The sequence below is a fragment of the Chenopodium quinoa genome, unplaced genomic scaffold, assembly GCF_001683475.1.
Source record: "Chenopodium quinoa cultivar QQ74 unplaced genomic scaffold, ASM168347v1, whole genome shotgun sequence".
Lineage (NCBI taxonomy): Eukaryota > Viridiplantae > Streptophyta > Magnoliopsida > Caryophyllales > Amaranthaceae > Chenopodium > Chenopodium quinoa.
This window is the reverse complement of record NW_018745470.1, coordinates 1,024,750-1,096,838: the sequence shown is the minus strand read 5'-3', so window position 1 is coordinate 1,096,838 and position 72,089 is coordinate 1,024,750. Positions and strand designations below refer to the sequence as shown.

Sequence of the window (72,089 nt, the reverse complement as noted above, 5' to 3'; positions counted from 1 at the left end):
TTAGTGAAAACGAATTGATGCTTCAAACAATTGTAAATTCAACAATCTCACATCAATAAATAGAGAATCGGAATCATCACATATTCACATTAGCACAAAGCCACAAAGGTGTCTAAACACATCATAAACACTTAATATCACAATTTATAACATGCTACATTGCTACCGAACGCGGCGAGGACAATCTTTAAGGGACGGAAGGGGGTAATAGTTAATTTAATTAGACTAACCATTAAAAAGTTCACCATCTAACTATTTATACATGTGAGATTGATTAATCTAAATACTTGACAAAGACGGATAATACCTCTACGAAAAGCAGGGATAGAATTGGAAGAAATAGCATCCCGGCAAGCCCGCATTGCAGCAGAAGTAATATCCTGCCTGAATTCACCATTACCCACCAGTTTTTCATATTAAAATTAATATTAAAAATTCATAAATAAATTATAATTATAAAAGAAGAGAAATTATGCAATAAATTTGCTCACCCATGTTGATCATAACCAACACCCATCTCAACAAAAAGCAAATTATTCATCTTTTCAGCAATTATAGTGCTTTGATCAGCAGCCTCTGTTGACATCACTGCTATATTTCTACTGGGGCGTGAAAATCGAGGAGTTTTGTAATTGCGAATTTGAAGAGTTTGATGAGTTTTGAAGTTGAATTTGTTTGAAGGGTTTTGTGATGAGAGAGAAACAGGCAATATAAAAGGATTTAGGAGTGAAGTACTTGTCATCACTTTGTCTCAAAAAGATTAAATTTTGGCTTCAGGAGTTCTGGCCCTTGGTTATTATCAGTAATTATCAATCAATGGTTCCTGCAGGCGCCGGTACGCTGCATTGTACAGCCGTTTTGCATGAAAGAACATAATATAGAAAAGTGAAGAACATATAACTATAATGAAAAGAACATACTATTAAAATGTAATGAACATATACCCTTAATTTACGAAAGGAAGAATATACTTTAATAATCCCAATTTTTGTCGATTTACTTTAAATAATCTCAAATTTTGATTATTTTGCAATAATCCCAACTTTCATTTGGATTTCTTTGTTCAATCTCAAAAATTGGCAACTTGCTGAAAAGGTTAAATTTTTTTTAATTTTTCTAATATGCCACGTGTCGAGCATTTATTGGTCTAAAAAATGTAAAAAAAAAAACTAAAAAGAAATAAAGAAAAACCAACAAAACCCCTCCCTATACCATCCCCACTGTGAACCTCCATCCTTCAATCTCCTCCTCCCCACTCCAACCCAACCGGAAACCAACACCTCCACCTCTATGTCCAGCCCACCCAAGGATTCCAGCACCTCCCATTCCTCGCTTTCTTTCTTTCTCCCTTCCTCACCCTAAATCTAATAGTCTGATTTCGGGGTTGAATTTTGGCGTGATTTAAGGGTGGTTTTGGGGTGACATTTCAATTTGTGGGTGTTTCCCGAGTGGGTAGAGGGTGGTTTCGGGGTAGGGGGTTGATTTTGGGTGGTTTTCGATTGGTTTATGGTGATGTGGGTTTCGACTTTAAGGCGGGTTTTGAGTGGTTTGGGGTGGGGCTTTGAGTTTGGGGTGGTTTCGAGGACGGGGCTGGGGTACGGGGATATTCCGGTCAAGTTTGTGTGGAAGGTGGGTGGTCTCGACGGTGGGGCGGGAGGAGGAGTGGTTTTAACTTTAGCAAATCGGAGGCTACTTTTAGCAAAATCGTCACAGCGGATAGGAGGAAACATATATGTGAGTCCCTTGGAATTAAAGAGGTTGATCGGCATGAAAAATACAAGGGGATACCTACAATACTTGGGAGATCAAAAAAGGCGCCTTTTGCGGGGCTTAAAGAGAGAATTTGGAAGAAACTTCAAGGGTGGAAGGAAAAACTCTTGTCAAATAAAGCCAGGAGAAGAGGTATCGATTAAAGCGGTTGCTCAAGCCAATCTGATTTACATTATGAGTGTATTTAGAACTCTCAATGGCCTTATTGATGAGATACGCTCGATCTTGGCTCGTTTTTGGTGGGAAATGGGGTAGAGAACAAGATGCATTGGAAGAGTTGGGATACTCTATGTCTTCTAAAATCAAAAGGGGGGATGAATTTCTGCATTCTAAAGGTGTTCAATCAAGCACTTTTATAAGCAAGGGTGGAGGTTGATGCAAGGTGGGGATACGCTTCGTTCTACATCGAGTCTTAAAAGCCAAGTTTTTTAAACACTCTGATTTTTTAAAGGCTAGGAGGGGCTTTGACCCAAGCGATACTTGGCGTAGTATTTGGGGAGCAAAGTCACTGCTTCTTGAAGGGTTCAATCTCTTTTAGGTTAAATTCGTACCATTATCCCCGAATATCCAATCATGGTTCAACCCCACTATGGAGTTAGCGATCTCTATGATCGTGAATGAGGTGTAACCTTCACCTCGTGGACGGTTTAAAAGTTCCTAAAACTTGTTGGTGACTCTTTTGCTCTAGCATCCTTCCTTTTGGACGCCATCATGTTTAAATGCATTATCACAGTAGGGTTTAAAGTTGATGCTTGAAATATTCCCTACAAGGTGGGTCGAGTAAAGGGAGGGGAAGAGGATTCACCGGCGGCTACATTGGGTTAGGGTAGGTGGAGAAGAAGGTGGCGATGGTGGGGCTGGGGTGGCTGGGTCATTTTAGGAATTTTTTAAAAAAACAAATAAAATAGTGACACGTGTCATTGTTGATGCGTATTTTTATAGGATTTTCATAAAATTTCAAGAATCCGGGGATATGAAAGTATTTAATCTAATCAAGACTAAATAACAACTAAACTAGTAGCTAAATTGTTATATACACCCGGGTGTATTGTACACCCATGGGTATCTTATACTCATTTTGTTGATTATTTTTTATTTAATCATCAAATTAAGAGATTTTGTAATTATCTTTTATTTAATCAATAAATGAAGAGCAAAAACTAACTTTGGGTTAGTTGGGTGTATGGTGCGTCGGTGCACCTGGGTGTATGTAACTAATTCTATCTTTCTCATTAAATATCATATGCAATTCTATTGCTAAAAAAATTCATGCAAATTGATCAATTATAATTCAAAACTCTCTGCCTTCATTAATGAAAATAAAGACTATTTATAGGCAAACATCCCATGTTGCTAGGATAACTGAAAGATAAAATATATAAATACTAAAAATTAATCCTAAATAGAAAAAAATATATATCTTCTAATAATATTAGAAAATACTTCGTAATATATTATTAATAAATCTACTAATTCTACTCCAACCCTAATTCGATTAATCACGAGTAACTTTAGATTGACGCGCGCCACTCAACCTCATGATTAATAGACGGCTCAATAAAAGTAAATAAAAATAAATAAATTGATGATATTGATTCCTTGGATACACATCATACTCCCCCTTTTGATAAAAAACTTGAGCTCAAGTTTCATCGTGAAAACAAAGAACTAGGTCGCATGAAGACAAAGTAGCACATATTCCATCACCCAATAGGACCTTGAAGGTTTCATACTCCACCTTATGATTTCAAACGGACCCTAATCCATAGGTTCACCATCCTTGTGATTTACATGAAGCCTTTGAGCCATGAGTGACAACCAAACTTGATCACCTACATCCAATGTTGTACCCTTCCTCAATTGTAGTACTTGATTGCGATGTCGATCTTTCTTAGTAGTGGTAGTATCAAGCACCTCCTCACGGTAAGAACTCTCTTGTTTACTTGTAGGCAAATGCCTTCTTGGTAGTAAAGGTTGGAGGAGCAATCGTCTATCCCTCATAAGCACAAAATACTCATTTGTCTTGCCATTGTGGATGACATGACGATCGATTTGCCATGGACGACCTAAAAGTAGAGCACAAGCTGATAGGCATGTCGCTTACCTAACAAAAAATAACCGAACTAACTCTACTATGTAGTTAAGCAAGTAGGGGTCGAATCCCAAGAGACTAAGGACTAACTAATTAAATAGACTCAAATTAATACTAAGCAAGTAACCAATCAATATAAAGTAACCTATACTAGAACAATTACGAACTATCGAGCAACGAACATTATAATAATGAATTAATCAAGAACTAAAGACATCTAAGATAAAGTATCCCCACTAATATGAATAAATGCAATCGAACAATCCCTTTTCCTTAATTAAACCAATAAATATTCCGCAAGACAAATGCTCCCTGTAATTAGGGATGGCAATATTAAATGGATATCCGCTAACCCGATCCACCCGATTTAATTGGAGGGACGAAATGCCGCATTAAATGGATGAAGTGCGGGTGACGGATGAAGCGGGTGACGGATCGGGTCGGATTCGGGTGGGCCTCCGTTTCATCCACCACCCGATCCGTCATCCGTTTTTCACCCGATACATATACAAAATTAAAAAAAAAAAATTGACATGTACTATAATTCTGTTGTTTAAAACATTTTTTTAAAAAAAAAATTATATAATATTAATTAATCTATATATTGATTTCAAAAAAAAAATCCTCTATTTTCGGTAACCTAACCCCTAATTTTATTTGAACGCTACCTCTTAGTTTCTCAATCTCTCAAAGTAAAAAGAACGCTCTCACTCTCACTCTTACTCTCCTCTTAGTTTCAATCTCACTGCCTCACCGGTAGGGCACTCCGTCAGACTAACAGCACCACGACCCTCCTTACATGCGGGATGCGATACTTAGGCGGTTACTCTCATTAGCGGCAGGACGACAGTCGTCACATACTCACACACCTCCTCTAATTTATTCTTATAGTTTATTTGTAATTTCTAATCATCTAATAATTACTGTTGAAATTCCTTTTTTTTTTTTTAATTACTAGATGTCTAATTTTTTTGTTTAAATTACTAGATTTCTATTTTATATTTAAATTATTAGAAATTATAATAATCATCTGTTAAGCATCCGATCCACCCGTTTCACCCGCGGATGACAAATGGATCGGATGAGGGTGATGGGTTTTGCGGGTGACGGGTGGATCGGGTGGAGCGGATGGAGTGAGCGGGTGGATGCGGGTGAAGCTCCATCCGACTCGAATCCGATCCGCTGCCATTCCTACCTGTAACAATACTAAGAGTTTCTTTCGATCAACTAATAGCTTTCCCTAACATGCAATCAAACCTATTTTAATGGAATCATACACATTGACATTAAGAACGACATCCTATGAGTCCTATAGCAAGAACAATTGGCTATTTTCATGCATAAAGGCTCTTACTTTCAATTAAGGGTCTAAAATCAATTAAGAATCAACTTTCGACCTAATCATATTCAATAATACTATTTCTAGTTAATCATTGATAATAAAACCAGCCCTAATAAAGAGGAATTGTAAATTAATTAAATTGGAAATTGGGAATTAAATAACACATTAATCAATCCATATTAGGGTTCAACCTGACCTTATATTATGAAATTACTCACACATAATAATGGAATAAACTAAACTAATATTGAAAGAAAGCATATAAACAGATTAATTAAGAGAATAAGAGAAGAAAAATTAATACTTGAAGTTAATTATGAAATCTTGAATCTTGAAAGCAAAACCCTAGAAAATAATGTCGAAGAACGTGATAACAAAAAAACTCTAAACTAATGTATGTAAAAGTGATAAATAAAATACTATCTAAAACTATTTCGTTGGTAATCAAGAGGCTGTGACTGGGCTGCGCCACAAGGCCGCGAGCCGCGGTATAGCTGCGGAGTAGGCTACTGACCTTGATTTTCTTGCTCCTTCGTGAAGTGCGCCACAGGCAAGTTGCGGTAAGTCTTGATAAACCGCAATCAAGCTATGGACTAGGCTTCCCTCTTGTGCTTTATAGCTCTATCAACATATTAAATTTAACTTCCATGCCAACTTTACATACTTTCCGAGCAAAAGCCTACAAAACAAGAAAAATAACCCGAGGAGAGAAATAATCGAAATATATAATAAAATGAAACTCAAATAATTAAATGTAGGGATAAAATGTGACAAATATCACATAAATGTAGCATATAAAGTATGTAAATTATCGTGTTATCACAAGCAGTCATAGGAATTGTGTCGAACGATGACTCATCCGTATAACTTCCCACTTTAAAATTAACCGATGCTTGCTTTTGAACCCAAACTCCTCCATTGTCATTCAACCATTTTAATTCGTAAGCATGAGGGTGTTTACGCATAAGTAATTGTAAAGATTCGGCCAAATTTAAAGTACACACATTAGTGCAACTTCCAGTATTGATGATAAAAGAGCACACTTTATCCTTAACAAGATAATTTAAGTGGACGAGATTACACCTTTGAGTGTCAAAACCATCCTCCGGAGTGGAAATCAAAGAGCGCAGTAAGACCAAAGCTTGTCACTCATTTTTCGGAGTGCATCGTGGTTGAGTTTCCCAAAAAATATGACGAACTGTCATGGTCCGAGTGTTCTAACACCTGATCGTGCGACGCGCTCTTGTCTTTTGGCGACAAGTACGAAACCTAGAGCGGAAAGGGTGCGTGAGCACACAACAACATGGACTAAAATTATCTTAAGGAAGCACACGTCAACACGAGTGTGGAGTCGGGGCTTGTGACGACCGATATTCCAAAGCGGGAACAAGCGGGACCGACGACAATGAGGGCATCTTTTAAGGTTCTCTTGGTTTGGACGGGATGCTTTAAAATAAGGCAAGAAATATCTATAAAGTCTTAAATCAATACACAAGTCTTAAAGCAATAAGCAACGGGGTAAGGAGCTTTATCGTTCAAAGGTTGTTGTTGCTCATCTACTAAAACATCATCCATATTATGCAACTTATACGTATAAATTCCTCCCATGTAACCATGGATCGATTGGGGGAATTGTTTGGCAACATGACCCAAACCTTGGCAACGAAAAAATAATGTCTTCCTTGTTGGTTGATGCGAGACTGGAACCTTTTCAAGTTTGCCTTTTAAGGAAGTCATGGTGTCGTCTTTGGGGGCAGCTTGTTGTTCAGTTTCATGGGCAGTAGGGGCAGCAGTATGCTCAGCTTTTGATGCCAAAAGTTGCCCAAAAATGGAACTCTTTCCTATGTTTCATTTTTCCAGCTTCATTGCCAATGAGCAAACGTCATCGAAGGTAGTTAGGGGCTGCAATTCGACCTTAAAACATAGGCTAGGATTGAGGCCAAGAACAAATTTAGCAACTTTTTTGTTCCTTTTCATCCTTACAATCACATGCTATATATAACCTCTCAAATTCCTTGATATAATTATCCCTTGTCATGTACCCTTGTTGCAAAAGGTTGAAATTTTGAAATAAGGTGAATCTATTAAGATCTCACATGCGGCTAATTTATTTCTATTGTATAAATCATAAACTGTGTTCAGACTTATTTTATTTTGACCACATGAATAGTAATGAGTCGAACTTTCTGAAATGGAGTAGTATTTGACAACTAACATTTACATCAACAACATACTTAAACAATCGATGTAAAAGCACGTATGGCCTTACCACTACACAAATACAACAAATAGAAATTATTTTACAATATTATTTCATTAAGTGTAATTTTTGTTCTTTTTTTTTTCTAAAAGGGAATGTGTCATATGTAAATAATAGAGTCGTATTGTCAATTGAATTATATATATATACTCACAAATATACTTAAAGTATCTTAGTCAACTTTACAAACTACCTGTTATGAGTAGTCAGATAATAAGCATAAAAAAATTATAATTTTATTTAAATTTTGAGATTTTTTTTTCTCATTATAACTTAAATAAAAATAAACCAATATTATATATGAATTAAATTATATAAATCAAAACATATGCATTTTACAAAAAAAAAGTAATGCAATCAATTTTGGTAATGTTAGTCAAAAGATTCATCATTCATATAGTCATATAATTTTATCAAAAATATAATTTATTTGATAAAGATTATATAGTTTCCATAAAATTAGACTTTACTAAAATATGAATTTTTGACAATTTTATTTAACGATTTTTTGTTAAAAATATTATATTTTATTTCCATAAAAAATAATATTTATTTGATAAAGATTTTATACATGTTTATAATATTCACGTGTAACATATATATAAGATTTTATAGTTATGAGAAATATTCTATAATATGCGCTAATATATATGAATAAGATGTTTATACGCCAAAAGAATTTTTAATCATAAAAAAAATTAAACTAAAATAAATCAGGGACACATGTTAGCCATGGAGTTAGTGTACACTATTTTAATATAGTAGATAGATAGATATCTTATATAATGGTAGTAAACATTAATTAAGTTAAAAATCAAACATAATTTTTTTTTAATTATATTTTTAAGAAAATATAATTTATAATTACAAGATATATATGTAATTTCTTTATTGTATATTCAAGAAAATATATTTTCTTTTACGTGATATTCTTTATAAGATCAAATATCTATAGATTGAGAAGATTATTTCATGAATAAGATACTAAGACTATTTCGAATATAGCATGAGGGATAATCTTTTTGACGGTATATAATATAGCCTGAGCAATTTCGGATATATCATGAGCAATAAATCCAATAATCTCCTCAACATGATCCCACAAAAAAAATTTACTCCACATGACATTACTACTTAATCGGTTCTTCTAGGACTTATGACTTAATCTATTAATTTTTATTGATTCACTAATCTATATCAATAAAGTAATCACATGCAATTATTTAATTTTCCATGCAAAATCAATCCTTAATTTTCTAATGTGTTGTACCTATCTTATTCCAAGTAACTTTTTGATATACGAATGATAATTTTTTATGTAATAAGGACCATATCAACTAATCAGACAAGTTTATGATACTTAATATTGTAAAAATATTTATACCCAATATCATCGGCTATATATTATGTCTAAAAATGAAGAACAATTTATTATTTTAATAAAGTAAAATATCTTTACTAAAACGATAAATGAGTAAGAATATAATATGAACAAAATTATCTGCAGTAATAATAATACCGTAATAACATAAACTTCTATTATTAATGACAAATTCTATAAAGTGTTATATAACCCTCCCTAAAATCAAATACTTAACTAAAATATATAAAAATTTATAGTTATAAGGATTATTCTATAATATGCAATATATGAATAAGATATTCGACAAATATACACCGAGGAAAAAAAATATAATGCTAAACTAAAACAGAGACACGTGTCAACCATGGAGCTAGTGTACTCTATTTTAGTATAGCATATAGTTTAATAGATTAGATTCGTCACACTGTCTACTTTCATAATATAATTTTGTTATAATTTTACTAATCTATAACTATTAAAAGTGAGAACTTGGCAAGTTGAAAACTCCTTAGTAATAGTGTGGTGACCCTTTTGCCCCTCAAAATGTTCAAATACTATTTTGCCCTTATTTGCCTTTTGGTGATCTGTTTCCTTTGTTGTTTGCTTTTCCAGGATGCTTAGGTGGCGATATCTTGTCTGTTGATTACTTTGTGAGCTGGCTTGGTCTTCGTGGCAGCTGGAATGCACAGCTGTTGCTCTCGTGGTTCTTTTCATGCAAAGATTGCATTGCTTATGGTGTCCTGCATGTACATGGGAGTAGAAATGTATTAGGATTAGGAGTGTTTTAGGAATTGTGTAACATGGGATTATTCTACTTAAGTGTAAAGTTTTAACAGTTCCTTTCATGAAATTTGTTGTTGTACATTGTAATTATAAGATTAAATTTAGACTGGTTTGCTAAGTTTGTAATATTTTTATTTCTTTTAAGGATTGCTAAATCAAATGCTGATATTATGTTGTGTAACATGGGATTATTCTATTTAAGTGTAAAGTTTTAGCAATTCCTTTGATGAAATTTGTTGGTGTGCATTGTAATAATAGGATTAAATTTAGATTGGTTTGCTAAGTTTCTAATATTTTTATTTCTTTTAAGAATTGCTAAATCAAATGTGGTGATTGAGATACATATTTAGGTTATTTAGGGGATTGGCTAATGCAAATACTAATTTAAGGTTGCATTTGTGTTTGCAATTAGTGAACGCTTAGGAGGCTGCCTTTATTTACTAATTGTGTTGAGTTTATGTGGCTGAGTGTTCAGCTTAATTGAGGCTTAAAGTTATTGGTTGCTTTTATTTTGGACGGGGCTGCTATGCTCAGGGTGTGATCAGGCGTGCTAGCAGTTACCAATGCCTTTTGTATTCGTTTTAAGGTTTTGTGTGTTGAATTTGACATTTAAAGCATGGCGGTGTGAGTTGGGCGGCTTAATCTGCTGGAGTCAGCCTCAAACTCACTGGTTATTCCCTTTATCCACTGGTTTACTGGGTGCTCTGTGTTGGTAATGATAAAAATTGAGTATCCCTTTGATTTTTTTCCCCTGTTACATTACATACTTTAGCTTTAGCATTCTTTGTGAGGCTTTTCCTATTTTATTTACAAATAAAGCAAGTTTAAAGTCATTTATATATAACTGAATGTAGACCTTATTTAGCAAAATCGTCACAACGGATAGGAGGAAACATATATGGGGTTTATAAATAAGGTCTACATTCAGTGAGTGAGGGCAGGAAGAGAGAAAGCAAGGAGCATTGTAAAAGGTTGGAGCATACATTGAGGTCGAGGTATAAATTTAAGCTTAATTATTTTTTAAAAAAATTAGCTAAAACTTTATAATGAACAAGCTTTGCTATTTTGTGTTTGGGGTGTAAATATTAGCTTTATTTGGTTTCAAGTAAGGCTCCATGGTTAGCAAGATCTCTATTTTACAAGCTCATTGTCCATACTTGCATTGCTTCAGTTGGATTTCTTAGATGGACATGGCAATTGTGACTTCTGCTGGTTTGCTGTGCAAGTCCTGCTGCCTTTGTATGCTGGTCAAGTACTGCGGGTTTCTCTTCCTTTGCTGCTGGAGTAAGTTTCCTGACCTTTGGTAATTTTTGTTGTCCTGCTATACCCTCAATCAATGGTTGCATGGTTTGTTTCTGTTTGGGTTTGGTGGTCGATTTTGTGGAATGTTTTGTTATTTATAATGCTGTGTTTTGAGGATTCTATCTGTGAGTGATGATACTTTTTTTGTGTGTTTCTTTTTGACAGGTTCTATTAATTTGACAATCAGGAGAGAAGTGTTCTGTAAGTATCTTTGTAGTCTGTTTAGTATATGCAGCTTTGTTTGTGTAAAGTATGTTTTTGACATTTTTAGAATTTTTGGGTGTGGTGGAATATATATTGTGATTATTTGTGCAGTTTGTAGTTCATGTTGGGGATTTAAATGTTGTGACTTATGTAATATTATATGTTCTTTCATGAAATTTTTGGGTTTTGTGGTTTAGCTTTTTTTAATGCATGCCTATTGTTTATGCTTGTTGTGTTGTGGCCTGGTTTGCATTTCATGTTTTTCCTTTAAATGTAAGATTATATTCTCTTCATGAATATAGTGATATAGTGTTGTGATCTGGTGTGGAATTTGTGGTGCGATTGAGAAATTTCCTTAGAATCTGAGTCAATTTAGGCAAGCAATTTGGGCTTGTTTACTTGTAGGGCTACAACTTGGTTGCTTAGGTTTCTTAAATGTGATTGTTGTGGTAAGGATACATTTACAAGGCATGGGTTATGTGATCAGTTTTTAAGAGTTGCATTTGGTTAAGTTCAAGTTTCAGCATTACAGCCTTTGACCTAGGGAGGGATTTGTCTTTGCATTTCAGTTTAGCTTTGGTCAGGGAAACACTGGCAGCTCCAAACATGCCACAACCTGGTTCAGAAAACACTGGTAGGAAATGGATACGTGATTTTCTATACGGACAGGTGATGGCCAACCACCCTCGAAATGTATCCATTTCCTACCAGTGTTTGCTGAACCAGGTTGCATTGTGGCATGCTTGGAGCTGCCAGCTCCTCTGTACACTTTTTTTTGTAAATGGTGGAAATGCTGTTGAGCTGCACCTTGATATGGGTGACATGTTAGGGCCCTATGTGTACAATGGTGGTCCGGCTGATACCCTCAAATCCTCAATTAAAAAGGCATCTGAACAGGCTGTTAGGGGGTTAAGGGTTGAGTTTGGTGTCCAGGTTGATGACTTTTCGAGTGACAGAATTGGTAGGCTAGAACGCTGTGGGTTCTTGTATGAGATGAAACGCCTGGGGTTGGAATCTATTGAAAATCCTAATGGGAAGACACCTGTGAGGTGGCCTTCTGTTCCAAATCAGAAACGCGCTGCTAAGTACGTCTGCATTGATTACCTAGATGTTTTGCATACTTTGGCTGCTGAAATTGGAGCCAGTGTCTCATCAGTTGAAGCTCTGGAAATAGCTGACAAGAAGTGCATTGCTTGGCTTACAATATGCAATCCATACTCTTCTGCTGGTCTAGAGTGCATATACAGTTCACTGACTGGGAAATGCAAGACTGCTGTTCAAGATGCAGCAAAGAAAGGAGTACACTTTTTATGTTCAAGCTACAATTTGAAAATTGTGGATTTGAATCATGCAGATGTGATTTATGCTGGGATTAAGTGTGCTCTGGCAAAGGAGAGTTTTATGGCAGTTAAGGAGCGTGTCTTAGGTGTTCAGCAGCCATTGCATTTGCCTCCGTTTTTCACTGCAGCTGAGTGAAGCACTCCTAAATCTACTGCCCATCAATTAGAGTCTTCTGGCTGTCCCCCAGCTGCACCACGGAAGCCTAAAGCACGCCCCAACAAAGCTTCTCAGGCTACTCTTACTCCTGTTGCAGTCCCTGAAGACTTGGAGCTTGTGTTTAAGCGCAGGAAATTAGAATAGAATCTAGGGGGAAGGGTCTTTTGGGGGTTGTTTTGTGAACATGGCACATTCTTACAGACATAGCTAGATATGCTTGTTTTAGAAACTAGCTTATGTTTCTTGTTAGTGGTGATTAGCACTACTTATGTTTGTTATTCCTAAATGGCTGAAATTTGTGAGTGTGCCAGGACCCATTGGCCAGTTTATGTAAGCTTATGCTTTATGTGTTTCAATGATAATGATTCATTTTCTGCCTTATAATTCTGGACTATTGTCTGCTTTTGTTTCTGTTATAGTGTTATTTTCTATTGTTCATTATGTTTCTATTTTGTTTGCTTGTTCCTAGAATTGTTGCGTTCAACGTTCTGCAGCAGCTGTATTTTTTACTATATTTGTAGTGTTGCTGCCATGAGTAAGGAATCTTGCCTTCTTTACTGTCTAGATGCCTGTTGTTGGCCATTTGCTAAGTGTGGCTGTTTTAAATTTTATGTGACGTAGACCGCTGCCTTAATTACAAGACACCTGCTATTGCTCGTGCCAGCAAACGCACACGGGCCTTGGATGCTATGGTCCAGCCATACTCAATACGGTATAAATTGTATATGTGATGTTGTTGCTGTCAGCTTTGGTGCACTGTGGTGTACAATGGCATTTTACCTGATAATGTTTTGCTTGCAGTGAAACTGGCGAAACAAGTCTTCAGGGTGCACAACAACACGCAGCTAAAAAAAAAACCTAAGCCTAAGCCTAAGCCAAAACCAGAGGCAAAGCAAAGCCTAAACCAAAGTCTAAACCAAACAGTAAGCTCCTTTCATGAAGCGTAATTTGTTATTAGCTTACCTTATAAACTAATTTTTTACGTTGTGCTGCAGTCAACCCGGCTGTTGTTATTGGTAAGCCGCTGCCAGTTGGCCCTCTGCAATTAAAGGTGCTGCCTCCCTGTCTGAAGTGTGGTGCTAAAAAAATTGAACATGAAACATTGCATTTTTGTTGTGGAGATGGGGATATCAGAATTGCTTCAAATGAATACCCTCCTGAATTGGAGCGTTTATTTACATCTGACGATGAAGATGCAGTGCACTTTAGGAAATATGCTCGGCTGTATGATAACTTATTTGCTTTCAGCTCGTTCAGAGGTGACCATAAAGCTAAAACTGAAAAAGGAATTTACGTGTTCAAAATGCATGGTTAGATATATCATTTTCTACCTGATCTGTTACCAAAAGAGGGGGGCCTAAGTTCCTGCAGTTGTATTTCTGTGATGGCCAGTGTGAGGCTGCAAATAGGACTAAGTGTTTTCTAGAAGTTAGGGACGATATTATTGAAATTCTAATGAGAGTCACCAAAGACAATCCATATGCTCGGTTCTTTCGGTCTTTAAAAGAGATCAATGTAAGTGAGGATACGCAAATAGTTATCAATCAACATGCAGTTTTGGACCAACGCATGTTCAATGCACCAACAAGTAATGAAGTGGCTGCTATATGGACAGACAGTACAGGTTCTAGCAAATCGGAAGGTTCATACATCTGTGTGTCTGGTAGATCAGATGACATACATCGAATATATCATTATTATGGATGCTATGATCCATTGCAGTATCCTCTTCTGTTTCCCTATGGTGATTGTGGATGGGCACAGGGGATGTGCAAAAATTACAGAGACAAGCAACAACATGGTTCAGCAGCAGTAGACCCTGTGCATTCATGTTCTGTTAACACAGAAGAAGATTTGCTTGCTGCAGAGGCTCTTCGTGAGTTCCTATATTATTATGACCTAATTTTCTCTTTTGTTATTGCTATTTGGGGAAAAAAATTGATACAACCCTTAGGTCATTGTGCTTACTGTCTTTTGTGTCTTATGTTCAGGTGCTTCGGAAAATAGTGGCACTTCAGAAAGGCATATTTCCCCAAGGCAGTATTATGCATATAAACTTCAAAATCACCCACACAATATGTTGCTTCGTGCAGGACGTTGTTTCCAGCAGTATATTGTAGACATGTACATCAAAATAGAAAATACACGATTAGATTTCTTCAGGCGAAATCAGCAAACCATACGTGCTGATCTTTACCAGGGAATTCTAGATTCTGTAGAAGGAGGTGAAACAAATGCTATAAATGTTGGCCGTAGAGTTATTCTTTCTCCGACTTTTATTGGAGGGCCACGTGATATGAAACGCCCATACTTAAATGCAATGTCATTGGTTCAGCGCTTTGGAAAGCCTGATTTATTTGTTACTATGACATGCAATGCTAAATGGCCTGAGATAACAGCTGAACTTGCTGATAGGGAACTTGCAGAAAATCGTCCTGACCTTATAACGCGTGTTTTTCGATCTAAACTTATCAGCCTTAAACATGAGATCATGAAAAAACATGTGTTTGGTGAATTTGAGGCAATGATATATGTGATTGAATTCCAAAAAAGAGGCCTTCCTCATGCTCACTTCTTAATCATTCTTAAAGGTGAATACAAGGTCAAATCACCTTCAGATTTTGATAAGTTTGTGTGTGCTGAAATCCCTGTTGAATGTGGCAATCTTTGGAAGATAGTCTTGGCCCATATGATGCATGGCCCTTGTGGCCTGCGGAACCCTTCATGTGGGTGCATGAAGAAGCAGGCAGATGGCTCTATTGCTTGTAATTATAATTATCCTAGGGCATTTCTAAGCGAAACAACAAACAATGAAGATGGCTTCCCAATGTATCGAAGGAGAAATACTGGTGAAAGTGTGCGTATTTGGGGAGCTAACTTAGACAACCGGTGGGTCATTCCGTACAATCCTTATCTATCAAAAAATTTTGACTGCCACTTGAATGTTGAGGTTTGTTCAACAATTCATGCAGTTAAGTACTTGTACAAGTATGTGTACAAGGGCCATGATAGGGTGTCTTTTAGTGTGGCTGGCCAGCAGGATGCAGCTTTGGATGAAATTAAAAACTTTCAATCTTGTAGATGGGTTTCTCCATGCGAAGCAACTTGGAGAATTTTTGGACTTGACTTATTTGAAATGCATCCGCCTGTTCAGCTCTTACCTGTGCACTTGCCTAATATGCAAACTGTTGTTGTGAACCCGAATGAACGTTTAGACACTGTGGTTCAAAATGATAAGCGTTCACGCACAGCTCTTACAGAGTTCTTTAGGCTGAATGCAGCTACACCTGGTGGTACAGGTCACCTGTACAGTGAGATGACTGAACACTTTAGGTGGGACAATGGAAAAAAGGCATGGTTTCAAAGACAAAATAAAAGAATAGTTGTTGGACGCTTAGCTTTTGTTGCTCCAGGCGAGGGTGAGAGGTTTTTCTTGCGTCTGCTACTTATTAATATTCGGAGTCCTAAGTCCTTTGAAGATTTGTTAACAGTGAAAGGGCAAGTCTGCTGTACTTTCCAGGAAGTAGCCATTAAAAGAGGCTTAATGGAAGCAGATGGTGCAGTGGTGGCTTGTTTAGAGGAGGCATCAGAAGTGCAAATTCCTGTAGCAATGAGGCAACTCTTTGCTACTATCCAAACAGTTTATGGCTACGCTTTTACAGTTCGCTAACACAGGATTACAGGCATGCAAATCCAGGAGATGAAGACAAAGCAAGGAGGTTAACTGTAAGATCAATTGAATAGTCATTAGAAGGAATGGGTAGATCATTAGCAGATTTTGGCTTAGGGCATTTAATAGAACCAGATGATCCAGAAATCAGGAAAACCAAAGACATTGCTGATGCCTTGGAAGCATCAATACCTGATGAATGCATTTTTTGCAGAGACGCTCTGAATTCAGCTCAGCAGATAGTGTTTGATAGCATTATGGAACATGTAAATGGCAGCATTGCTGGCTGCTTCTTTGTAGATGGTCCTGGTGGGACTGGAAAGACTTTTTTGTATAATGCACTGTACGCTGAGGTTCGGCTAGCTCACAAAATTGTATTGCCTACTACAACTTCAGGGATAGCAGCTTCAAACATACCATCTGGCAGAACAGCGCATTCCAGATTCAAAATTCCTCTTGATTCAGAGATATCTCTTGCATGTGATGTTCCTAGACAGGGTAGCCTGACCGCTTTAATTAGAGCCACTTCTTTGATAATATGGGATGAAGCATCCATGGCACGACAGGAAAATGTGGAATCGCTGGATCTGCTTCTTCGGGATCTCTGTGACCCTGATCAAGTATTTGGAGGAAAGGTGGTTGTATTTGGAGGAGATTTTAGGCAAGTTCTCCCTATTGTTCCTAGGAAATCTCAAATAGAAGTTGTAGCTGCAAGCTTAGTCAACTCATACTTGTGGCCTAAGATGACAAGGTTCCGATTGACAGAGAATATTAGATCTAGACACGATCCTGCATATTCTGAGTTTTTACTAGCACTTGGAAATGGACAGCTGCAGAATACTGAAGTTGACTTTGTGCAGTTGCCACTGCACATTGTACGTTGCTATGACCCGGAAATTGATCCTATACCAGCTGTGGCATCTGCTACTTTTCCGGAAGTTGGCAGCATGGACATGTGTCCAAGCATTTTTACAGAGACAACAATCCTGACGCCTATGAATGAAGATGTAGATTCAATCTATCTTGTTTGATTGACCAATTCCCCGGAGAGCATGCTTCATACAAAAGCTTCGACTCTCTTCTTGATGATAATTATACTCTCTACCCGACTGAATTCCTCAACAAATTATGTCCTGGAGGTATGAGCCCTCATGAACTCATCTTGAAGATAGACTGTCCTGTTATCTTACTGCAAAACATAGCGCCATCTGAAGGTCTGTGTAATGGAACAAGGCTTATATGTAAGCGTTTTTTTCCCAATAATATTCTCTGCGTTATAGCAACAGGACATTACAAAGGGAAATTTTGGTTTCTGCCACGCGTTAATCTCCGCCCTTCATCTTCAGCAAATTATCCCTTCCAATTTGAGAGGAAGCAATTTCCCATTAAGCTTAGTTTTGCCATGACAATAAACAAGTCACAAGGTCAAACATTGAACAAGGTTGTTGTATATCTCCCACAACCTTGCTTCTCACATGGCCAGCTATATGTAGCTCTCTCACGTGCTAAGAAATCCGAAAAAGTCATTGTCTTTAGCCCAAAGGTATCTACTGCTTTGTCTGCTTCACATGTAAAAAATGGTGTTTCTTATGATGTCTTAAGGTTAGCTTCAATCATTTAGGCAGGTGCAACCACAATATTTTTGAGCTTGTCACAGTTCAGTTGCATTAGTTTTTGTACACATAGCCTGTTGCAATTTCAGAATTCAGATACATATAGTTTGTGTTGTTGTTGGATTTAGATACATCCAGTATTTCTTTACTTTATATGCTATTGCCTTCATTTGGTCTTATTTGCTAAGTTTTGTTTGCCATTATTTATTTTAAGTGCTAGGCTGCATGTGCTACATATTTGCTAAACAAAGAACTGTTATTCTTTACTAGACTTTAACAGGAACAACCATTTTAAAACATCTTCTGACTAAAACTTAGCTTAGCATTAGTACAAAAGACAGACATAAGACAGTGATAAATCTCACTTAGCATAAATAGGACAATACACTTAATAAAGCTTAAGTACCTAGACATTGAACACCTAATATAAACCTAGACACATTTTAGGATACATTCAGGAAATTAATAACATTCACTTAGATCACTAGCAGTGCAGTACAGGTCTAGCAGCCAGTTAGATGACATAAAGGCTTTTCTGCTTAAAATGAAACTCCACCTGAAGCATCACTTGTAGGGGTGTATGATGGGCTAGAGCGGTGGTGGATATCGGTGTTGTGAAAAATTTGATGCCCGGTGTACTTGCTTGTTCCTTTTTGTGAGTTTTGCTTAGCATCAACCTCAGCATTTTGCATGCAGCAGTCTCCTTGTTGACTGGCCAGGTTATCTTCTGGTTCACTAAAATAGAGATCAGAAACAAGCTTCTCTAGCCTTTGCATCCTCTCTTCAAGTGAATTAACACGATCCACCACTGCCCCTATGCTTGCTTCTTTAGTCGACCCATGCTGTCCACTGCTGCCCTCCTTGCCTTTGCCCTTGCTTGCCATTGTGAATTGTTTGCTTTTGAAATATGTTGTTTGGAATGGCTAGGATAACTAAAAAAACACTATATATTTATACCAACTTAGTCTCATTTATATATACAAAGATGATGCACTCTATTGTTTTTAGGATAAAGGATGTCTTGCATAAGTCATGTCATCACAACTCATACACCACAGGATTGGGTTAGACCTTAAATAAACTGGAAAAAAGAGCCTACTCATAAGATCATATTACTGAACATTACTTATAGCTAGAATTGCAGACAATCAGTGTGCGGTAGTTTTGAACCACTTGATGCATTGCATAGCATATAAGTGCCTATCTAATTGTACATAGGTGTTGGCTACAGCTATATGCTTCTGTAAAATGTAAGGCCTTTAATCTGAACCCATTATCCAATCATCCTGTGTTGTAGATCTACTGTACACTATGCCATGAGCTCAGCAGATTTTTGTCTATAAAAATAGATATTTTAAGCATCTTTTCTTGTTACATTTAACTTTCTCAATTAGGATTTAAGCAATACTACAAAGATGTTTATTAAATCAGTAGTTAATATATAAAACAGACAACATAGAACATCTCACTTCTGAAAAACATGTAATTAGGAATAACACACTAGATCAAGCTTCCATATAAAGGCTATCAACACAAGTAGCCTAAATTATATTCAGCACAGTGCACTTTTCTTATTATGTCCTCACAGACTATTGTTAGGACTTATTACATCAAACCTAGACTAGGGACTATCCTTACTGGTTCACATTGGCACTAGATCTATATCAAACAGTGCAGGATATCCTTTTCTATACTTAATTAATGCGCCTTGATTTTCCTGGACATTATACTGAGATATGAAATTGGTGACTCTTTTTATCTCGCATTTGGTAATTACGCCACCATTCTTCACACATTTCACTTTAGCATGAAACTATGTATCAAAGCTCTGAAGTAATACATAACTTGAGTCCTCGAGCTCGCTTAACCAGTAATTTGCAAATTCGACAGGCACATTCTGCAGACAACAAGATAATATACAATGTTATTACATACAAATAGTTCGGAGCTTTTTTTTTTAATAAAAAAAACCAAACACTTATTATGAACACATACAATTGTCCCTTTCTTAAGATAAGGTGCTGTAAAAATAAATCTAAAATGCGGCTCACGACAATGATCTGCAAGCTCCTCAAGGCGACCATTTGTTTCAGCCATACTTGCTGCACTGCCATGATAAGCTGGCTTATGTCCTAGCCTCTTGCTCGAGCTGTTATTGCCCTTGTCAAGTCTACTATCTTCTGTTCTCCTGCCACCTGTTGGCCTAAGTATCTGAACATAGAATGCACTCTGGCCTGTATACGTAAATTTGAGACCATCGCCTGGGATTACACCATTATCCCTAACAAAATCACACCAGCCACCTTCTAAAACAGTGATCCAGTTATTTCCATCCTCTTGTTGTACCATGGTAGCTTCCCAAATTCTTGATTTACCATGCACTAGCAAATTAACACCTTGAAATCCTTCATATAATATGCCTTGAAATTCATCAGGAATGCGCTGTAAAGTAAAATGCAGGGCCAAAATATCACCACAATTATAAAGTTAGCAATAAAAAACAAAAGCTAAGCATATAACAATTTAAACATCCACATTAATGGTAACTTCCTGTGTTACAGCATAGCAAAATAGTAGATCAATATGCTCCATTTCATACCACTATCTCTGCATGCTCAGGCTGATAACGAACAATAAACGTAGTTGCATACCCAGCCATTAAACTTGAAAAACAAGCTATTGGGATAATTGTTGTTGCTTGTAATCACAGTTTTATGAGTATTACATGCTTGATAGCAAGCAGTACTATATATAGAAGCAAAAACAGGCCAGATTTTTTTTATCACATTAAATGCATTTAATATAGCCTTGACAAGAAAACACTTGAATAAAATTCTGTTTTCAGACATTGAAACAGAAGCCATATTCAATATTCTTTTTGAAAATTGAATGACAGTCATAATTGCAGGTCAAAAAAAATCATGGAACTCATAATGCTCCACAAATATTTGTATTTTAAAACTATCATGTATGTTTTGATACAGATTTAACATATTTCATATAAACCAGATATCCTCAAAGACATTATATTATCTACAAATTCAACAGCAAGCCATTTCTTGATGCCAAGCATTGTACCTAAGTCAACTGTATTCATGAAAATTGTGCTGCAGTAAATAACATACTATTGTTAAAGTCAACCCAAATTGTTTTCATTAGACTTTCAACCCTTGATTAATTGCACAGCTTTGAAAACTCTTGAAAAAAAATTGTTTTCAACAATCAGGCATGATACAATAGATATCTCTTCCCAATAGTCATAAACAAGCTATTTACTATTCTCCAAAAACATAACATATAAACAAGTAACTGACTTGTTCTAGGCTGCCATGTTTGTCTTAACACAAATGTATCTTTAAAGAGGCCATATATTATGTAGTGTCCTAATCCCAAAACCAATCCTAAATGTGTGGTTCTATAGGCCCAGCTTTACCTTAGTCTAAGTTTTCAGCCTAACACATATGCTTATGGCCACATATGCAGCCCATTCCTTTGATTGCCAATATATCTACATTTCTCAATCCATAATATTAGCCAATTCACTCTCAGTTTTCAAGAGTGACATTATTTTTAAAACAAGACAAAAAAGATAGCATCTTGTAACCAAGTAATCATGGAACAACTAATTATTCAGTGGTTATCAAATAAAACCAGCTATCACCTCCTTCAAGGCTATTACACAGAAGACAACAACTCTACCCAATTTTAACATGATGCTATAAATAGACATTGAAAAGAATCACCTTTTTTCTAATATAAGGTTCTTTACTATGATAGCCTGCATTTTTAAAATCGAAAAAACTAAGCTCTGCAACTTGCAAAACAAAAGCAATGCAACCAGACCTATTTAAATGCTGGTTAATAGATTGCTGCCATCACTGACATTTTGTGCACATAGGTTATTAGATAGAAACTTCTTTTCAACCAGCTCCAAATCTCTAAGAAATACCTGCGTTGGTAAACTTCAATGCTATACAAATCAATAAAGCAGTTCAGCTTTCTAGGGAACTAAAGCATAGTAGCAGCCTTTAATTTGTTGGTTAATAAACTACTCTCATCATTGCTTTATTTTGCACACAAGCTGTAAAGCAACGACTAAGTATTTTGATGTATATTTCAAATGCTATAAGTGAATGCTACTAACAGCTACCCTCTTTCCTGTTACAAAATTCTATACACAAGTTGCTCCAGCTTCCTCTTCTCAGCCAATTGCATATCAAAGTAAGTTCATTAATGCCTTCTGCTATTTATTTCTATCTTATACAATTAATAAAAATAATATTATGCATGATATGACTATATTATTCTTTCTTATATTGAAATCTCATGTACATGGCATTTAATATCAGTCATTTCTGCCTATATCATATAGCAACCTAGATCTATCATATCTGTTTACTTATTTTTGTTGATTTTTTGCTTGCAATTCTTACACCTAATGCTTCACAAAACTATTTCCTTAGATCTACTTCATCTGGCATACTTAGATTGTCCACCACTTTTTTGTACAACATTTAATTTTTATGACACTGCATTAGAGTGTTGCTTCCAGCTACAATATACTTATAGCATGCACAAATTACACTTGCCTTACTTAAGTGCCTGTATAAAACCTGAGTCTAAATTAAGTTATTGTAACTTTGTAAGTAGGTGAGATAATCAAACCTTGTTGTGTGCCTGCATATATGCTTAGTAAGCAAACACATGAAAGCTACTTAATACTTTGATTAATACTTAAGCTAGCAAAAAAAAATATGGAAGGCTGCCTAAAGAATGATATGTGCATGCAAATAAGCTTAGTTGTACAAAACACTCACATGTATATATTATTAGATGAAGCCTGAATATGTGCCAGTCAGCAAGCTCACTCCTAAAAGCAAATCCTACAAAATCAAGGTAGCTGTTAAGGAAAAGTCTCCTGTAAAAATTCCTGCTAATAAAAGAAGATTCCAGAAGCTTGTGTTTGCAGACGATGAGGTACCATCTTATGGTGTAGTTATCTTATTCTACATGCAGTGTTGCCTGTCTTTTTTCACTAACACTTTAGGTTCTCTTGTTATGTATATAGGGCAATGAGATTAGAGGAACATTGTTTGGAGATGAGATTGATCACTTCAAAACAGTCCTTGAACATCAAAAGGAATACATAATATCAGATGCTCCTATCAAGGCTACTGACCCTAGATTTGTTAACAAAGAAGGGCCATACCAGATTGGCTTTGGAGGAAAGATTGCAATCCAACCTTTAATGCCTGATTCTGGTCCTGTTCTTCCACAATATACTCCTATTGCTGATGTTCCTCCTACTAGCAATGATGATGATCGATTTGGTAATGGTGTTCATTTTTATACATAGATATACAAGTACTTCTCATAAATTACTCTTGCTGAATGTCTAATGCATTTGCCGATCTTCAAAATTCAGACATACTTGGTGTTGTTGTTCACATGGAAGAAGTTCGGCAAAAGTCTTCACTCAATGGATTTCCATTTGATGTCCGCGACATTGCTGTTGTTGACCATAGTGTTAAGAGGTTTTCATACTTCATAATGCCACTGATTACTCCACACATTATAGACTACCAGTAAACTTAACAATGTGCTTTGTCCATGCAGGCCTGATCAAGCTCTTATTATCTCGGTGTATGGCGAGCTAGCTACTGTTGACTGCCAACAATTTAGTAACTGGTTAGACTCTTTCAAGATCGTAAGCTTCAGGCATTTAAAGCCAGCTACACACAGAGGTAACTTTACTCCAGCATCTAGACATTTACATCCCTTATTTGCTGTGTTGGCTAATGCTGGACAAATATTGCTAGGTTTTTCCCTGGCATCTTCCATGTCAACAACCATTGATCCAAACCCAACTTCTCCTGAGGCATCTGCACTGCGCGACTGGTACAATCAGCATATATACTGTCAATTTAGCAGACTCGATGTACTCTGCCTATTTGTAAGGCTTGATCTTCCATTGCTAATTCATTATAAACATGCAAGGTACAAGGAAATGCTGACAAATTAAATGACTGTGTTACTCACCAACTCAAGCGGATTGAAGACCTTAGCAGCAAAAACGTCACAGCAGTTGCTGCAATTGCTGACAAAACGGTATGCTTAGCAGATTACCTCTGCAGCACAATCCACATCACTCCTCTCATTTCTGACATACTTAATCTTGCAGTCAACAGATGTTACTCCTGACACATGCTTCTGGGTAAAGATAACAATCCCTAACCCTCAAGAAGAAGATGTTGTTGCATACATTGGATGTGTCACTTGTAGCAAGCGTTGTGACTACTTTCAAGGCTCTAAGTTTATGTGTGTTCACTGTGGAGAAGAAAAAATTGCTGAATTAAAGTACGCTTTGGCTCATTACACTAATTATACTACATATGTAAAGCAACTAATATGCATTCAATCAATGCAAGAACAACTTCACCTTTATTGCAACAGATGGAAATGGTAGCATCCGGTTTACTGCTTTTGGTGAAGAATGTGCAAAGCTGCTACGCTCTACAACCACTGAACTTCTAGAAAAGAAAAAACAGGTAGTTAACAGTTCACATGTTCACAATATAAATTTTATGCACCATGCTAACTATACCTTTACAATGTATAGGAAACTTGGCCAGAATTTGCTGCCCTAGCTGCTACACTACAATCTAAGGCATCACTTATTCAAGTTGGTCCTGCAGGCACCATCAAGAGGTCAGGCGTGCTTAAGTGGTACGTGAAGGTTGTTTCACTCGAGCAATGACTGCAGCATAAGCAGGCTAATTGGGCTTCTAATAGGAACACACTCTCCTAAGATAAGCTAGGCTTATCCTTTTGTCTGTGTTCCTATTCGACACCTTTTACACAATGCAAGATTACTTAGCCTATTTGATATCCCTTGCCTTCACTGCTCTTAGTGCACACTATAGTTATGCCAGCCACACATGTTAATTTCCCTGTCTTTTGAAAACTTTGACCTACTATCACAATCTGCACTTTATTCTTGTAACTTTTGGTGGAACTGATTTGCTGTGGCTATGTGTGCTTTTGATGTGATTACTTTAACACTTGTTCTCCAAGCTTAAATTAATGCACTTAACTATTGAACTGCATATCTAACTTGCTATTTTTGCTCTATTCATTACTATTAGCATGTTGTTTCACATTCCTAATGAAGTGATCAATTCTTTCAAATCACAAGACTCTGATAGCCTCATAATATAACAAAGTTTCAGAATCTCAAAGAGTCATCCTTGAATTTATTCAATCTTTTAGTTTGGAACACAATACTTAATCTCTGTGGACATCAGCCACTTTGAAAACTGTATCCAATGCCACACATCCTTCCAATGAACTTAGACATATACTGAATATACTCGCTAATGAACAACCAATCCTTATGATCTTGACCTTCTAAACACCTTTCCTTCTTAATCAAAGCAATACATGTGCTATGCAGCTCACCTCTTTACTGCCCTGATCATCTTCCCTTTCAAAACCTAGCAGGCTAGAAGAATCTATATTTGTAACAACCTTAGCTAGCTGACATGAAATCTTAACAGTCCTGTAAGCCAAATAAACTTATAGTTCATGATTTTAATGGCAACTAATGAAGGATCTAATTTATAGACAAGTTTTAGAATTATGAAATTAAAATCTGGGTTTGAATTTTTGTTAGGGAAGATAGAAAGGAGAAAATTTCCATTGAAGGGGCTTCTGGGTTATCACTCTACCATTGATAAAGCTTTCAGTTTGTTAGAGCCTAAATTGATAGGTTTCAATTATATTAGTGGTTATGCTCATTTATCCAGCTACAATTAAGCTAAAAAACTATCAATTAAACCAACAACTAATTAACCAACATTCACTTCATACCGAATGCTTCTGATTATATATAACTGAATAAATAAAAATTTAGAAAACATATTCATAAAACCTCTAAGATTAGACATTCCAAACATAATATAAGCACAACAACATCAATCCCCAGTAGCCTCCATCTCCACCGCTGCAACACCGCGCCAATTGCAACCCCAATTCGACCCCTCAATTAAGCCCCAAAATCAGAGATTCGACCCCTCAATTAAGTCCCAAAATATTGTCCTCCTCCAAAAATTATATTCTTGTTGTTATCCGAGGAAGCGTCGCCGGCGGTCGGAGCCTAGGGTATTGTCGCCGGAAAGGGAGTGGTTGGGCAGGTTAGGGTAGGCGAGTTGCGAGGGTCTGATGTGGCTCGAATTGGTGGCGATTGGAGGTGGTGCGTGCGGTATTCGATTCCGCTGTTGTTGGTGGTGTCGATTGGTGGGGTTGTTGTTGTTTGCGTGGGTGTTGTGGGGGTGGGCGGGGTGGTTGGTCTTTGGTGGTGGGTTAATTTTGGGAAAACTTTGGGATTGGGTGGTTTTTCGTTGAACTTGTGGGTGGTTAACGCCTGAAAACGGGGTCAAACCCCATTTTCCGTCAAAAGGTATGAATTTGTAAAAAAAAAATTGATTAAGGTATGATTTCTCAAAATAAAAAAAATTATAAGGAGGTTTTTAACAAAAGAATGCTTTTAAAAGGAGGTTTTTGACAAAATTTCCTAGATATTACTTCATTCCTAAGATTGCAACGTTTGCAATTTTAAACTATTCACACACTTTTCTTTAATCACATATTTTGAGTCATGCGTAAGGAAAAATATGATCATGTGGAGCCTTGATAGATTCGTAGACATATATAGTTGCACAATATCAACTTTTGGTATTGTAACCATTGTTAAAATAAAGGTAAGGTTTAAATTTTGCTTTGTAAAGTGTAATCCCTTCCATATGAAATTATCCAAGCAATGATGGATTTTACAAGAAATATCACTCATCCTCCAATGTGTAGCCATAAGAATTTTGTAAGAACCTTACCCATAACCTATTATTTTAGTAAATATCATTTTGAAGAATTTAACAAACTAGAAAGGAGGTCAAATTTAGGTAATCCATGAAGATGTTCTAATAATATAAGGAATTTCTTTTTTCAAATTCTTTGCTTTGCCAAAAGTTAAGGTGGTAATGACGTATTTATAATCTATAAAAATGTAAACAAAAAACATATTCCTAATAACTATATACTCCATTTTTATTTTATTTTTTAGTGCATCACGGTAGAAAAGTTTTAGGAGGGTGAGTTGAATAGAATAAACAGAAATTTGTTGGGAATTAGAAATTACAAGAAAGACAATGGGTTAATAATATTCCGAGGAGTGAGGAAATAAGTCAGGACCATGATAGGAGAAAAATGAAAAAAAAAAATTAATACTCCCTCCGTCCCTTAATGACAGTCCCTTTCGGTGAAATTTAACATGAATTAAGAAACTTAAATATGACATCCCCACCTAAAATTTTCATCCCCGTCCCCATCTTCATTCTCGCGGCGGGTCCAAAATTCATCCCCATCCCTACCCCGGCGGATACAATTCAAAAATCATCTCTGCCCCACTCCACTTGGATATTCATCCCCACTTAATCCCCATCTAATAAGACCCGCCTAAAATAGTATAAAATTAAAGTATGATCACAAAGTTATCGTGTGGCCAGCCACTGTAGGGGTTACTTTGCTAGTGTAATGGGGGTTACTTGGTCAGTATTAAAGGTGTTACTTCGTCCTAGGGGTTACTTTGCTAGTGTAATGAGGGTTACTTGGTCAGTATTAAAGGAGTTACTTTGTCCTTGCTATAGAGTTACTCAGTTAGTGTTATAGGATTTACTTTACTAGTGTAATGGGGGTTTCTTGGTCAGTATTAAAGAGATTAATTTATCATTGTTATAGAGTTACTCAGTCAGTGTTATAGGAGTTACTCGATCGATATTATAAGGGTTACTTAATCAATGTTAAATGGTTACTTTAAGTGGTCACATGGTGTGGCCGGCGCACACAAGACGAGCTATAAAAGTATATAATTTTATTTTTAAAAATAATATAAATGTGGGTGTGATGAGTTGGGGATGAGGCGGGTGGAGCATAAATCCAATCTCATCCCATCCCATCACCCATGGTAGGTATGATTTTTATCCCCATCCCCGCCCCACACTGACATTCCTACTGATTGGTGAACACCAAAACTCGTGAAAAAATGATCTTTCTATTTTTTGGTTACACATGGACCCCACCAATATAAAAATGTCATTAAAAGAGGGCGATATATGAAGCTTAAAACAGAACCAGGCGGGCGGCGGCTTCCACCAAGACCAAGAAAGGACACTTATGTAAATTGTTACACAAATTTATTGACCAGAAATTGAGAATGTAGAGAATAGAGCAACCTGCCAATCTATTGTAAGCTTTACCTACCCACTTTTCCTTTGATTGTTATTTGTTAGCTACCCTTGAATACTTATATTTATAAATCGATTAATATTCTTACATTCATACACTTTGGCACTTTGCACTACACTTATATCCTCTGTTTCTCTTTCGTTTTTCAGCTCTGCTTGGAAGTTCTTAATTATTCTACTATTATCAGTAAGTAGTTTTATCCTTTTTTTTCCTCTCTAATTTATTAGATTTGTGTATGCTTTAGTTGTTTTCATTGATGTTTATGATGTGATTAGACTATGTATGTATGCACACATGTATAACTTGTTCATCTTCAATGATATTTTTTTTTCTTCTTGTTATGTTATATGACATGTAAAACGGTTAGGATGTCAATATTGCATGACTTGAAATTATTGTTATTGAATTTAAATTATTTTTACAGAATTAAAAGTGTTTTTATCATATTAAAATTATTTTTACTAATTAACACTTATTTTTACAGATTTTCCATTATTTTTTTAACTAACTAAATTAAATATATTATAGATAAATCTTATTTTAAATAACTTTTTGAAACAAATTTTATATAATGAAAACAAAATCGAGTTATAAGATATTTATTAAAAGTTATGAGTTATTTTGTATATATTAAATATTAAAAGTATAGTGATAATAAATATAAATTTTTGTATGTCGCTGGCCACATAGTGTGACATGGGTTACTTGTAGTTACTTGTAGGTGTTATTTGTATTATGGGGTTACTTATATAGTGTTATTGGTTTTGGTCAGGGTGTTACTTGTAGGTGCTGTATTCTGTGGTTACTTGTATGGCCTTACTGATTTTGGTCAGGTGTTACTGATTTGGGATGGGGATTTGGTCTGGGGTTACTTGTATTATGAGTAACCCCTACAAGTAACCCTAAAATGAAAGAACACCTATAAGTAACACATAACCCTGTGTGTTACTTGTATTTTGGGGTAAGCTTGTATAGGGTGTTATATTATTGGTTCTGGTCAAGGTATTACTTGTGTAGTGTATTCTGGGGTTACATGTATGGTCTTATTGGTTTTGGTTAGGTGTTACTGGTTTGGTATGTGGGTTTGGTCTGGGGTTACTTGTAGGGGTTACTCACGAGTAACAAGTAACCCAAAATACAAATAACACCTACAAGTAACCCCTGCTGCACCATGTGGCCTGCCACATTTAAAAACCTTTGGATAATAAAACACTATACAACATTTTTAAAAATCTATCCAAAAATTACTTAATTAGCTTCATATGTAGGGGTGAGCAAAAATTCCGGGTACCCGGAATTGGAACTGGAACCGGTCGGTCCGGATTTGGAATTGGACCCGGCGGTTCCAATTCCGGGTAATAAATTTAGGAACCGGTTGCTACCGGCTCCAATTCCAATTTCCAATTTTTGGACCCGGAATCGGTTGGGTACCCGATTACCCAATATATATTAAACTTAATATACTTTTTTAAGAAAAGAAAAAATATGTTAGATGTATCTAGTTAGTAAAATAAATAAAAAATATTATTAATATCTAACCTAAATAAAATAGCTCATGCAATAATTCACATATAAATATAAGTACTAAACGGACCCAGTACATAAGTGAAAATGAAAATGGATCAAATTAAGTATTAAATTTGTATTAAAAATTAATAATTATTTACATAAGTGGGTACCCGGAACCGAACCCGGTACCCGGCGGTTCCAATTCCAATACCTAAAGTTTAGGACCCGATTGAAGTGGTTCCAATTCTAATTTCGAATTTTAGGACCCAGTACCAACCAATTCCGGGTCCGAGTCCTAAAAATTATTTGACCGAGTACCCGATATCCTCACCCCTAATCATTTGTATCACAATAATACATATTTGTCACATATGTGACTCGAAAGTTGGCGAAAAACTGGAAAAAAAAAGTGTTGATGTCTCGTGGCCTGGCTGCGAGATTTTTTAAAAAATTCAATGATACATGGCCATATTTATAATTAAATTTAGGATTTTTTTGTAAATAACCACCCCAAATTGTACCCTATGTTGAACTAACCACCCAATTTTTTTGAAATTAAAATTTACCACCCCTATTTTAGAAAATCAGTAGGTTTCACCACCCCTCCTATAATCCGGCATGTTTTCTGACTGATCGTCCACGTGTCACCACCTTATGGGTCTAAAAAACAAATTTAAAGAAAATCATTTGTTTAAAAAAAAATGGCAGCCACACCTCCCCTTCTCCTGCCACTAGGACAACCAACCCCACCCAAACCAACTTCTTACTGGACTACCAAAATTAGACAGCGCCGCCCACTCCCCATTCACTGCCAGCGTCCAGCATAACCTCCCCGCCAGCAGCCATTCTTCCCCTACTGCCGACAAACCAAACTCAACCCAGCCTCCACCTTGACTACCGCCTGAAACTCGCAGCAGGCTTGTTGAACCCCAGAAGAAGCACCAATCGCTGTCCCCACCCTCGCCTGAAGCCCGTAACTCATCCCTCACCTGAAATTCCCATCCCTTTGCCTGAAATCGAAATGCTAGCCCACTCTCCATAGCCAGAAATCCCCTATTTGCCCGAACTCCAACCCTCACCTGAGCCCTAACCCCGAAACTATCCTAAACCAAGGAAGGAGGCCAAAATTGTTGAGAGGTAAAGGAAAGGGGCCGAAAACAAGGACGAAAAGGAGGGGATGCCGGAAATGGAGACACAAAAAGGAGGGGTGCCGGCGGTGGCAGTGTTGCCGCCTCTTGGAGGTGTCATGGATGAGTTTTAATTTTATTTTAAATTTAGGGGTGAGCAAGACCGGGTACCCGGTCATATTTGTAATACCCGGATCCGGAACCGGTTATAACCGGGTCCCAAGAATTGGAACTGGTCCCGGAACCGGTTAATACCGGATCCAAATTTTTTGGAACTGGTCCCGGACCCGGTAGGAACCGGTTCCAAGACCGGGTACCCGGTATTATTCAACGTAGTAAAATACTGTTTTTTTCTTTATAATTGTTATATAATATATTATTATATATAATGGAATTTTGCAGGCTAGTTATATTAACATAATAATATCCCTAAATTAGTTTTGGAGGCTAGCAAAATACAAATATTTCAAAATACAAATATTACAAACTAATAAGCCAAAAAGTACCAATTCAACAACCTAAAATATCAGTACAACAAACTTCAACAATGCTGCAAAGTCCAAACATCCAAACATAACCAAAACAACTACTTAAATAAAAGTTCAGAAAAAAAAAGGGAAGAAAAGGAAGGGCAGCAACAGGCAGCAGCTGAGCACACCATCAGCAGGCAGCAGCTGAGCACACCATCAGCCAGCAACAAGACCAGCAGCAAGTCAGCAACCATCTAAGCAACGGAGAAAGACAGCATACAGCAGACAACAAAGCAAAGAGGCAGCAGCCAACAAGGAAGCACAAATTCCCTATAAACAAAAGCCAAAATGTCCTTAGAATATTTGTCATTTGATATCTTTTCATACAATATAATTAAGAATACAATTATACAAACCTTTGTCACATCAATTATTTCCAACAAATTCATTAACTTGTGTGATGCCAGTGTCACTACCATCCAATTCTAAAAAAAACAGTAAACAATATAAGTAATAAACTTAGAGAAATAAAATAGATAAATATACAAAATAATAGAAGTATTAGTGTATTACCTTCTTCATATTTTTGAACATCCTCAAGGAAGCGCTCAATATCAATGCATACATTTGACGCCCTTAACCAATCTTGAGTACAAACTAAAGCTTCCACCATATTTGGCCCCAAACTACTACGAAATTGATCAAGTATGCGACCCGATGTACTAAATGCGGATTCACTAGAAACCGTAGAAATTGGTATAGCCAAAATGTCCTTAGCCAATGTTGACAATACTTTGTATTTGTCACTTTTTTCTTTCCACCAACCCAAAATATCAAACATTTCCCCTTCAACCCTTCTCTCCCGAGCTTCTTCAAGATAATAATCCAATTCACTTTTTTCAACAATAAAATCACTTTCTTCCTCATCAAAATCATCATAAAACTTTTTCATTTGCTCACTATTTGAAGAGCTCAAGTTTTCAGAACCATTATCCACATTGGCAACATTAATATTACGATTATTCTTGGAAGAGGAAGAAGCAATAATAGCATCATAATGGTTAAATAACTTCTGAACATTGTCATACAAATTGTCACAAATAACATCGACTTTGGCAAAGTCGTTAGGATAAAGTTTTTTAAAAGAATACTTCAAAAACCTAAGCTTATATCGAGGATCTAAAACAACCGCAACTAACATCATGATATTAGTTTTACCGAGATCCCCATAATACTTATCAAACTTTTCCCTCATTTGTCTACCCATAATACGAATATCCATATTTGTAGAGTTTTCCCATTCTATCAAACAACTTAACACCTCCAAAACCTCGTGAAAATACAAGTTTGTAGTAACATATAAACTACCCGACATTTTCTTTGTAGACTCATAAAATAATTTCAAACACAAAGACAACACTTTAGCATTTACCCAATCTTCTTGTGTAGGTACTCCATCCTTGAGTTCCCTACTAAAATCAGGATCATCTTCCGCAAACCTATTAAAAGCTTTTTCAAATTTCAATGCGGTTTCAAGCATGAGAAAGGTAGAATTCCATCTAGTTGCCACATCAAGACAAACTGAACCTTTACAAGAAACTTTAACCAACATAGAAGAGTGTGCAAACAATTTAGCTCTAGAAGGTGAACTCCTCACATATCTAACAGCAGCACGAATTCGAGCAATCGAAGACTTCACACTAGATAAACCATCTTTCACAATCAAATTTAGAACATGACAAGCACATCTCATATGAAAAAATGAACCCTCCAAAACAAGTTTATCATGAAAATGTGTTTTCAAATATCCAACCGCCACATCATTTGAACTAGCATTATCAACAGTTAAAGAAAACAATCGATCCTCAATCTCCCATTTAAGAATACATGCCTCCACAACTTTTCCAATTTCCTTACCTTTATGACTATCCATTAATTGAAAATTTAAAATTCTTTTATGCAACTTCCAATTATCATCAATAAAATGAGCAGTCAAACAAAGATAATTAAAATTTTGAATGGAGGTCCAACAATCAGTTGTTAGTGACACTCTCGATTTCAAACACCCAATTAATTTCTTTAATTTTCCACTTTCACAAACAAATATATTCTTCACATCTCTTGCAACTGTAAAACGTGAAGGTATATGAAATTGAGGTACAGCAACACTACAAAAATACCTAAAACCTTCACGCTCAACAATAGAAAATGGTTGTTCATCAACAATAACCATTCTTGCCAAACCAAGTCTACAAGCAGTTTCATCAAATTTCCAATTAGAGACTATAGTAGCATCAGATTCAGGAGACTTGTAAACAGAAATGAGTTTTTGCTTTTTGTCTACATTTGGAGGGTATTTTGAACATGCACCAAGGTGTTTCTTTAATGAAGAAGTTCCATTATTAGTATTACCTGTTAGCATTTTCTCACAATATTTGCATTTGACTTGAACAATTTTTTTGGTTACTGGATCTCTAAAATCCCAAAAATGGTTCCAGTATTCAGACTTCCTCTTGTCACCAACCTTGGTTGATTTGGTTGTTGCATTCTCGTTTCCAACCTCACTTTCATCATCCATAGGGACTGACGAATTGTCGGTATTGCTCATAGTTCTGAAATAGGAACAAATTAAACTTTAATAAGACATAAACATTACACAAAGTACTATTCTCATTAATCTGCAAATTGGGCCTCATTAATCAACACACTAAGTCACTATTCTCACTAACACAGCAAGCAGTGCAAATTAACAAATATAACAGCAAACAAATTTAGTCCAATTCATACAAAGTACAAAGTCTACAAACCAATCCAAATCATACAAACTTAAGTTTTCAGTTTAAATAACAAACTAACAAAGTATCAAATCAAACCAATCAATCCATACAAACTCAAATTAAACAAGTTTTAACAGAACTACTTAAGTTAAACATAACATGATCAACATTCAGCAACATTACAGCCAGCAGAACAGCAGAACAATAGCAGCAGCCAGCAGAATAGATCAATCCAGCAGGCAGCAAAGCAGTAGCAACAGAACAGCAGAACAGTAGCAACAGAACAGCAGAACAGTAGCAGCAGCCAGCAGAACATCAAAACAGTAGGCCAGTAGCAGCAGATCAACACAGCAGTAGCAGCACAGAGCAATCACTCAAGTATTTCGACCACTTCATCAATTTTAGCATCACCAATTGCCATATTCTTCACAAATTAAAATGTAGCAAGTAAAATCGCAAGTTAAAATCGCAAATTAAAATCGCAATTCACAATTGAACATGCAGTAGCAACGATTAGTATTTAGTACTTTAGTAGGAGAAGACAGGAGAGAGCAAGTAAGTAGAGAAACGATTAAAATCGCAAATTGAATTCGCAAATTGCATATTTCATACCTTAATTAGTAGGAGAAGACAGGAGAGAGAGAAGCAGGTGGACCGTTGACGGTGGTCGCCTGGTGTCCTGGTGTACTGGACGGTGGTCGGAGACTCAGAGGAGACAGTCAGACGAGGGAGGACGAAAGAGTGGAGAAAGGCTGAGAGCGTGAGAGGTAGTGAGAGGATTAGAGGAATTAGGGTTTTTTTATTTTTTCATTATATACCTAGGGTATTTAGTTTTGGGCCAGATTGGGCTTATAATTCAGTTTGGTTCGGTTTTGTTCGGTTCCGGTTCCGGGTACCCGGATTGTCTGGATCCGGGACCGGGTACCCGGAACTGGAATTGGTTTAAACCGGGTACCCAGTGGGTACCGGGTCCGAAATTTTAGGACCCGGTCCCGGAACCGGTTACAACCGGGTCCGACATTTTGGACCCGGTCCCGGAACCGGTGGGACCAGTTCCGGGTCCGGACCCGGCGGATCCTAACCGGTTCCGGGTCCGGTACCGGGTACCCTGGGTCTTTGCTCACCCCTAATTTTAATATATTTATTATTTAAAAACCCTAAATCAAAAAATTGGGGGAAACTAGCCGGAATAGAGGTTGGGTGGTAAAACCTACTGACTTTGTAAAATAGGGGTGGTATTTTTTAATTTTTTTAAAAAAATGGGTGGTTAATTCAACACAGGGTATATCTTAGGGTGGTTATTTACAAAAAAAAATCTTATATTTACGTTGTTATTCGTATAGAAGTAAAATTCTATTGTTAATTAGATATTCATATTAATTATAATATGTGGTGTATTGCTATAATGAAAATTTTATTGTTAATAAACGATACTTTTTTAATTCTAAATAAATTTATCCAATTTAATCACAATAATATCTATTTACCGCCTACGTGGCTCGACACTTGACAAAAAGTTGGGATGTCAATTGTCGTTGTCTCGTGACCTGACTGCGAGATTGGCTTTACATATAAGTGATATGATATGATTAGACTAGGATTGTATAGAGATAGTCATCAAACCCGACCCAGATTGACATGAGGTCGACAAAAAACGAATATAAGTGGTTGTTAGTACACGAATCACGTAACACTAGTGTAAGCACTAAAAAAACAAGTGTCAGCTAGCTTCCTACTTCCTCTGTTCTTTTTTACTTGACCTGTTTCTTTTATCACGCTTGCCAATGCAAAACTTCAACGATTAATAACTTTAATTCTCCATAAGTAAAAAATTATAAAAGTTATATATACAGGGCCGTCCCAAAGTATACGGAGGCCCTGTGCGATTAATAATAAATGGGCTCCCATTCCAATTATAATTGTGTCACCCAAAAAAAATAAAAATAAAGAGTGATGCTCACAATAATCATCTAATCTTGAACCACTTGTAAATATTCTCTAGTATCTAACCATTGAGCTACCTATGGAGATTATCAATAACAATGCTAGCTTATTTATATTATATTCTTAAAAATTGATATGAGGCCCTATTAAGTTTTGGGCCCTGTGCAGTTGCTCACCCTGCACACTCCAAGGGTCGAGCTTGAATATATATATATATATATAGTACTTCTTGAGACGAATTCAAAATATCCAACATGAACATATTTTTTCTTACAAATTATTCACAAAAGACGGTCAAAGGAGGAGTGGTGAATAGTGTAAAAGTCAAAGCGGGTCAAGTAAAAAAGAACGGAGGAAGTATTATATTTTAATACTGAGAGTGAGGGATATCTCAAGTGGTTAGAGCTCTCCACCAATTCTAGGTGATTCTGGGATTGATTCTCATCACCCCACCCTTGTGGCTCTCTAAGCACCAAAAAAAAAAAAAATTCAGCTAGTTTCCTAATATAAATACAAAGGTTTTTCAATGCGGCAAGCCACATGGTGCGACAGAGGTTACTTGTAAGGTGTTACTTGTATTCTAAGATTACTTGTATGGGGTAACTTGTATGAGTTATTTGTAGGGTGTTACTTGTATTATGAGGTTACTTGTATCGTGGGGTTAGTTGTATTGTGGGGTTACTTGTATTCTAAGTAACTTCTACAAGTAACTCCAGACCAAAACCCCATACCAAAACTAGTAACACCCTACAACTACCCCTGACCAAAACTAGTAACACACATACAAGTAACCCCGGAATACAAGTAACCCTTGACAAACCCAGTAACACACATACAAGTAACCCCGGAATACAAGTAACCCCTGACAAAACCAGTAACACCCTACAAGTAACCCCTGTCGCACCATGTGACCAGCCGCATACAAAAAAGTTGTAATATAAATATAATTTTAAACTATATAGATTCTAGAATAATGCAAAGTGGCCACCTTAAAAAGTTTATCATCAATCAATTAATCATCAATAACATAATACTAAAAGGTCTAAAACAGACACCAAGAATGACACGTGTCATAACCTAGTGTTGTTTTTTTCCCTTCAACAATCTTTTTTTTAATAGAAAATTTAAACGACAAATCATATAACTAATATATAAAGCTAAACTTCAACAGAACATTTTATAGCTAATGAGTTAAAATAATATACTTCACAATCTAATGGAATTTTATTACTATATATGTAGACCTGTCAATTAGGGTCGGGTCATGAGTCATCTCGGATCGGGTCACTTCAAGTTACGAGTCAAAAAAGGTTCAACTATTGCCCAAAGTTTTGGGTTCGGGTCAACCCAACAGGCTTTGAACATTTATTTTATTTAATTTATTTTTTTTGCTAATTTTTAATTTTTTAATGTATTATATTGAACATTTCCACCAACATTATTATTAGTCATTACATGTCTATAGTAAATCGTTACAAAAATACATTAATTCCTAACTAATTTTATATAAATTATATATTTTAAAATTTGATAAATAGATTAAAAATTTATCTTAAAATTTAATAAACAACCCGGGTATATATATATATATATATATATATATATATATATATATATATATATGCACAAAGTCTTATATGTGGCTGGCCACACCGTTTGGCCAGCCACTGTAGGGGTTACTTTGCTAGTGGAATAGGGGTTACTTGATCAGTATTAAAGGGGTTACTTCGTCCTTGTTATAGAGTTACTCAATCAGTGTTATAGGGGTTACTTTGATAGTGTAATGGGGGTTACTTGGTTAGTATTAAAGGGGTTACTTTGTCCTTGTTATAGAGTAACTCGATCAGTGTTATAGGGGTTACTTTGCTAGTGTAATGGGGGTTACTTGGTCAGTATTAAAGGGTTAATTCATCATTGTTATAGAGTTACTCACTCAGTGTTATAGGGGTTACTTGATTGGTATTATAGGGGTTACTTAATAAATGTTATAGGGTTACTTTAAGTGGCCACACGGTGTGGCCGGCCGCACACAAGACGGCCCGACTGATATATATGAATCTTATTTAGTAATTTAAGGAAAATTAATATAATCGTGTTGTAAAACTACCACCAAACTACTCTTTTAGGTGCAAAATATCGCCTCAAATTTATAAAAAATAAAAGAAAAAAAAAGAAAAAAAAAGCAAAATATCGAATATTTAAAATCTTTCTATATTAATTTAGGTGCAAAATATCAAACTACTAGATGAAGCCCGTGCAATGCACGGTTTGTTTAATTTTTTTTAAATAATGTTTATTTTTTTAATTTATGAGCCTAAAATTTGTTATATATTTAGATAAAATTCCTAATATTAAAAGATAATATATAATATTTAATTAATTTAAACTTAAACATCTCATTCGCCAATTTTGCTTACATGGCATTTAAATTATTTAATTCTAAAAGAAATTAATAATCTCTTATTTAATTGGCTACTACTAAGATTTATAATCCTACATGGCGCGCTGAGAAAATTAGATCCTACGTGGCTCTCTTAAAAACTCGGGAAAAAACTTCCCTTTATATATATATATATATTAGATTATCTCATGAATATATTCTAACTTTTTTTTCCCTTTAATGTATATATCTATATATATATACTTAAATAACAACTGCTGATGTCATCATTGCCTACATGTCACTTATTTATTTATTTTTTTCCCTCCAAAATGCAAGGATGATGTCATATTTTTTTTCCTTTTTAAGGACCCTATTTAATATAGCTTTGAAAATATATTCCATTTGAATTTTTAAATTTAAATTTTTTTTTACACATATTATGTTATTTAGTTATTTACAAGTTGTTAATAATAGTTAATAATATAATTTAAAAAAAATTGAAATTTCTTAATTAAATATGATAATTATGTACTTTCGGGAATTGTATATTCATATTTAATTAGAAATTAGTTAGGAAAAATGAGGAAGTTATTCTCTTTCAGTACGTGTTAAAAGTCTATAATTCAATTCTTATTTTAAAACCGTGCATCACAAGGGGTTAATCTAGTATGGTAAATAATTGTGTATCATCACTATCATGTTGGTAAATAACATTCAACATAGATTTTTTTGGGATACATCAAATATGCATACCTTACTCTATATTTTAGATATGCCTTATATAACTTGTTTCATCTAATTGACTATATTAGGCATGTAGGGCTTGTTCACATTTACTTAATTTCAGTTTAGTTCAGCTCCCAATTTTCCTCTCTCATAAAATATTCATTTCAGCTAAGTTCAGTTCAGTTCAGTTCAGCTCCAATCAGTTCAATTCAATTCAGCTCCAATCAGTTCAATTCAGCTCAATTCAATAAATATGAACATGCTCATAATGATTAAGGTCCTGTTCACTTCACCTTAAAAAAATAATGCTCCCTCCATTTTTTTTTTCATTTTTTTTATTTGCATCATCTGGTTTTGCACAAAGTTTTAGGAGAGCAATATAATATTGCGAGTAGGTGAATAAATTTATTATTGTAAAATAAGATGGGAATCATGAAAAAGAAAGTATGTGAGAAATGATAGATATTTTTAATTATTTAAGTAGGGACCATGGAAGAAAGAGAAATGATAAAATAATTTGAGTGGGGTTTAAAGTAAGAGAGAGAAACGATAAAATATAGTATGAAGTTACCAAATATAGAAATGATGCATTTAAAAAAAAAACATCCATAAATGGAAAGTGATGCAAATAAAAAAAGGAGTGAGTATTAAGTAAAAATAAAATCAGTTCAGTAAAAATAAGTTCAGTTCAATAAAATTAATTTCAGTTCAGTAAAAATAATTTCAGTTCTGTAAAAATAAGTTCAGTTCAGTAAAAATAATTTCAGTTCAGTAAAAATAAGTTCAGTTCAGTAAAGATCACTTATCTTAAAGTAAAATTATAATAGAAAATCGTAAAAAATAATTTCAGTTCAATAAAATTAATTTAAGTTCAGTAAAAATAATTTAACTTCAGCAAATATAATTTTGTTTCAGTAAAAATAATTTGAGTCCCTTTTTCTTCCGTCCACGAGGCTCATTTTGATCAGCAAAAATAAGGTGAAGTAAACAAAGCCTAATAATAATGTTGGTGGAAATGTTCGATTTAATACATTAAAAAGATTAAGAAAAATAGCAACAAATAAATTAAATTCAATAGATGTTCAAAGCCCGTTGGGTTGACCCGAACCCAAAACTTTGGGCAAGGGTTGAACATTTCTTGACTCGTAACCTGAAGTAATTCGATCAAATCCGATATGACTCATGACCCGACCCTAATTGACAAGTCTACATAGTAATTTGTTATTATATTTTAGTTTAATCACTAAAAGTATTTTATACAATTGTATTTCCCTATCACTTTTTTTTTTCTTTTTTTTTCTCCTTTTGGTAAATTATTACAGAACTAACTTAATGTTGTCATCAAGAGATAGTGCATGGATACTAAACTTTGTTAAGTATAGGTATAAGATTAAGTGGTTTTTTTATGTGAAAAAAAACCATAACTCTCACTTTTGTGTAAATTATTATGTTACTATTAAGGTCCCGTTCACTTCACCTTATTTTTGCCGAACTGAATTATTTTATTAAATTGAAATTATTTTTTACTAAACTAAAATTATTTTTTCTGAACTTAAATTAGGTCCCGTTCACTTCACCTTATTTTTGCTGAACTGAAATTAATTTTGTTGAACTTAAATTATTTTGGGAAATTCTACATCATACCCCTAAGGTATTGACTATTCCACGTTGTACCCTTCCCTTTGAAAAGTTCCACGCTGTAACCTCAAGGTCCCAAAAGTGATTAAGCTGTACCCCTGTTGTTATCCCTCCGTTAATTGTTGCCATTAGTGGGGCCCACTTTACACCTATTTATTTATTTTTCTCTATTTTCGTACTAAAAAATGTCCCACTAAAGGTTTTAGGGGTGATTTTAATCTTAAAGGTTCCAGATTGAGCTCGGATTTTGCAAAAAAGTAACGTAAAAGCCCCGTTTTATAAATTCTAAATTTAACTATGAGAATTCAAATTCACAAAACGAGGCTTTTACGTAATTTTTTTTTTTTGCAAAATTCAAGCTCAATTTGGACCCTTTAGGACTAAAATGACCCTTAAAACCTTTAATGGGACTTTTTTAGCACAAAAATCGAGAAAAAAATTTAATAGGTGTAAAGTGGGCCCTACTAACGACAACATGTAACGGAAGGATAACGGCAGGGGTACAGTTAATCACTTTTGGAACCTTGAGGTTACAGTGTGGAACTTTTCAAAGGGCGGGGTACAACGTGGAATAGTCAATACCTCAGGAGTACTATGTAGAATTTTCCAATTATTTTTACTGAACTAAAATTAATTTTATTGAACTGAAATTAATTTTACTGAAGTGAAATTATTTTTACTGTTTTTCTAATATATTGATTCTTTAAGGGTTCGTTTGGCATTGCTGTGGTTTTCTGTTTTTTGGTTTTTTGTTTTTTAAAAGTATATGATATGAGTCTCATAATGAATAAAAAATTATATAAACTTATTAAAATTATGATAATGTTGAAAACTGACAACAGAAAAGTGGAAACACCTTTTTCTTGTTTCCTGTTTTTGGTTTAAAAAAAAAAGGAAACTGAAAACCAAAACTGATGCTAAACAAGCCCTAAGTTAACTGATTTTTATTGAATTAAAATTATTTTACTGCACTGGAATTATTTTTGTTGAATTGAATTAATTTCACTGAACTGAAATCAATTTCAGTGAAGTGAAATTATTTTTACTGATTTTCTAACATTTTTTCTTTAACTTTATTGATTTTTTACTGAGTGAACGGTGCCTAAATGTTATACTTGTAGATAATTATAAAAATTTTGTTAAATTTATGCATTGCACCGTATCTAATTTAGTACTGTAACTGCCCTCAAAAAAAAAAAAAAAAAAAAAAAAAATTAATAGTACTGTAACTCTTATGGAGTAAATAGTCAGAGGGAGTTACAAGACTTAAAGCTTGCATGTAGCCACTCTTGTCATCTCCTATCTAAAAATTAAACAAAACACAAATCAGCCTTTTTCCCTGAGCTCTCACCCTGACCCTAACAGTTACAGCCAGTGTCAACTGCCGCAACTGTCATCTTTCATATTCCACCACCGGTTTACAAGTATGATCCTCTCTTTCCTTTATTTTTCCTTTTGTTCTACTAAAATGGGGTTAATTGTTTGAATTAGTAATTAATTAATTAATATATAGCAACTTATGTTGTTGATTTTTTTCAAATGGATTTTAAAGTTCTGAACTTTATAATGAAACATAAATTAATATGGATTGTCTTCTCCTTATTATGTCAAATTTGGTGATTAATTCAAATGGGTTTGGTGAATTAGTGAGTAAATTGAATGAATTAGTATGTTGATTATTGTATTGTTGAGTTGTACCAGTTCCTCAATTTGTGGGTTGTTTAGCTCTAAGACAATGAGGAGTAATATTTTTCTTGCATTCCCCACTTTTCCAGTATTATAGATTTTGAATTTAATATGAAAAACCCTAAAAGTTTGCACATTTTCTGAAAATGCAGCAAGTCCAAATTTGTTCAACAATGTCGATTTTTTTCCATCACATTTCTGTCAAACTTCCAGGACTCAACAACAAAAAGGTCTGCAATTGTTTTTGTGAATTTGTTTGTTTGGATAATTTCTTGATTGTAAGATTATTATAATAGTCAGCTAATAATTAAGTTGCTCAGTTAGGAAAATTATATTTGTATGGTGTCTGGATTACCCTGAATCATTTTATTTCAAATACATGTTTTAATCAGTTTTGCAGACCGTCTGGGTCTAGGAGGGAATTGACAATAGTCTCCATGTCGTCAGTTGCTACTGATGCGGTGAAGGACGTACTCGCAGCGATTTATATACCTGCAGCTCCTATACTTATCCCCGAAGGACCGTGGCAGCAGGTTACTGATTTCTGAATTATATTTGTGTTTTCTTGTCTATCCTGAACAATTTTATCTAATTTGTAGCACATGGAATGGTACATGAACGCAGTTTATTATTTATATTATTTGTTCAAAAGTATCTCACTATTTTATAAGTTCTTAAGTGTCTCATTGTACAATTTGCATGTTTATAATCGTAGTTTTTGAGGAGGGCTGGGGGGAGTGGGGTTAGCGAATTAGGTCATGCTGATCCTGAATATTGAGTTGAAAGGACAGCAAGACAGATTCTGACTTCTATTTCCATAACTGAAATGAAGAAAGAAAAGCTTGAAATCTCAGTGTTTAGTTTCTTTTGTAGATTTCTGGGGGAGTTACAGCTGCAAAGGGATTCAAGGCTGCCGGTATTTATGGTGGTTTGAGGGCCCAAGGAGAGAAACCTGACCTTGCCCTAGTCAGTTGTGATGTAGATGCTATATCTGCAGGTGATTTTTCTTTCTTACAAGTCTTACATGTAATATCCATGATGTTATGTTGTTTGCAGTACTTTTTCTTTGTGAATTTCTGAGATGATGCAATTTCCTGTGATGAGTTTGTCATGTGCTTTGTACTGGAAACATAAAGATTAAGGAATCATTTTCCAGCATTGTGCGTTGCCTCTCATGGAACTTTATGAGATTAACTGGTGTTCCTGGCCGCTCTATGGACATATCGCACTGGTTTTTTTTGGTTAGATACTTAGATGTGGTCTGTGATTGACATGGCTGTTTCTATATTCTGATATGTTTTGGTTACTGAACTCAACCTTCTTCCCATCCGATATTCGAGCTCTTTCATTTTATTCTAGAGCTTCTCTACGCCTTGTATCTTAAAAAAAGGGGCTGAGACTATGTTCTGATAGGCCTGATCCCTACCTTTTTTGTTTTTTTTTTCTTTTTCAAAGAATATCATTAATTTTCAGTTCTTAGGATGCTATCATGAATATTATTCTAGTGGAGTGATTTGGGCAATTATTTTCTATGAGAGTATCTGTAGGATACAAGAAAAGTCTAAAGCTGCTTCGTACTCTTTGTCTTGGGCTGTATTCTTGAGGCTAAGACTGTCACTGATTTTCTGGTTACTATCTATTTGCTTTCAGGCGCTTTTACTACCAATGTGGTTGCTGCTGCACCAGTTGTGTATTGCAAACAAGCTTTAGAGAAATCAAAAACGGTATGCAACTTTTGTTTCAGGTGCCTTAGGCCTTTAGTTGACTTTTTTTTTTTTTCCTTTTTATTTATTTATTTATTTATTCTTTTTATTTATTTAGGATAAACTAACCAGTTGAAGAGCTATGGGCTTTACTTTCTTTAAGGCTTATAAGTTTGTCACTTGAATATTTGATGTTTCTCGTGATTAGATTTTAGTTTCAATAACTTATCTGGAAAAATAACCTTGTTTTACCATTGAACTTATCCACTATTATCTTCTTATGAAGCCTTCAATATTTACTGACATTTCTACATTTGAGTGCATCTCAATTCATTTAGTTAATGTCCTAACTTTTTCCCTTGCTAGGCACGTGCAGTACTGATCAACGCTGGTCAAGCAAATGCAGCCACGGTAAGCACTTTGTAGTCTTTGTCCTCACTGCATTCAGACTTTAAACTGATATGTTATTCTTTTGTTTTGTGATCGATGATTAAAAATCTCTAACTCATTCATCTTTATTTGCAAAAATGGGCATTGGATAAGATATGTGATGGCTAAATACTTTCTTAATTCTTATTCCAGGGGGATGCTGGATTCCAAGATGTAATAGAATGTGCAAGTTCCTTGGCTGAGGTAGGTCAGTAGATGCTTCAGTCAATTGCAGGATACTAGTCATGGTACTTATAAAAAATTTATGTGTTTCCTGCTTATATCTTTTGAGTTCTGATGATATTTTTCTACGATTGCAGATGCTACAATTAAGGCAGGAGGAAATACTTATTGAATCAACGGGTGTAATTGGTCATAGGATTAAGAAGGTAAGGAAAGAAAATAATTAGGTACAATTTTATTGGTTTGCTTGTTGAAGTTTATACTGCAAAGCAGATGTTAACAAACCTCATGATAGCCCAATATGTTTGGCTGGACCTATTCATGCAAAGTAATTAGTGTGATCTATTATGAAAGTAATAATAGCTAGTCTGGCTTTTGGTATTGCAGAAAGCTCTTCTTGAGGCACTGCCAAAGCTAGTTGGTTCTCTGTCGTCTACGATTGAAGGGTATGTGTTTTTGTTTCCTTTTCAGAACTTGTGTTGATAAGTTGACATATGGTTATGAGGCCCAATCTTGTAGAGGATTCTGATGTATCCTCGTTGCACCTATCGTCAACTAGCAATTTCATTTCCTCTGTTTTATTTAAATGTTTTTAAACTTACGTAGAGGATCTATAGGGCAGATTCTGCAGCAGTTGCAATCACGACTACTGATCTTGTGAGGAAAAGTGTTGCCATTGAATCCAAGGTATGTAATATTTTATCTGTCCTTCATCACCTGTGTGACTTTTATAATATTGGTCTCGGTTAGAGTGTTGAACAGCTAGCAAATGTAGCATTGTTTCTCACTTCTGCGTAATAGCATGATGGCCTTGGTTTGTTTGTTTGCTTACAGCAATTTGATATTTGCTGGTTTATTAACCAAATGTACAAAGTTAATCCTCTATTTGTAGTTCTGTTTTACAAGATGTTTTTTTTTCTTCCGAATGCTCCTGTGCTAATGCACAGGATATATCAAGTTTGCAAAGTAAAAATGTTGACAGTAACAGCGAAAGTTATGGGAAGTTAATGGTTTTGTTCTAATATATATATATATATATATATATATATATATATATATATATATATATATATATATTTTATAAAATAAAGGAGTGCGCAAAGCCGCAGACTGTGCACTACACAGAAATTCAGGATAAAGGGTTTGGAGGGTTGTGCAAGTTGAATAAATGACATTCTTATTTATAGATAGGATTACTGCACTAGCCGTATCATAAGCCAGACTGTTTTAGATCTACATAGCTGAAAGTTAAGTACTAAAGACACTTCTTTCAGTCTAGCGACCATGAGATTTGTTTATTTACTAAAAAAAATAAAAATAATTGTAAACTCGATGGTATTTACATCGAATTGAAGTTGGAAACTACAAGTTCTAAGAAGTCTAAATCTTTCAAGTGGTGTTTGTAAAGTGTTGGAGCAAAAATTTGAAGCTCTTGTGTTATACTTCCTCCGTTCTATTAATATTGCAACAATGGACTCTTTGCACTATTCATCACCCTTGTTTGACCATATAATATGAGTTATACGTTAAGCAAAATATAGCCAAGTGGGATCTTGTTGGATTCGTCTCATTTAATACTTTCACAATATCAACTTTTTATAATTTTTACTCTTACACAATTATAGATATTTAGCATATAAAATGTGTTTTGAGATGCGTAATTTCCTCCTTGTTGCAATATTAACAGAACGGAGGAAGTAATTAATATCCTTTGTGTGCCTTTTTCCTCTTAGGTTCCAATTCTTTTCACTTAGAACTTATAACAGTTATAAGGTTTATTTGGTCCTATTAAGGTCAATATTTTTCCAGCCTTATTCAATCTCTCAAAGAATTCAAGTAACTAATCTTCACTTGTATCTTTATTATGTTAGGCCCTGTTTACTTAACCTTAAAAAATTAATGATCGGTAAAAAAAAGTTCACATCAGTAAAATTAATTTAAGTTCAGTAAAAATAATTTGAGTTCACTAAAAATAATTTAAGTTCAACAAAATTAATTTCAGTCCAGTAAAAATAATTTTAGTTTAGCAAAAATAAGGCGAAGTGAACGGAGCCTTACTTATGAACATGCCTTTTCATGGGTATGTCACTATTGTAACCCGTCACAAGCTAAACGATGTCGTAGTTCTTAGGCATGGCCATCCCCATAGTTTCAAACATATGGCTAGGAATAAGTATGCCTAAAACTTCCTCTACCTAGAAATACGTGATTCACATATTGGATATATCCAAAAGGTGTTTAAGCACTTACTATGAATATGAAGCTAGATCTGATTGATTTACTACGTAATCAAACAAGGAATATTCCTCACTTATGAAGGACTTTTAAGGGTATATTTCTGGGGCACTTCCAACATATTAAAGAGGTTTTATGGAGATATCTTTGGGACATTCTAGGGGATATTCATAAGGATTTCTTTAGAATATCCAAGGGATTCCAATATTCCATTGTATCTTTGTGAAACCACTATCAGTGCCTTTGAGTATATCCAAATGGCTTTGTTAGGAAGTATAAGTTGTGCAGAACTTGTATGGTTGCATCGTCCTATTGCAATTGGGAGTCATATTATGTAAATTTTAGGATGTCTTGGATACTCTAGGAATATTCAGATAGGCAACTAGAATTAATACTTGGATGTCGGTTTACATGAAGCTGAGAAATACTTCAAGTGATATGCTTCTTTACCCCTTGTGTTTCCTCTATTCTCAATTATACTTCTTTGATATCACTGCAAAAGTTAGATACATTCAAGGGCCAATTTGTAGGGGATAACACGTGGCATTTTATGCTTCTTAGTTGTTCACTAGGCACATATGAAGTAAATTAGGGAAAACATGGCTCAAGGCTGCTCAACCTAACATCAGGAGCTAGTCAAGCACTTAAGCCACTTCCGGGTATGGCTTTTGTGGATCACTTAAAAATGTTAACGACACATGTGCTCGTAGTTCCATCTTGATTACTAGTGAATATGTTTTGACTCTAAAGGCATGGCCAAGAGGGGCTGATGGGCTATTATGTTTTAGGAGGAAAGAGTGATGCAAAAGAACAGGAGGAAAGAGTAGGTATGGTAATGAGGAATATCTTGTGAGTAAGATGTGGTCTTACTCTTAATGTGTATATGTCGATTGGAAGTTAAATAAAACAAATATGGAGTAAGAGATTTCTTGTTTTCAGGAGTGGGAGGAGTAGAGAGCTTTTACTGGGTTGAGAATCATTGTACTGATCAAAGGAAGTAAAGCCTGAGATTTAGAGATTTCTTCTTAGATTGTGTCTAGCAATGCAGGACCAATTATCTCGAATATTTTTCGTAGACCATAGTTTATTGCTATGTGTTATTTTAGATTTCTAAAAGTTACATTTTCTTGTACATGTTCATCAAACTAAGATGTGTCTTGTAATCTGTAATGTGCAGCAGATGATGCTATGTTAACACACTAATGTTTTTTTTATATTTATTTATTTTTTTTATTGATTTTATTTCTGGGTGGAGCATGGGAATTTTAGGATCAGTCATCAGTGACTAATGCGATTCAAAATGCTTCAAAATAGCTTCCTCCTTTCTATGATGAACTTCTCTGCCTCTTATATAATATATATACCATACTGTAGCATTAGTCCAATGCTTCTTACTAGGCTCTTATCTAGAGGGAGGTTGGGGAGTTTTCAATGTAGGAAATCAACTTACACAATTGCAAAACTTTTAGCCATTCTTTGCTAATTGTGAAGAGACTGGGGCAACTCATAGGCCTCTTACTTCATAGAGACCATTTATGTAGTCCATTGTAATTCAAAAGTTGAAAATTGCCCAATAGGGGTTTTCTCAACATTGTATGCGGAGTTGGTAACCATTTTTGCATATCAACTTACTGCCAACTAGACCTGGTTATTGGGCGGGGTCGGGTCAGGGTCGGTGCAGGTCGGTTGCGGGTCAGGGTCAAAGAGGGTCACATTTTATAGGGTCAATATAGGGTCGGGACAATGCGGGCCGCGGGTCGATAATGGACGGGCCTACAAAATATCAATTAAAATAAATATTGGACAAAGCCATTATTAAATACAAATGAATACAAATTAATCTATATAATTATTTTTACATTATGTATTTTTTTTATCAACTAAATTGGAAAAACATGTTGGCCCTATATTGATCCTATCCAATAAGGGCCCTGTCCATTAATAGCCCTGTCCATTAAAAGCCCTATAAGCTTGACCCTGACCCTATTATCATTGGAGTACCCTGTCCAATAACCACCTCTACTGCCAACCATACTTTTCTTCTGTCAGTTGGTTATGCATGAAATTTTGATAATCTCATTTACCCTAACTATTCCTCTCTTTGATTAATGTTTCTTTCCTAATTAATTCCAATAAATGGATATTTAAGGTTGGAGAGACTAGTATCCGAGTTGGAGGCATGGCTAAAGGTTCAGGGATGATCCACCCCAATATGGCAACTATGCTTGGGGTATGTATTATCTGGATGCTCTTGTATGTTTTTTCTTTCAAATTGTACTTTGCATTTAAGCTACGATATGACTTTCAGGTTATTACAACTGATGCTGTAGTTGACAGTGACGTTTGGAGGAAGATGGTGCAGGTTGCTGTTAGTCGAAGTTTTAACCAAATTACGGTTAGTTGCAACGTTGTCTTTAATATGTGGCCTGTGTTTTTGTAAAGAGATTGAGCATCTCTTCAATTCTTCATTAATGAATGAATTATCCTTTGTTCTTTTTTTCCCTTGAAGAGTTTACCAGAAAATAGTTATTAACCCTGGTCTTCTCATCTCACGTTTCACATTGCCATATCTTTTTATCTTCTATGATTGCTTGCTAATATTTGGAGCACTACAAACTAAATGTCTCCCTTTTGATGGTGAATTTGAATATGGAAACCCTGCAAAAATACAGACAAGAAATACCTATTCATACTACTACACAACAAAAACGAGTTCGCTAATCATTTGTTTACATGGACACCCTAAGAGAATAACTGAAAAATTATATATCTCATGCACCAAATTATAACAATTTTTATGAGTCAAAGTTCTTATACAAATATTTAACTGAAAGTTTTAATTTAATTCCAAATAAAAACTTGTCTTTCATTCCATTCCATTTTCAGACTTACTTTACTGACTTCATTAAATGGGTATTGAATGGAATTGCATTTGATTTACTCCAAACCAATTAAAATTCCATATATGGTTACAAATGTGATGTCTGATCCATCTAAGCTTTATCAGCCACATGAGAGTTTTGCTTTGGCTTAAAATAAATGCCTCAGTTTGCAAGGGACCAAACTTGTTCTTCAGTAAATCTAAAAGAGCTCTTTCTCCTTGGCAATCTCTCAATTTGTTCAACAATCTACTCATTGAGAAAAGGTGTTCTGCTCCTACATATGTTTTCTGAAAGACATTACTTGTGGCTGAAAGCTGAAATGCTAGTAATGGGTTTGTGATAGGACTCTTTGAGGGTATTAACAAGAAATGAAAGTTATAGAAAGATGATCTTCATAAGCTTCAGGCATTCTTCAAAAGCCTTGACTATAAATCTTTGATGGGGCAGATTTCTTGTATTAGGAAGACATGCTTTGACTGGCATGCTTCTGCATAATGCATTGTCTATACATCATTTACTCTTAAGTTCAATGTAGGGATGCATACTCATTTCTTGTTGTGCTGTAAACATGCTTAGTGAAGTATAGTGATATATGTTTCATTATACTTGTGATTTATACCACATGCTCCAGGCCTGTGAAAAGTTTACATGAATTGCAGGTAGATGGGGATACTAGTACCAATGACACTGTTATTGCTTTGGCTAGTGGGCTTTCTGGTGCGTCAAGGATATCAAACCTGAATGATCCTGAAGCATCACAACTTCAGTCATGCCTTGATGCTGTATGAGAACTTCCACTATATTATTTTTTATTATGTATACTAAAAATGAAATGTCTTCAAATCTCTGCGTATTAAGAGCTGTCTAATATAATTGATGCTCCACGCTTCCAATTTCAATACAAAACATCTTTTGTTTTGTTTCCCCTACCCACCTTTTTTTCAACAGCCAAACTTGTTATTTTCTCTTTGTAAGTTGTTTTATTAAGGATCATGTAAACATGTGAATTTTGGTTGATATCTTTGTCCTTAATATGCTTGCGGCTCTTGATCCCTTTTATTTACAACTTGCTTCATTATTCTTGAAAGCTTTTTTAGAGTTAATCATCATTGAAAAAAATTGAACTTTTGTAGCATTTTTTTTTTTAATTAATACTCAAGAAATCAAAGAAATTTTTTCTGGACAATAAAATGAGATAAACTGGCAGCATCAAGAAAAACCGCTTTTGACTCTGAATGTTTAGTTATGTTTTACTCCATAGCAGTTGTCATTTGATATGAACATATTTTCTTTATCAGGTAATGCAAGGTCTTGCAAAGTCGATTGCTTGGGATGGAGAAGGAGCAACCTGTCTAATCGAGGTCTGCTCTTTTACTGTACATTTTGAATTTTTGATAAGTGATAGAACCTTGAGAAAGTGTAGATGGAGGTGGAGCTATGGAAACCAATGGAAGATACTTTTGATTTCTCATTTTAATCTATTTTTGTGGGTTATTTTACTGTTCTTGTATAAGCTTGATATTTTGTAGTAGATATAGAATCTTGAGCAGTTTCTTAGATGAAGCAAATGGAATCCATGTCAAAGCCACGACAAAGATCCCATGCTTATATAATTGGCTCCTGGAAGTTCCTCTCACGAGCTCCCTTGAATCATCATGGTTCTAGATGAAGTAACTAGACCAATTCATGATGAAGTCCCATGGTGTATGTTGTTTGCGGATGATATCGTTTGGTGGATGAAACTAAAGATAGAGTTAATGCCAAGTTGGAGCAATGGAGGCAAAGATTGGAATCTAGAGGGTTTAAGCTAAGTCGGAGTAAGACTGAATATTTGGTATGCCGCTTTGGTACTCAGAGGGGGACAAGCAATGATGTGGTGAATTTGGATGGAAAGGACTTGACCGTGAGTAAATGCTTTGAATATCTTGGGTCAGAAAAATGGTGACATTAATCAAGGCATGGCCCACAGGATTAAGTCAGAGTGGTTGGGAAAATTCTACAAGACTACCATAAGATCGGTGTTGCTTTATGGTACATAATGTTGGGCTTATAAGAAGGGGCACATTAAAAAGATGGAGGTTACGGAAATGCGAATGTTAAGGTGGATGTGCGGGAACACTATAATAAGTAGAATCAGAAACAAGGCTATTCGCAAGAAGGTAGGTATGGCAGGCACTGCAGACAAGCTAAAGGAAAATCGTCTGCGTTGGTTTGGGCATGTAAGCCGGAGACCCGAGGGTGCACCGTTACGAAGAGTGGAAGTATGGACCATGGAGCGGTTAAATGGGGGAGAAGGGGACAGAAAATGACTTGGTTGGAAGGAGTTAAGAAGGATATGAAGTTTTTGGATTTGTATGAGGATGAGGCATTGGATCGTAAGGGATAGAGGAGGAGGATCTTTGTCGATGATTACACGGAATTATCAAATTTGGTTCATTTAGCCGACCCTATTTATGGGATTAAGGCTTTGATTGATTGATTTAGTCACACGATGAAAGCCAGCTTGTTCAGTCCACCTAGAAAATTGGAAAAGTTTTTACAAACTAGCCTTTACCTTGGCCTCGGCCTTTTGATTGATTATTCCAAAGTAAAGCCTTTCAATCTTAAACATGGGGTTTTCTACTTGATTTCATACTGTGAAAGCATTCAAGACATGGTACCCGAGTAGCAAATGTGTCAACCCTAGAAGAATTGCAGTCTTGTTACCAGCTTACTCTTGTCTCCATCATTTTTAACATGGTCATTTTGCAAGTGGTGAAAGCTATTAGAAAAAGTATGCCCCATATCTTGTACTATTTTGTTGTGGAACCAGAGATCAGACCAGTTATATTGAGTATCCAATCTCTGGGGCAAATACCTGCATGAATACTACCATCATCCTTACAGGTTCCTGGACTGATGAGTACAAAAGCCTCAAGTACACTGTATGCTCCCTTGGGAATACTCTCACCTCATGTGTCCCGAACTGTAAGATTTTATGCATCTAGTTTTTTCTGAAACCCTCTCCAAGGCTGGTTCCGTGGGGTTCCAATATCTGTACACTGCCATATCTTTTGTAAGTCTATAGTTGACGCTTTTCACCCTATAACCAAATACATTCTTTGAGTTTCTTTGTGAGATTTGCTTGTATTTGACCGTAGTTGACCATTGTCAGTAATCTCAACACTCTCTTATACCTCTGTTCGCAGTACCACCTAATTCTTAACAAAATTCACTTGTCGTCCAGTCAAATCAGAAAATAGTGTACTAACTGAACTTAACCCCTAAAAGAAAACCCAGGTTATGAATTTACCTTTTAAGGGTGAGTTGGTCTTGATCCATCGCTCGCTAGATTTCTTTCCATTTGCAGATCACTTTACACATATGGATGACAGGACAAGTATCTCTATTCTCTACTATCCTGTGAGCCATAGCTTCCATCACAACCATCCTGTGGTTGAAGGGTATGCTGATAATTATATGTGCTTTGGAGGAACAAGGGTGGAAGTTTCATTGGAGATGGGCAATGATTGGATTTTATCAAGTAGAGAGTATAAGACAGAGGATCAAGCTATAAGGTTCCTTAATAAAGTCGATCTATGGAGCCCTTGTGATTTAGTGCAATGACCGCATTTAGTAAAAGATTCACTTAGTCTTTTATCTTCTTATAATTGACTCAGTCTGTTCCAATCCTATGCTGCTTTTGGAAGTGTGTTACACCTTACTAACATTCCCTTGCTCCACCCCCCCCTCCTCCCCCTCTCCTTCAAGACTGTGTGGGTAATATGGTTAATTTGCACTGCATAATAAGATCATTAGATTCTTTATTTTGCAGCTTGTAATACACTGATAGCACAAGTTTTTAAATATTATTTTAAATATGCCTGCAGGTATATGTAAAAGGTACCAGTGATGAGGCTGAAGCTGCAAAAGTTGCACGCTCTGTAGCATCTTCTTCTCTTGTCAAGGTAATATATCTGTCACGTCTTGCATACTAAATTCATGTCTCTATTAATCAAGCTTTACCTTACCTAGTCTGTTTTACCTATGCTTCAAGGCTGCTGTGTACGGACGAGATCCGAACTGGGGACGTATTGCCTGTGCTACTGGCTATGCAACAGTCCCTTTCAACTTAAGCAAACTTCAAATATCACTCGGAGACATTCTGCTTATGGATGGTGGACAGCCCCTTCCATTTGATCGGTATGGACATAATTATTTTTCGAGCCTTATTGTGAGAGCAGCAGAATCACTTGAAAGAAATCTGTTTTAGCATCCTTCAGCCTTGAATTAAAGTAAAGAATATACTTCGTACAATATTCTGACTGTTATTTCAGTCAGTGTGGCAAGTGCTATTTCATCTGATTCAAACGTTTTTAGAAATTATGGTTTTGTATCAAAGATTTTGAATTTGAAATCCTTAGTCATTAAATAATAAGGCTAATTTGAGTTGGGTGCTTTTTATTCTTCCCTAATGTAACATCGTTATTATCAGCTGACTAATTTCAGTTTGGCTAATTCTCCAGGGCGGCTGCCAGCAGTTACCTTCAGAGAGCTGGGGAGACACATGGTACTGTTGAAATACGCATCTCAGTGGGTAAGTTGAGCATCAGAGCATCTATCTAAATTTGCACGCGACTCTTTTTATTTTCATGAAATTAAATTGGTGGTTCGAGGGAAGGAAATATCGTAGCTATTCCTGTTCCCTCTGATTAAACACTGACAGTAGATTACAAATTTGGATATATCTTTGGTGTCATAAAGTTGAGATCAAGGTTTGATATTCAATTCCATCCTTTTGGGCTTTATGGGGCATCACTTCACATGACTCAGTGTTGGAAGGGTTCTAGCCACTGTAATTCTGGAGTTCATTCAAGTTATTGATGTACGTAGTTAATTAAGCAGTACTACAGTAGTATATACTATATAGATCATGTCATTGGCTCTAGTCGCATCTGCGTTGTAATGACAAGGGATTGGAAACTGGAGTGCAGTATGTGTCTATGTGATGACCGGGTGAGATAAAACTATAAGAAAACTATGGTAGACGTAGCATATACTCTATATTGTTAGGCATCATGAGGTAGAAGGTTTTGACTTTTGAAGGGGACAACTTTTCAGAACATTGCCTTGCTCACTGAACTTTTCAGGATACTGCACTATAATCAATCATCTCCCTTCCCTTCCTTCCAAATTCCCACTTCCCAACATTGTTCATTCTTGGAATAGGAGACAAACTAAGAACACTGAACATGAGTTGAAATGGCGGTGCAAGAAAGAGGAAAGCTATTGGGGTTAACCCCTAAAGGAGGATAAATATTGCCCCATTCTTCCCTATTCACAAGCTCACATCATCATATCCTCATCTCCTCTTCCACTACGATCACCCACCTACACTTTAGAAAGTTATTGCCCCCTCTTTGATGCAATACCCTCAATCTAAACTTGCCCTTAGCTATTATATTTCTGCCGAGCTGATGAGCTAATGCTCCGAGGGTGCAGTTGAATCTTTGGTAATTCCATTATGGCAGTGAACACATGAATTTTACACGTGCTCCTCATAGCTTATGAACTTATATGTAGTTGTTATTGTCACATTTTCCTCATCAACTCATGATCAATCGTCTTGTTCTGGTGTTTTCTGCTATAGGTGATGGGCCAGGAGAGGGGAAAGCATGGGGCTGTGACCTGAGCTATGACTATGTCAAGATAAACGCAGAGTACACCACATAAGATCATTATCAACGGAAATGAACTGCAATTTCTGCCAATCTACCCCATACTAAAGGCAGTTACCCTTGGGTATCTAAAAGCGCAACCTTTCTTATCTTGCTTGTGTATGTATGTTCATTGATGTAATAGAGGGTAATATGTCAGTTTTTAGGATTGTTTATGTTCAACTCGTGATTGTTTTGTATCAATGATGCATCATTTAGCACCTATTATGTCATGTGCCTCGTCTTGGTCGAATATCACCTGAGCCTTGCATCATCTTGGCTTGATTGATTTTCATTGTCAACCCTCGGCCTTAAATTTTTTGTCAATTAAACCATTGAGTTCAGTGTGAATTCATCTTTCCTTTCAGCTGATGACAAGCGACGAATCTGAATCAAGTAATTTGATCAGATCTGTTCTATTAAAAAAAAAAAAAAAACACTTAATAATAAATTTTTATAACGAACATTAAAATGACACATGATTTTGTCATTAGTGATAGCCATAAAAAAATCTAAGAACTTTAGTGGATCATGATCTGAGGCATAAACAATTATACTTCAAATGATTGAACAGATTATTTAAATTTGAAACAGGCAATCAATTACCCAATGGTGAAGTCAGGAAGAATTGAGGATCTTAGCTTACTTTAGATTACTAGAATTATGTTCTTAGGCATCAACAATTCTACCTAAAAATATGATTGAACCTTTATAATTATGCTATAGATTACTAGTGTAGTATCCGTTAAGCAAAATGACTAATCAATTAGGATGCAATCTAATTAAGCACAACAAATAAATTAAAGCACATTTTTAGATCCATAATGTAGACCAATTTTGCTTTGTCCACATTCCTTAGTTCAGGCATGCGTCATGCTTATACAGACTTAAAAAAGTCCTTTAATTTGTATTTTAGCTTTGTAACTACCTTTGGATACTAACTTGAAAACATGTACCGTGTCAATTCTTCATTAACACACTTGATGTAACTATTTTTTTCCTATTTGACTTTTCACAATTAATATGTTACGCCTTAAAATGTAAATATTTATAACCATTCAACAATTTTAAAGTTTGACTCATAAGAACACAATGGGCCAAACAAATTGGGACATATAGAGTTTCATGGTATTACAAAATTTACAATATCCTTTAAACACTACAATTGGACTGGCACATTTTACAACATGAATTTTGATCTTATTAATAAACGTACAATAGGTCTTGTATGGATCCGGTCTACAATAAATTATTGTAGTCCCAAAATTTGACACTTTCAAATAATATAATCACATTCTGGATGATATAATCACCTTTTAGATGATATAATTATCTTTTTGTGAGTCATATTTTGAATAATATAATCTCATATTAAACCATTTAATAAGATTATATAATTATCTTTAGGATGATAAAATTTAAAAATCTTGTTTTGAATGATGTAATTTACTATTTGATACTTTTTATAATGATAAATTCACTTTTTTAGTTATACATTTACATAACAGTTTTAAAATGATATAATCACTTTTGTAGTAATATAATCACATCTCGTATGATATAATCACATTTACATAACTTATTGTAGACCGGGTCTATTCTAGTCTTTGTAATAAACGTATACCAAGTACTCGTATTATATTTTAAAAAGTTTACATTTGGAAATTATACCTCAAGATGATTCCAATTTTCAGCATGTATTCATATAACTATGTACAATATAATCTTTTGTATAAAGTATAAACATTGGTCAAAGTTAATAGTGCAAAAGTCAAAATATGACACTTAAAAAACACCAAGCGAGCAAATAATTGTAAATTTGTCTCATGTATAATGTTAATTTCTATCAAATTAAGGAATGGGGAAACTAAAATATTTCAATCTTTTTACTCTTTAACCCAATTATTGAATTTTAATTACTTATGTACTTTTTTCCCAAAGAAATTGGATTCAATCTCTTTTATTGTTTTTTGTTTCAACTAAAGTACTCTTAACTATATTAAATTATGTCTCATCCTTGAGAAGTAAAACCATGTCATGAAAATTGATACAATAACACCTTGTAATATGGGAAAGCTTTACATTGATAAAGCCAAGATTATTTATTTATTTATTTAAACTTGGAAAGATACCATCTTCATGAAAGGCTTTACGTTGCTCCTTTTGATACGAATGTCTCTATTGCTTTAACAAAAGTACGAGTACTGAATATGCAATCCTCCGTTGTGAAAAAAACTTTGCTGAAACGTTAAAATTCAGCAACTTATATGATATGGACTAATAATTCTAGTAATACTTTAGATCAAATTTTATCCTGTAAGGTTAGTTCTCTTTGGTGTTACTAAAAGTTTTTGAATCAGTAGCAAATATTCTGTAGGAACGAGTTCTTCATGATTTCGATTTCTTATAATGCTGCGAGTTCTAAAGGTACCTAGGAATTTTACGAAATTATTCATTATATTTCTCGATACAGTTTCATTGTGATATCAGAAGAGCCACTACAACAAATAAAGTAAATTAGGCAAAAAAAAAAACATGTATAAAGCACAAAAGGGCTACTTCTGATGTTCACTTCCACAAACATGACATTTTTTAACTTTACAACAACAAAAGAATGATGATATGATGAATTTCTGAAGCTGAGTTTGCTGCAGAAGAATAATCTAGCAGGGCATAGATCGGTACATAAGCCTCTGTTGCTGATGCGGCTGCTGGTTCTGGCAATGTACATGGCACGATCTTGCCTTGTCTCTCAGCTCCTCGAATGCTCTCATAGTTTCTGTGTCGAATCCTCCTGCAAACTAATCACACAAGAAGGGAAAATTAGATCATTTAAACACCATTATGTACCACGAAAGCAAATCGAACAGCTAATTATATGCAGTAAATTTCTGAATTTATCTTCGAGACTTTAAACTTGCAAATATTGGTCATTGATTAATTTAGTCTAACATCAGATCGAGTCAGGAAAAATTTACCTGGTGTACCCGGAAAGCAAATCTGACAGCTTGAACAATCAACTCCTCTTCCTCAGGACCACTACCAACAACTTCAAGTTCTGCTGATACTCTTTTCATATAATTCATTGCCAATTTTACAGATGCTAACTTGATCTGTCAATTGAAAAAGCTTTTACATCAATACAACGATGAATGATGTAGACTGTTTCTACGTACTCTGTATATGACTATTGTTATGATACAAATTATACTACATAACTTTTATCAGTTGTACTGGATCATTTTCAATTCACAAAACAAGTGTTGTCTGGCTATATTTGGTTTAAATGTTGATGAACATAGATATAATCACTTCATTTTACAATAATTGCTCTATATAGTAAATCAACCAACATTCACAATGCATGCCATAACACCCTTCAACACCAGCCTAATATATGACAAGGTTGGAAATTGAGTATCCCAAGTCCAAGTAACATAGGTTGGATATACATGACACGGTACAATAGTTCGAGGCAAAGTAACCCACATTTAAAGTAGGCTTAATTAGAAAATAACACCTGCAAAAAGACCCGATTTTGTTTATAACACCTTAACATTTCGAAATTTTATTATAACACCTACAAAAATCCCAAAATTTTGGTTTCACCACCCACTAACGGATTTTTGGATGGAAACCGTTAGTGGGACCCACTAGGGACACGTGTCAGTTGTTTATTGGCTTAAAAATAAAAATTAGGGGGTTTTTTTTTTATTAATTTTTATTTTTAAGCCAATAAACAACTGACACGTGTCCCTAGTGGGTCCCACTAACGGTTTCCATCCAAAAATCCGTTAGTGGGTGGTGAAACCAAAATCTTGGGATTTTTGTAGGTGTTATAATAAAATTTCGAAATGTTAAGGTGTTATAAACAAAATCGGGTCTTTTTGCAGGTGTTATTTTCTAATTTGGCCTTTAAAGTATTTGATCAATTCATCATCTATTATCAAAAAACCATACGACATACAACATACTCCACAAGTTTTTACAAAAAAAGCACACATCAACTCAGATTCCAACACGAACACGACCCGATTACTCGAATGACCAAGCACACAAGCAAACAAATAAAAACTCGACATCAGACAAACTCAGGATGGTATTATATTAACAATGTTTCCCACTACCTAGTAATCTCCTTCCTAATTAACTCAACCAAGACATGAATCTAGAAACTTTCAAGATCCCTGGTCGCAAGTATAGGAAGGATCCTAAAGTGTGGCTTTTTAGGAGTTTAGGGATTCATAAAAGGTCAACTTTCTCACCCAAAGAATCTGATACTCTTACTATTTTCCTAAGCTAAGCAAAGATCCAAAACAAACCATATTAATACAATTTTTATGGGATTACCCATGTGCGCATGCATGCATAATTCTAGTTTATTTAACCCACATTATACCATTTTTATCTTTACCTTTATTTTGTCACTTAGTTTCATTATTAATGCTAAGATTATATGTTTTTTTTTTATAATATGGTTTAGTGGACCATGTTCCAACAATTATATATATGTAGCATGAACTACTACAACGGTCATGTATATCCAACATTTCAACCTACCTTATGTGGGATTAATTAATATAGTAATTTTATACTTCTTTTCCAATGGACCATGTCTAAACAAAATTTTTAACATAAATTAAAGAACTCAATAATGGGAATACATAACATTCCAATTTCATGCTTAAGGACAATAATTACAGTATTAAGATTCTTCGCCGATGAATAATGAACCAATTATTCACCTAGTAATTCTACCAATATATTTTTTTTCCCGTCTTCTGTCATGTAATGTGGCTTGTTGAACAAAATGCAGCAAAACGGAAAGTGAATGTAAGAAAAAAAATTCACCTGGCTAACGAATCCAGTATCAAGCATCCAATCGACAGGAATGTGAAATGACTTGAATCTGTTGGCAGCTGATTCTCTCAGTCGCGATAGATTATAAACTCCATGCTCTAATCTGTTTCAATTAGCAGATAATGAAAGAACGTTAGCTAGTTGTATCAACATGTTATTCCATAATGTACATAGAACTGCAACAAATGAACATGAGACAATGAATATTCAGAGTGTAATACTTTTCTAGTAGAGTTTGCATTTTCTTGAGAGTGGTGGAACAAGCTTGACGAGCAACATCCCTAAAGGACGAAGCCTCAGATTCGAGCTTCTTAAGATCAGAATACTCGAATGCAGCTTCCCTCAATGCATCAGCCTTCTGCTCCGGCCAATTGAAGTGTTTCAGAACCGCCCTTTCATCAACCTAAACACACAATTTGTAAGCATTTAGCAAAAACTATCTCATATTCTCAAAGAAATTACAAAACAGATATTTCTTAGGGTCTTTGATTGAGTGACATACCAAGTAAGAAAGCTCATCATCAAGCCATTTCACAAAAGAAACCACATCTTCAATGTCTGTAAATGCAGCCGTTTCAACCTCCTTAATTAAAAACCTGATGAATTCTCCTTGTGTTTCCACGTCTGTCTTAATCTAGATTTAATATAAAACAAAAATTAATTATCATATCCATAATTAAATGTTCTTTTAATCAACCATAATTAGCTACAATCTGAGATCATTGTAAATTTATAACCACCCGAATACTTTAATCAATTAAGCCAGTTAATTAATTAGCACCATCTCCCTCAAATTTCAAACATTCAGTACAATTAATACGTAGTACAAGTGATTTTAACCAATGTTGGGTTGTTGGATAATCAATCTCAACTTGAATGTGTATGACTATATGTTTGACATTTTGAAACTTGACCAACAACAAGACTTTTCTTTTCATTTTTTTTTAAATTCTTTTTTTTATGTAATAAACCAAAGAACAAGAATTATTGGTATAATAAAATCAAATTAAAGCAACAAAAAAGTGCAACTTGTTAGTATAAAAGTTCTTTTTCAGAAAATCAAATGGAATCAAAACAAGCAGCTGGAATTAAAACAAATTAAACCAAAATCCAAACAAAAAAGTTCATAAATAAAGACAAGTACACTCTTTAGTCTTGTCAATGTCAAATTTAAACCCAGAAAAAAGGACTCTTCAGTGGCAATATTGTAAATAACTCAAAACACCCTCCAACGGACATAAAATTATAAAATTAAAAAAAAACCCCTTACCGCAAGTAAATAAACCGACCGATTCTCAATCTCTCCGACGAGATCACGTGCACTCGATGACGTAACTTCCGGCGTACCGGCGCCGGAATCTCGCCGGGAATCTCTCCTCATTAACGAATGATAAAACTCTACCACTTCCGGCACTCGCTTAACTTTCGAACTCATAAATTTTACACCTTTCGCCGGAGCCGGAGGCGGCGGAGGTGGTGGCGCCGGAGATTTTTTCGCCGGAGGAGGCGGTGGTGGAGGAACTGATTTCAATGTTGAAGGTGGCGGCGGTGGTGGTGGAGGTGGTGGTGCGGTAATGCTGTCCGTCGATTTACGAACATCCGACGACGAAGATGAGCAGGAAGAATGTGAATGTGAATTGGAATTAGAATGTGAGTCAGAATACGAACGCTTGGGTGGAGGTTTTGGTACTCTCGGAATCCGGGATCGAACGAATGAAGAGGAATATTCCGAAGTTTCTGCAATTTCATCCGTCGAGCTACACCGCGAATGCCGTGGCGGTTCAATCTCCGCCACCGCATACGACGGCGTCTGCTGCGGCGGATAATGAACATTAGAGCGATGATCGTCATTGCCGCCTTCCTTAGCTGACACCGTGGCAGAGGAAGAGGAGGTAGAGGTCGTGGGGGTGGCAGTTAAAAACCCGGATTTCCGATAACTCAAATTCTTAATCAAATTAGACTTTCCAGAAGCTTCGATTAACCCCTGGAATCTCTGAGAAGAGGATAGCTGTTTAACATCCTCAATTTCCGACATTAACTCGGCTATTTTGATATCCTTTTCTCTGGTCTCCCGCTCGAAGATATCTTTCATGATCTCTCTTTCGCGAATGAGCTTCTCATTCTCGGATTGCAGCTCTACCACACGCTGTGCAAACCTTTCAGTTTCCGCCCTCTTCGAAGCGATCTCCGCTTCGAGGGAGGGTACAATGGCGGCGGACTCACGGAGGAGTTTTTGCTCGACGAGCTGGGTTTTAAGGCGGGACTCACGGTCGCGGAGGTCTTCGACGAGTTTAAGGAGTTCGGTGACGTCGGGGGGTTTGGGTTGGACTTGGGCGGAGGAGCGAGGAAAGTAGACGCCGAAAGAGCGGTTGAAGACGGTGGATTTTTGGGAGGAGGATTTTCCGGCGGAGTTGTGGGAGGGTGACGGTGGTTTTGACCGTGGTTGTGGTTGTGGTGATGCTGGTGGTTTTGAGGGTTTTGGGGATTTTTGTAACCCCATTGCTGACTTTACTTTGCCTGCTACCATCTAAAATTAACACGGCCGTGTGAGTTGGTGTTATTGGAGTGATGGTGGGAATTGAAGTGATGGGAGTTTGGAAGTGAGGAAAGGGTTTAAGGAAGAGAGAGAAAAAGTGAAGAGTTAACAGAGAGAGAAAGTGTGAAGAAGAGGAGCACAGAAAACGAGGAACGGTCGTGTTTCTGTGTATACTAGTTTGAATTTTAGTGGGGAGGGAGGAGAGAGAGATACAAATATACAAATAGAAAGTTGAGTCATTTATTTGAGTTTTAAATTAAAGTCGGAGAATAGAAATTTTTTTATTCATAAAAAGGAAAGATTTATCTATGGTCGTGGGTTGGGTTGGGTTGGGTTGGGTAGGGTTGGGTTGGATTGAATCGAGTCGAGTTAAACTGAGTCTTTGTGATCAGTTAGGTCCGATGCATGAGTTACGTGTCGGGGGTAGAGGCGTAGAGCAGTGCAGGAGGGGGTAAATTTGGCATTATCATTCTCATCCCCACTTAAAGTATACTGAGTACATAAGGATAAGGTTAAAGTTTAATCAAATTAGAAAATCAAATCATTCAATAGCACAATTAATGATTCCTTTGATTTTTAATTACGTGTCCAAACTTGTGTTGCAATAATATTGTCACATGAATTACTCAAGTACAAGGTGTATCAAGTATGACATCATTAACAACTAGTTTAATTTACTCATACAAAATAGTCTTTTAAGTTGTTTGATAAAACTTAGGGTGTGTTCTCATACGTTTATTTTTAGTTTAATTCAGCTCCTAATTTCCTTCTCTTATAAAGTATTCATTTCATTTCAGTTCAGTTCAATTTAATTCAATTCAGTTTATGAGAACATGCCCTTAATTTATACATGTGATACCATTACATAAATAATGCAACGTATGATACGAAGTATATGAATATTCATGTCACGCAACGTATTATAGATTTGATTACAAGATGTTAAAGACGGAATAAATTTAGGGTGAATATTTTTATTATTATTGCACTGGTAAGTTATGTTTTTTCTAATTTTAATTTTATTTTGAGGGTTTACCAAAAAAGAAATAAATTTGGTTAAGGGACTAGATGAAGTCATGAAGCAGTGTGATGGTCCTCCTGTACATGGAAATTTTCAGTTTATTATGTTTGTCTGATCCTAATTACAAAAAGGTAGTTTGTTAGTTTATGGGAATATTTATGTGTACAAATTTTTGGTTAAAAAAAAACAAAAAAATTGTACAAATTTCTTACTCGTATTATTTTTAATGCTAAAATAATTATTATTAGTGGAAGAATTAGATATGGACACAATTTGAGCCTTGAGGTGGCTCCACGCTCTTTTAGTCACGCTTCATGTTGTGTACTTGTTATAATTAATAGGATTATTATTTGACTGGTTACTGTGTTGTCAACGGTTAGTTTGGTCACCATTTATCCATGCGGACCTGGTCCACAATGATGTTATTGTGGACCCGAGGATTATACACACGCAATGACATTATATTGAACATAGTAACCTTTAATTTTTACATAGTAATTCTATTTTTAACATAGTAATCTTAATTAAAACTAGTATAATGTTAAATATTATTGTGAACTTAAAGTATAACGTTATGACCCTAATTTTAACATAGTGACTTTTATTATTCATATTAATCCGTATATAAAATATTTTATTAAAAAAATTAACCTCTTATAGCCTATATATAACCAAAATGACTTTTATTTCAACATAGAGACCTTTATTCTATTATAGTGACTCTTTTTTTAACTAATAAAACAACCATAGTTTTCCTGATGTTAATGGTTCACAATGAATTAATGTGAACCAGGTCCATTTAAGAATTTGTATTATCCATGACTTTAACATTATTTAGATCTTTATAATTAATTTGTCCATAATCTTATTTAAACACAAGATCTAGCTAACCTGGTTAAGTACTCGTGTATAGTTTCCGTTTCTCTGTTTTCTAGTTAGTGGTTTAGCAATTACGGAGTAACATTAATTATACAAATATATTGTATTTCCTCTTTTCATTATTTCTTCCGTCCCTTAATACAATGTCTCTTTCTCTTTATTATGTGAGGAATAAATGCTTAAAAGAGGCATTGTATTAAGGACGGAGGGAATATTAATTATTAACTAGTGTTTTTTATGTTTTGGATATTTTTTTTTGTTTAATGGAAATTAATGTCATAATATGATTATTAGTTGCTTAATGTTTGAAGTAAATACTCTTAAAAATTTGTAAATAGAGAAATAATAACTTATATTAATATGATTTCTATTATGATTTGTGAATTGCCGTAAGCGAATGTCTATACTACTTACATGTTATTGCTTTAAAAGTTTTGAAGCTAAAAATTACTTGTCTAAATCTATTGAAATCACCTATATATGAAAGATTTTATTACTAAGTATCTTTCATCCTAAAACAAAAAACATTAATGTCATATTGGAATGGTGGTTAAGCTCCCAGTTTTTATTTAACTTTTTAATTATTGGTCATGTGTACTTTTTTTGGAAAGTTTTTTTTTTTTTTTTTTTTTTTTTTTTTTTTTTTTTTTTATAAATATTATATAGATATGATGAATAATTGCATGAATTAGAATTTTACTCTCAATAACGTACTCTAATGTCTTTATAACTTTATTAACATTTGTTTTAATAAAAATTGTACGAAGTGTAAAGCTTTGACGTTATAATAGTAGTTCAATCATTTTTTGTATAATAATATTTGTTGTTTTAATAAGCTAGTGACAACATTTAGCGCATGCTCAGATTTACTAAACTGAGCTGAATTGAATTGAACTGAGATAAACCAAATTGAACTGAACTAAACTGAAATGAATTGTTTATGATAGAATGAAATTGGAAACTGAATTGAACAGAACTGATTGGAGATGAACTGAATTGAAATTAAGCTCAACAAAACAATTAGTATATGAATAATGTGAAATTAGTTCAATTATTGTGATTTTCAATAATGCAGAAGTAAAATTAATTAAAAATGTTTGAATTTGCTAAGCACGACCTTTAATTATAAACACAGCTGCAATTTTTCTCAAATGGTATCGAATTGTGATAACTTTTTAAATGTAATGTTCAATTTAAATGATACGAAAACATCATGAATTCGACAGGTCCATAATTTGGACCATTTGGTAATTGATATTTTGAACAAAAGTATGATTAATACATTAATGTAAGAAAAAATACGAGCCAATGAATGCCTAGAGACATCGGTCGACATTGAATGTAGAGAGATTTGTTCAAAATAGACAAAGAGTAAGAATTATGTGAGATGATCATCAAGAGGTGGGAATGAATGAATAAATGAATGTATGAGGAATAAATGAAGGGTGGTCATGGTCCTTAATAAAAACACTCATGTAAACGAATTGAAGGGACTAAAATGGAGGTTGCAAGCACATGTATGGCCAACTAAGCAAGGTGGAAGTGAGTAAATGTATGTACTACTATGAAGTACCCTAGTTCCAAGGGACTCTACCTTTATTATATTTTTAGGACAATTTATTTGGCGTAGTATATATCGATCAAGTAGATGTTGTTTTCCTTCTTACTCGTTCATTTGCTAAGGTGGTGGGGTTCTAATTTAAGATTGTATCCGTTTGCATGGCCATCTTTATAACAATATGTTTGTGCTACGTTGCTTTCTCCTTATTATTAATTTCACCTTAATAGAAAAACATTTGATGAACTATTAATATGACGATTAAATTTAACCTTGTAGATTTTTAAACATAATTCACAAGGTAAGGTCAATGTTAAATTGTATTTTTCATGGATAGAGAGACATCATCATGTTTAGTTTCTACGGAGTAGTTGGTTTATATATTTTTGGTTGGGTTTTGTACCTTATTTGGATACTACCACTTGTTTGTTTTTATTTATAACAAAGTATATATATGTCGGAATTGTGTGTATATTGAATGCACTGTAAATAAGATTCTATTTTTAAAGTCTTGATTTAAAAAAAACCCTGTAAATTTGAGTTTATTGTAAACAAAATTGTATTTTTGTAAGATTTTATTTAACCATCCCATCAACTTAAGCTTTTGGTTGAGTTTGTCCATTAATATAGTATCGAAACCAGCGTGATACAAATGTCACGGGTTCGAATCTCATCCAGCCCTCTTTCAAAGTGAAATTAATTCACGCCCGGTATTATAAAACATATATATTCTTGATGGTCCTCTAACACATTTTAACTATTGATTTGCCTATTTCAATTTGTTTGACTGAGCAAGAAATGAAGCTTGGTGTATCTGCTTGGCTACTTTTGGGGGCTTCTAAAAATTGAGGATGACATGGGCAGTTGGCAATAGGCCTGGCCCAATTGATGTGTTGAGCTTTAATAATCTCTTCCATGATTTTTGGACGCAACGAAAAAAAGTCGTAGTCTCTCACTATTGGGGTTAAAGTGCGATTGTCTCGTTGTTTAATTTGTTACTTTGTTTGTACTAGATTCGTGCTTGCTTGTGACCATTTGTAAGTTTATGTTGACGAAAAACATAGGTTTTGGTGTTGAGATAATTCATATTGTCTTCTGGACTCTTGTTAATAATCATTCCACATTCTTCAATCTGATTGTTGTGTTTCTCTAACGCACAAATGCACTTGGATTGAGTTCGGAAAATGTTGGAAGCTTAAGTTATTGGTTGAAGAAATATAGATGTAAATATGTAATACAAAGTATTTCATATTAAATAAAACGTGTTAGTAATACCATGTTAAATGACCAACTCAACCAAAAACTTAAGCTATGATACCATGTCAGATAATGTAAACTTCTTGATCGAGTGATTTCCATTGATCAATATTTATATGGTTACAATGAGAAACCTAATCATATTAGGTAACTATAAGATATGTACAGATATCAAAGATAATCTTATACAAAATATATCCTAAACCTAGGATGAGAATATTCTATGGATATTCTCTATCAAAACGGATATTAAATAAACGTACCTTGGTGGCTATTTACAGTGATCCTAAATGCCTTTTGGACTTGAGCATATTGAAAAAGATTTGTAAGCAAATTTGGTTTTAATTTGCAGTAAATATTACTCTCTCTGTTTCTAAATAAAGCTCTTATTCGCTTCACCTAAAAGCATGTTCATGAATGAAAGTCTTATTTCATCTCTATCATAGTTTATTAACTTTTAATAATTCAAATCCCTCTATATTTTATAATGTTTCCCATTAATCAACCAAACCCCACATCTTGTTTTACCTTTCATCTTCCTAAAAGTATTATAAAAGATAGATGAAAATTTTATTTAGGGACAAAAGGAGTATAAAAGTGCGAGTAATGTCATGATATGAAAGAGAAATAGTTAATGTAGCATTCCTAGTGAAGTTTTATACAGTAATAAAGCTTTAATAAAGGATAATTACAGAAATTTCATGTATGAATTAGTGTTGAGATAATATTGTAATTATGTAAAGATAATATTTAGGAAATATTGTTAGGTTTCCTTAATTATCTTTATGTTAATATTTGATTTGATATTATTCCTAAGATAATTAGGAATATCTTGTACCATTATATATTTGCCCATTGGGGCATAATGAGGATTTGAGGTATTGAGTTAATTTGACATGGTATCAAGAGCTAGGTTTTAGAAATACCTAAATTTTTTTTTCCTCAAACATAATTGCTGATGGCGAAGGATGATGATGTTCCGCCACCACCTCTTGTTGATCTTGAGTATAACCTGGGATTGAATGATCATCCTGGGATAATTATCACCCCGATTAAGCTTTGAAGGGCGAATTATGATGAGTGGGCGAAGGCTATGCGTCGAGCTTTAATTGCTAAGTGGAAGTTTGGGTTTGTGGATACTCGATTAAGGAGCCTGCAGCCGATTCTACAAAGCGAAAGCACTGGATTGCTGTGAACTCTATGCTAGTCTCGTGGATTAGTAATACGTTGGATGATGCTTTGCGTCCAACCATCATAGATTATGATGATGTGCGTGAGTTATGGGTGCATCTTCAACAGCGTTATTGCGTTGTAAGTGGTACAAGAGTCTGCCAATTGAAGAATTCCTTAGGAGAGTGTAAACAGATGACCACGGAGTCGGTGACAGATTATTTCGGACGATTATCCAAAATATGGACGGAGCTGCTACAATACTGCCGGGTTCCCAAGTGCTCTTGCGGGCAATGTACGTGCAATATTGCACATCAAGTAAGTGACATTCGTGATGAAGATTACTTGCATTATTTTCTGATTGGACTTGATGATCCATACGAGGCAATCCGGGCTCAATTATTGGTGCAAACACCCTTGCCTCATGTGGATAATGCATATCAGGCTGTGATAAATACCGAGAGACTTCGTTCTCGGGATGGAAAAACAAAGGATAATGTCATGGCATTTAAGGTGGACTCGCGCCCTAAGTCGACCTCGGGTGATGGTGAAAGACCCTTTTGCACCCATTGCAATCGGGAAGGACATGATAAGTAAGGTTGTTATCAACTGATCGGGTTTCCGGAATGGTGGGACGAGAATCGTAGAGGAGGTAGAGGCCGAGGACGAGGTGGCCGTGGGGGAGGAAACGGTGGTCGTGGTGGGGGGTGAAATAATGCTTCTAAGAACACCACTCATCGAGCTAACGTTGTACAAGGGGGCGTGAATAACACCAGTGCAGCAGGCAGTAGCAATCAGTCTTCTCCTACGCAAGGTCTTGCGGGTGTGACCTCTGACCAAGCTCAACAAATCATTGAATTGTTGAGTAATAAATCTAAGTCTCGCTTAGAAGGTAAGACAAAAGTCCCGTGGATCGTAGATACCGGAGCCTCTAATCATGTGACGAATGATTTGTCAATTATGAGGAACATTAAAACAATTCAAAATTGTCCAGTAGGATTACCGGATGGTCAAACGGTGAACGCAAATCAATTGGGTTCGGTTACACTAGAGGGTGGTCTTGTTATTTATAATGTTTTATTTGTACCAAATTTGAATTGTAACTTAATTTCTGTTACTCAGTTAAGTGATGAGTCAAGATGTACAATACAATTTACTAACAAAATTTGTGTTATTCAGGACCAGTCGACGAGGATGGTGATTGGCGTGAGTGAACGAGAAAACGGACTTTATTTTTTCCGAGGTGTGCCGCAAGTGAAGGTGCTAGCAGTGGATTGTGTGGTAGATCTTTGGCATCAACGCATGGGTCATCCGTCAGAGAAAGTTTTGAAGTTACTTCCGCCTGTGAGTAACTCAATTAGAAAGAATAATAACGTGTGTGATGTATGCCCTCGGGCAAAAGAATCTAGAGATAGTTTTCCTGTCAGTGAAAATAAGGCTAGTTGCTTGTTTGATTTGGTTCATATAGACTTGTGGGGGTCTTATAAAGTTCCCTCATCGTGTGGTGCTAAGTATTTTTTGACAATAATGGATGATTATTCTAGGGGCGTTTGGATTTATTTGATTAGCAATAAAACTGAAGTTGAATTTCATTTTCTCAATTTTATTGCCTTGATAAAACGTCAATTTAATAAAGATATAAAAGTAGTTCGGAGTGACAGTGGAACCAAATTTAATCATCTTAAGGATGATTTTGTCAAAAATGGGATTAGTTTTGAGTCTTCTTGTGTGGGTACCCCTCAACAAAATGGGAGAGTGGAGAGAAAACACCAACATATTTTGAATGTGGCACGGGCTTTGAGATTTCAAGGTGGATTGCCGATTAAATTTTGGGGGGAGTGTGCTTTGACGGCTTGTTATTTGATTAATCGAACTCCAAATCTATTACTTGGAAATAAAATTCCATATGAAATGTTGTTTGACAAAACTCCTTCCTATGAGTTGATTCGTGTTTTTGGATGTTTGTGTTATGCCCATAATCAAAGAAGTAAGGGAGATAAATTTGAGTCTCGGAGTAGGAAATGTGTATTTTTGGGTTACCCGTTTGGACAAAAGGGATGGAAATTGTTTGATTTGGAAACAAAAGAGTACTTTGTGTCTAGAGACGTAAAATTTCATGAGCATGTTTTCCCTTATGTTGAAAAAACGGAAGCACCTTTGGTGAGATTAGGTGAGGAGTCGATTGATGTAGGCAATGGAGATGAATTTGATGAGTTTGCACAATGGAATATGGGTGACTTACGAGGTGTGGAAGATGAAATTGAGGATGCCCAAGGCAATGGAGTAGGTGCTGGCCGAGAGCAGTCCCAGCAGCAGCACCCCAATGCCTTGGGCGCTGGTGGTTTCCTGGCGGGTGCTGGCCGTGACAGGCAGCAAGGCAGCTAGGCAGGGGCTGTGCCAGAACACAGCGAGCAGCAGGGCACCTCTGCCTCGAGTGCTGGACAGCATCAGCAGCAGCTCGAAGCAGGGGCAGAGCAGTCCGCAGGACAGTTGCGGGAAAGTGAGGAGAGCCGCACCTCCCCTGCGGAGTACGCTGATGTGCAGCAAAGTGGGGACTCAAACACGACTACTCAAGGTGGAATAAGTGAGGAAATGGGTCGAGGGAAAAGAGTAAAGATTCCTTCAATAAAGCTTCGTGATTGTGTCACGCATACTATTCGGAAAAATAAAGTCCAATCATTGTCATCCGCGGAATCATCATCCTCAGGTACTCCTTATCCTATAACCTATTTTGTTAATTATGATCGGTTTTTCGAAAAACATAGAAATTATATTTCTGCAGTGACAGAGGCTCGGATTCCGAGATCCTTTAAAGAGGCAATGAGACATGAAGGGTGGAGAGAAGCAATGTCATCCGAGATTAAGGCCTTAGAAGATCAAGGTACTTGCACCTTGGAGACACTTCGGGAAGGGAAGAAAGCACTCGGAAGCAAGTGGGTTTACACTGAGAAGAGGGATGAAGAAGGAAAGCTAATCAGATTGAAAGCTCGATTGGTTATTCTTGGAAATCATCAAGAGGAAGGCATAGATTACAATGAGACGTTTGCTCCGGTGGCAGAGATGTCTACAGGTCGTACTTTTCTGGCTGTAGCAGCGGTGAAGGAATGGGAAGTGCATCAAATGGATGTACACAATGCTTTTCTCCATGGAGAGTTGGAGGAGGAGATTTATATGAAAGTTCCCCATGGGTTTCAGAAAAACAATTCAAATAAGGTATGCAAAATG

General features: G+C 35.4%; 7 protein-coding genes across 11 annotated transcripts in view; 5 read left to right on the top strand and 2 right to left on the bottom strand.

Annotated features, from left to right (window-relative positions):
• LOC110715158 overlaps window positions 1–829 on the bottom strand; it is a 9,481-nt gene extending 8,652 nt beyond the window's left edge. The window contains exons 1-2 of one of the 3 annotated variants that reach the window (XM_021893728.1): window positions 492–829; window positions 308–384 (exon numbers count right to left, since the gene is read on the bottom strand). In XM_021893728.1, coding sequence (XP_021749420.1) covers window positions 308–384; window positions 492–742 — 328 coding nt within the window. In that variant the 5' untranslated portion in view covers window positions 743–829. The remainder of the gene's footprint in view (window positions 1–307; window positions 385–491) is intronic. The other 2 variants (XM_021893727.1, XM_021893729.1) reach the window with 2 other exon arrangements.
• A 12,069-nt stretch (window positions 830–12,898) lies between these two features.
• On the top strand, window positions 12,899–16,283 carry LOC110715140. The gene is made up of 6 exons (XM_021893713.1): window positions 12,899–12,911; window positions 13,235–13,325; window positions 13,415–13,440; window positions 13,609–13,837; window positions 13,963–14,489; window positions 14,605–16,283. Exons 1-6 carry the CDS (start codon window positions 12,899–12,901, stop codon window positions 16,281–16,283), a joined length of 2,565 nt encoding a protein of 854 aa, XP_021749405.1.
• An 86-nt stretch (window positions 16,284–16,369) lies between these two features.
• LOC110715139 (ATP-dependent DNA helicase PIF4-like) lies at window positions 16,370–17,314 on the top strand. The gene has a single exon (XM_021893712.1). The coding sequence runs from the start codon at window positions 16,370–16,372 to the stop codon at window positions 17,312–17,314; it is 945 nt and encodes a 314-aa protein (XP_021749404.1).
• A 110-nt stretch (window positions 17,315–17,424) lies between these two features.
• LOC110715138 (ATP-dependent DNA helicase PIF1-like) lies at window positions 17,425–17,904 on the top strand. The gene has a single exon (XM_021893711.1). The coding sequence runs from the start codon at window positions 17,425–17,427 to the stop codon at window positions 17,902–17,904; it is 480 nt and encodes a 159-aa protein (XP_021749403.1).
• Window positions 17,905–28,284: 10,380 nt separating this feature from the next.
• Window positions 28,285–55,955, top strand: LOC110715087 (arginine biosynthesis bifunctional protein ArgJ, chloroplastic-like). 3 transcript variants are annotated; one of them, XM_021893668.1, is made up of 18 exons: window positions 28,285–28,381; window positions 42,608–42,685; window positions 42,848–42,988; window positions 43,329–43,452; window positions 44,106–44,179; window positions 44,525–44,569; window positions 44,741–44,791; window positions 44,908–44,976; window positions 45,158–45,216; window positions 45,388–45,457; window positions 49,155–49,235; window positions 49,314–49,400; window positions 50,547–50,669; window positions 51,186–51,248; window positions 53,757–53,834; window positions 53,924–54,069; window positions 54,393–54,463; window positions 55,517–55,955. In XM_021893668.1, exons 2-18 carry the CDS (start codon window positions 42,629–42,631, stop codon window positions 55,597–55,599), a joined length of 1,422 nt encoding a protein of 473 aa, XP_021749360.1. In that variant the 5' UTR covers window positions 28,285–28,381; window positions 42,608–42,628; the 3' UTR covers window positions 55,600–55,955. The 3 variants fall into 3 exon arrangements, with proteins under 3 accessions (XP_021749360.1, XP_021749359.1, XP_021749361.1); XM_021893667.1 differs by lacking the exon at window positions 28,285–28,381 and adding an exon at window positions 42,061–42,193; XM_021893669.1 differs by lacking the exons at window positions 28,285–28,381; window positions 42,608–42,685 and adding an exon at window positions 42,073–42,193.
• Window positions 55,956–58,021: 2,066 nt separating this feature from the next.
• LOC110715058 (protein CHUP1, chloroplastic-like) lies at window positions 58,022–63,298 on the bottom strand. The gene is made up of 6 exons (XM_021893630.1): window positions 61,714–63,298; window positions 60,946–61,077; window positions 60,665–60,846; window positions 60,435–60,546; window positions 58,562–58,696; window positions 58,022–58,384 (listed from the first exon to the last, which is right to left on the bottom strand). Exons 1-6 carry the CDS (start codon window positions 62,968–62,970, stop codon window positions 58,247–58,249), a joined length of 1,956 nt encoding a protein of 651 aa, XP_021749322.1. The 5' UTR covers window positions 62,971–63,298; the 3' UTR covers window positions 58,022–58,246.
• Window positions 63,299–68,894: 5,596 nt separating this feature from the next.
• LOC110715137 lies at window positions 68,895–69,461 on the top strand. Its single transcript, XM_021893710.1, has one exon. It carries the CDS (start codon window positions 68,895–68,897, stop codon window positions 69,459–69,461), a length of 567 nt encoding a protein of 188 aa, XP_021749402.1.
• The last annotated feature ends 2,628 nt before the right edge of the window (window positions 69,462–72,089 follow it).

Bases quoted from the DNA above. Each gene is read 5' to 3' on its own strand.
- LOC110715140 (XM_021893713.1), top strand. The intron at 13,441-13,608 runs GTGCACAACAAC...GTTGTGCTGCAG, and splicing joins TGGCGAAACAAGTCTTCAGG to TCAACCCGGCTGTTGTTATT. The intron at 13,838-13,962 runs GTATGATAACTT...TGTTACCAAAAG, and splicing joins TTTAGGAAATATGCTCGGCT to AGGGGGGCCTAAGTTCCTGC.
- LOC110715139 (XM_021893712.1), top strand. From the start codon at position 16,370: ATGGGTAGATCATTAGCAGATTTTGGCTTAGGGCATTTAATAGAACCA.
- LOC110715138 (XM_021893711.1), top strand. From the start codon at position 17,425: ATGAGCCCTCATGAACTCATCTTGAAGATAGACTGTCCTGTTATCTTA.
- LOC110715087 (XM_021893668.1), top strand. From the start codon at position 42,629: ATGTCGATTTTTTTCCATCACATTTCTGTCAAACTTCCAGGACTCAAC. The intron at 45,458-49,154 runs GTATGTAATATT...TGGATATTTAAG, and splicing joins GTGTTGCCATTGAATCCAAG to GTTGGAGAGACTAGTATCCG. The intron at 50,670-51,185 runs GTATGAGAACTT...TTTCTTTATCAG, and splicing joins TTCAGTCATGCCTTGATGCT to GTAATGCAAGGTCTTGCAAA.
- LOC110715058 (XM_021893630.1), bottom strand. From the start codon at position 62,970: ATGGTAGCAGGCAAAGTAAAGTCAGCAATGGGGTTACAAAAATCCCCA. The intron at 58,697-60,434 runs GTGAATTTTTTT...TTCAATTGACAG, and splicing joins ATACTGGATTCGTTAGCCAG to ATCAAGTTAGCATCTGTAAA. The intron at 58,385-58,561 runs GTAAATTTTTCC...TTGTGTGATTAG, and splicing joins TTGCTTTCCGGGTACACCAG to TTTGCAGGAGGATTCGACAC.
- LOC110715137 (XM_021893710.1), top strand. From the start codon at position 68,895: ATGCTAGTCTCGTGGATTAGTAATACGTTGGATGATGCTTTGCGTCCA.